The sequence below is a fragment of the Rattus rattus genome, chromosome 15 (genome assembly GCF_011064425.1).
Source record: "Rattus rattus isolate New Zealand chromosome 15, Rrattus_CSIRO_v1, whole genome shotgun sequence".
In the NCBI taxonomy this organism is placed as follows: domain Eukaryota; kingdom Metazoa; phylum Chordata; class Mammalia; order Rodentia; family Muridae; genus Rattus; species Rattus rattus.
Genome location: NC_046168.1, coordinates 11,389,908 through 11,461,996, shown reverse-complemented (window position 1 = coordinate 11,461,996; position 72,089 = coordinate 11,389,908). Strand labels below are relative to the sequence as shown.

At 40.1% G+C, this 72,089-nt stretch overlaps 2 protein-coding genes across 2 annotated transcripts; both read left to right on the top strand.

Moving 5' to 3' along the window:
- Window positions 1-16,201: 16,201 nt before the first annotated feature.
- Tslp (thymic stromal lymphopoietin) lies at window positions 16,202-21,792 on the top strand. The gene is made up of 5 exons (XM_032886143.1): window positions 16,202-16,250; window positions 17,537-17,673; window positions 18,392-18,427; window positions 18,992-19,126; window positions 20,981-21,792. Exons 1-5 carry the CDS (start codon window positions 16,202-16,204, stop codon window positions 21,077-21,079), a joined length of 456 nt encoding a protein of 151 aa, XP_032742034.1. The 3' UTR covers window positions 21,080-21,792.
- An 18,865-nt stretch (window positions 21,793-40,657) lies between these two features.
- Wdr36 (WD repeat domain 36) lies at window positions 40,658-68,727 on the top strand. Its single transcript, XM_032886142.1, has 24 exons — window positions 40,658-40,697; window positions 41,205-41,473; window positions 43,265-43,292; window positions 44,761-44,861; window positions 45,590-45,707; window positions 47,439-47,571; window positions 49,128-49,182; window positions 50,346-50,478; window positions 50,636-50,811; window positions 51,095-51,215; window positions 51,805-51,870; window positions 52,512-52,598; window positions 53,902-54,047; window positions 55,161-55,275; window positions 55,660-55,825; window positions 56,092-56,200; window positions 58,172-58,251; window positions 62,574-62,681; window positions 64,243-64,340; window positions 64,705-64,850; window positions 65,635-65,754; window positions 65,914-65,995; window positions 67,188-67,375; window positions 68,231-68,727. Exons 1-24 carry the CDS (start codon window positions 40,658-40,660, stop codon window positions 68,378-68,380), a joined length of 2,835 nt encoding a protein of 944 aa, XP_032742033.1. The 3' UTR covers window positions 68,381-68,727.
- Window positions 68,728-72,089: the final 3,362 nt, after the last annotated feature.

The window sequence follows — 72,089 nt, the reverse complement described above, 5'->3', positions numbered from 1 at the left end:
ACCTAAAGTAATTATTTTCTTAATAAAAGAATATAAAGATGGTTAGAATGATGTGAGTTATATGTGAATCAGTTTAATCTTTTCTATCTCACAAATTTCCCTTTCCTGGTCCAGCTAGAGGCAGAGGAGATGATCAGTTTATTCATTGTCTTCTCCTTTCTCTGAATTAGCAATTGCCAGGTCTATTTGTGTGTGTGTGTGTGTGTGTGTGTGTGTGTGTGTGTTCTTATATCACATATTGTTATTGTACAGGTCTATCCTATCATTTCAACAGATTTCGACTCTGACCGTTTTTGTTAGCATGGGTACTTGTTGGGTCAACTGAAATAATAATTGGGTCCTTTCAGAACTCTTAACTCTGGCTCCTGGGATTTTCCTGGGACTGATTCATGTTCTACCTAATTCAAAACACGTCTTCCTATGAGTACTTTATCAGCATGGGTAACAGCCTTTTCCTCTGGTTAGTAGGATGTGAATCAGAACCATGTAAATTCCCCTGGATTAGAGTAAGCTTTTTTATTTACACACTTTTGAGTATGTTATTCTTTAAACTACACAATAAAAGTTTTGCTAACATTTTCAGGAGTGAAGTTCATTTTGATTAGGACAGAGCAATGTGATATAGAGAAAGGTTAAGAAGTAGTAGGATTGTCCTCTCAAACAAAACCTTATAATCTCATTTTCTCCCACTCAGCAAGGGTCTTAGCACAGAATTTTCCAAACAGGTTACAAAATTTTTCTTATAAGCCTCACATATCTGAATGTATATAATTAACCCATTTGGAAAAACAGATATCCAACCCTGCCCCCATCTTTCCACATAAGGGATGAGTTAACTGACTTTCCATGCCAGGTAAACTCTTCCAGTGTCCTGTGGTTTAGACTAAATTTTCAACAATCTGTGGCTGTTTATGAGATATCTTTATATAGAGATGTTTATTTCTTTAGCAGACAATCCATTAAAGTGCAGGCTCTGACTTCCTAGTCCTGAGAGTAGAAATAGATGAGATTATGGACTTCTAACAAATACACAGTGGGTTAGGTGCACAAGGCAACTGTTAATTGGAAAGGCATTGGCATGGTCTTAATGTCAGGAAGTCACTCCAAGAAATATCATTTACTAGCATGTGCAAGCATGCTTGGACACAGGAAATAGAGGGTCAGGATATACAGTCACACAAAAGAAGTTCTGTAGAAGAGAAAGAGAATAGCATTTTTGTTCAAAGCATGCAATCTGGAATCAGATAAACTTTATTGCAAGCTACAGCACCATCATCTGTAGTTTCTTTGGTCTTAGAAAGTACTTAATCAGGCTGAATTCCTATCCTTTTAATAATGAAAAATAAAATCATTAGAGCCAACCTTATGATTGTTCTGACATGTCTATAACCAAGAAATGACTAGCTGTAGTTTGACCTTGTAGAGTGGTTATGAGAAATAAAATGTACTGTGTATATTTGATAATAATATCAGTGTATGACCCAGCATAAGAACAATTTACATTCTTGAATGTGTTATTTATTCTAAGTCATGTTTATGTGTACATGTTACATATATGCTTTGAAGAATGAGGCTGGATAGGCTTTGTATATGGCTCATTAATAGAGCACTTGCTTATTATGGTCAAGGCATTAGGTTCAATCCGAAAAGAATGAGGAGGGGAAGCAATGCAATAGTTATTCATGTCTATTACTATCTTAGTAACTTGCTCTTGCCCTGTCTGCTGTCAGTCTACCCAGATGACTTTGAGAGCTACTTCGCCAGCCCCCATGACTCCATTTCGTGCCTCTAATATTGAAACATAGTAGTTTATATTTTGTATAATGATTGTAATATTAACTGAGCTAATATTTCTAAGGTACTTACAGAGCCTAGAACATAGAAAATGTTAAATGAAAAGATAGACAATCATGACGATGAAAGTCTATAGACAGATGATAGAAAATAGGCTCACTTATGCATACTCTATCTCGCCATCTAACTACCTTTGCCAAAATAACCTGCGGATAATTGGTTGACTTCAATAAACCACTTATTATTCACTGATGAAACAACTGGTTAATAATAAAAACAATATAATAAATCTCTCTCTCTCTCTCTCTCTCTCTCTCTCTCTCTCTCTCTCTCTCTCTCTCTCCAAGGTTTCTCTGTATAGCCCTAGCTATCCTGGAACTCACTCTGTAGATCAGATTGGCATAGAACTTACAGAGATCTACCTGTCTCTGCCTCCTGAGTGCTGGGATTAGAGGCACGCACTGCCAGTCCCCAGCTAAGACAATATGTTTTAATATTGCTCCCTTTTTCTGGTCCATTTTCACAGTGGTGAGAAAAAATATAGAAACAGAAACTGGAACGTCAAATGTATCTATAAAATACTGTGCCTGTATATTTTATTTACTTGATTTTATTATATGAGTTTTTGGCCCAGATGCATGTCTGTACACCACATGTGTGCTTCCTGCCTGTACAGGCCAGAAGAAGGCATTGATCCCCTAGAACTGGAATTACAAATGGCTACGAACTGTCATGTAGATGATGGGAATCAAACTTTAGTCTTCTGGAAGAGCAGTATCTTAGTGTCTCTTCTGTTACTGTGCTAAGATACCATGACCAAGGTAACTTAAAGATTAAAGAGTTTATTGGAGTATTACAGTTTCAGAGGGTGAGTCCAAGATCATCATGGCTGAAGGCATGGCCGCAACCAGATGGGCATAGCACTGGAGCAGTATCAAAGAGCTTACATTAGTGAGAGAGAGAGAGAGAGAGAGAGAGAGAGAGAGAGAGAGAGAGAGAGAGTTGGAAATTGGAAATGGTTTTTGAAACCCAAAGCTTTGACGTATTGACACACTTCTTCCAACAAGGCCACACCTCCTAATCCTTCAAAAGTAGCTCTGCCATCTGGGAACCAAGTATTCAAACCTATGAGCCTTTGGGGGCCAGTCTTATCCAAACTCACAAGACGTCGGTGCTTGTAACCAACCAAAGAGCTATCTTTCTAGACCCATATTTCTTTATCTTAGAATTAAGAAATTGATATAAAGGAAAAGGTTTCTTCAATTGTACACATGGTTGTGGAATAAGAAAAACCCAAGGAAGCCCCTGAAGCCTCTCATCTCTCCCTTGCTAATAAGTAACAGAATTTAGCAATATTACCATTCTCCTACTTTCGTCATCCTCAGTGGGACCAACAATTTAAACCAGTTGGAGTCTATGAGGTACTCTGTACTTGTATTTTAGTTCTCCGTTGAATTTATGCTCAAGAATTTAAAAATAGTTCTGAAGTCATGTAGCACCACTCTGGGACCTTGGGATCAATGCACACAGGTTTAGATATGAGTAGTTATCTAGCCTAAGCATCATTTAAAATATTGCTCGGAGTCATTGTCTCTTATTAAACATTTTGTAATCAACAGTACAGTTCAGAGAAAAGTAAAAAAAAAAAAAAAAAAAGTAGCACTATTGACAGAAAGCAGTGTTTAAAGCCAAGAGGGGGAATTATTTAGCTGCTGGCTCCTTTAAATATCTTTAATTAACTGACTTCTAAATGGCAATGCCCATGATTCAAGTTCCTAAGACCTGAGACAGGTAAGGCTAGAGATAGTGGTTTTCTAAATGAAGCACACCCTACAAGATGTCATGGACATATTTTACAGTCTTACTTGGTTTGGGGCTTGAAGGTTTATCCTGCTTGCCCTGTGTGGGTAAGGTATCATGGTTTCTTAAGCTAGGCCCAGCTGAAGAATGACTGTAGTCACTATTCTGCTAGCTCAAGAAGAAATAAATTTTAGATGATAGCCAGCAATCTCCAACACACTTATTTTTTTCTCCATCTTTATTTATTAAATTGGGTATTTCTTATTTACATTTCGATTGTTACTACCTTTCCCGGTTTCCAGGCAAACATCCCCCTAATCCCTCCTCCCCCCTTCTATATGGGCTTCCCCTCCCCATCCTACCCCCATTACCACCCTCCCCCCAACAATCATGTTCACTGGGGGTTCAGTCTTAGCAGGACCAAGGGCTTCCCCTTCCACTGGTGATCTTACTAGGCTATTCATTGCTACCTATGCAGTTGGAGCCCAGGGTCAGTCCATGTATAGTCTTTGGGTAGTGGCTTAGTCCCTGGAAGCTCTGGTTGCTTGGCATTGTTGTTCATATCCAACACACTTACAAAAATATCATAAAATAATAAGTGAGTGATACTGAAAATTTAAAAATCACAAAATAAGTGTCTCTTAAAGTCGGTGTCTTCTAACCTTTTTGTGCCAGATCTCAGAATAACGACAATTCGACCTATAAACTAATTTCTCTAGTCCTATCCTGCCACCACCATCAAGTTCATTTTAATGAATAATTTAAAACCACATCGTTGTTCCTGTCTTCTGTGCCCTTCAATATATATTGACATCAGTTTCTCCAGCACTTCATTATATGTTGATGGTCTGTGTGTACTTCTAAAAAACTGTAAACCCAAACTATCAACCTGTCAGAAGCCAGGATCACCTATGAGACAATCCTCCAGTTATTTCCCCTCTGGGCATATCTGTGTGAGGTTAGCTTGATCAGGCAAACTGAGATTAGAATGCTTATGCTAAAAGTGAGCAGCACCTTTCCCTAGGCGTTAGTCTGGGACAGTATAAAAAGGGAAGAGTCGGGGGCTGGGGATTTAGCTCAGCGGTAGAGCGCTTACCTAGGGAAGCGCAAGGCCCTGGGTTCGGTCCCCAGCTCCGAAAAAAGAACCAAAAAAAAAAAAAAAAAAAAAAAAGGGAAGAGTCATTCATCAGTCTCTGGTCCTTAATTATGAATGTTATGTGACATGTTGCTTCAAGCTCCTTGACTTCCCTTGACATGATAAACTGTATTTTAAACTCAGAAATGAAATAAACCTTCTATTATTTGAGTTGCTTTTGTTGAGGTATTTTATCAGAACAATGGACAAAGAAATTAACAATGTAATTGAACAATGTAAACTTAAAGATACTCAGAACAAAGCAGTCTTAGCTACTTTAGGAAAGCTTGCGGATTTGGATGAAGCCAAATCATAAGCCCTAGAGCCTATCTACCATGGCCAAAACATTCCAATAGCTGCAACATTAATAATCTGCTACTAATGTTGTATGTTTGCCTGTTACAAAATAGGAAGGAGAAGTCAAATGAGGGCCAATATCAGGATGGCAAAACAAGAGCTGGTCTAGGAGAGTAGCAGTTAAAACTAAGTGGAGGCGCAAAATGGTTTGATGTGGCATGAACTTTGTATGGTGCAAAGGCAGTGTTGGGAAATTTAATTCTAAAATGAATAAATTGTACATAACCATGGCATGGATTCCAGTAGATCACCAATTTTGGTAATAACTTAACATAATGCCTCTCACCATTCACCCTTGTCCTTCTGGCAAGAGACAAGTGCTTAGAATCCCAGGAAAGGAAATGAGAGGTAGAGTAAATAAAGGGTGACTAATCAGATAACCATAGAGCGAGAGTAATAAGGTAGTTGAGACAAGAGGTGAAATAAAAGGATAAAACCACATCCATGAGAACAATCTATCCAATGAGCTGGCATTGTGGTGCACACCTGTAATCCCAGCACTTCTGAGGCTGGAGGGCGAAGGTGACGGAGGGTAATTCCAACCAATTCTCATCCAACACAAGCTACTCTGACTGTCAGCTACAGAGCAGGGAAGTCAGGTCTGCCCATGGCTGAGAGGAGCCTGCCATCCGCAAGTATTTGAAAATAAATTAAACCAATGCCTGAGAGAAGAGAAAAGACACCAGAAACAAGCAGTGCCTCACTACTCAATGCTCAGGCGAAATGGGTCTGAGAAAAGAGATTTTAAAAATCAAATTAAATAAGGCAGTACAAAAACATGAGGCCAGATTTGTTGTTCTTACCAACTTTGTTGTTGTTGTTGTTGTTGTTGTTGTTGTTGTTGTTCGCTTTGTTTTGGAAACAGAGTCTCCCTGTATAGAACATACTGTGTAGACCAGGCTGGCCTTGAACTCACAGAGATTACTGAGTGCTTCCACCCCCAGCTTTATCAAATATTATTAATTTTGTGTGTGTGGGGGGGGTGTTACATGTGTGTGAGTGCAGGTAAAAGATAACTTTCAAGTTGTGTTCTCCTTCCGTTGTAGTCTGTCAGGATCAAATTCAGACCATCAAGACTGCACAGTCAGTACTTCGACTCACTGAGCCATCTTGTTGACCTAAATTTTGCAATGTTTTCAACCACAGATTTGGTCAGAAAAAATATCATAAATAAAAAGAAAATGCTTTCCAAAGAGTGTTATGGCTAAACAGAAACATAAAGAAACTGTGTCCTGATTCCTCCAAAGATAATATTGCTACGTCTGGTCAGGCTGTCTAGAGACATATGTAGATACCCTTAAAAGAGGAGGAGAAACACTGATGAACTTTATTAGAATTTTTTAAAATGTGTGTTGGTAAAATCTGCAATAAGCATTATAAAAAATAATACCACAAATTTATGATAATATTTGTAAGTCACCTGACTGAAAGGGCTAATTTCCCTAATTTGTAATGACCTTCAAGTTAATGAGAAAATTGTCAACAGTCTGTTAGACTACACACTAACAAAGTACTTAAGTAGATGCTCCCAGAACAGGAAAAACAGCACTTAGACCTATGTAAACTCAAGACATGTACTATAAACTCTAAAGCAGCCACCTAAAAACAGACAATTTGTAATAAAATAAAAATGAAATTTAACCAAACCGGAAACACTTTACTAAATTTGCCTACTAAGTTAGAAAAATAATTTTGACAATATTCTTTATTAATATGACTGTTTCACAGTTACCTGTGGGTGAAGGATGGATGGATGGATAGATAGATAGATAGATAGATAGATAGATAGATAGATAGATAGATAGATAGATAGATAGATAGATATAGAGAGATAGAAGGATAGATGGATGAATGGATAGATAGATGGATGGATGGATAGATAGGGAGATAGAGAGAGAGAGAGAGAGAGAGAGTCTATCTAAGTTACAAATGAATATATCATTAACCTAGACATTATCTTATAGATAATTTATATCTGAAAAACATGCTACATGATAATCCAGAAGAATGTTTACTGAGCATCATTTCAAACAGTAAATATTAAAGTAGTTGTCAAGGCAGGAGACTTTAATGCAGTTGACTGTACTTATCTGTTGTTCTTCTGTTGTATCTTTATTGGACGGGGCCTTGCTAAGTTGCTGAGGCTGTATTCTCCATCATACCTCAGAGTCCAATCTCAGATGCTAGACTTACAGTGTATGCCTTCTATTCTCCATTCTTCTCAAAATATGGTGTGCATGTGTGTAGATGCACATATGACCCATTTACATACTATTTTCATGCATGTGTTATTGTTATGCATGTTAGATTATTGTTTGCTTTGGTACATCAAAATACCTGATACGCAGTCTTGGGGAGAAATGTTTGTTTAGTTCACAGTTTCCTGGCAAAGGAGACAGAGCTGGGGGTTCTGTTCAATGGGCGGGAACCTGTGGCATGGCTGAAAGCAGGAAATGGACTTGATACAGGGGCTGAGTATAAACCTCAAGTCCTATTCCCAGAACCACTTTCTCCAGGCAGGCCTGCCTCCCCAAGGTCTCTAAAGCACGACCACAGAAGAGCTCGAGAAACAGCTCAGATTAACTCAGTCCAATGCTTGCCTGTAAGTATCTGCATCTGTCTCTGTCACTGCTGGTAATGTCTCTCACAGGTCAGCCATTCTGGGGTTCTGTCTGCAAGCACAACATAGCATCAGTAATAGTGTCAGGGTTTGGTGCCCACCCTTGGGATGGATCCCAAGTTGAGCCAGTCACTGGTGGGCCATTCCTTCAGTCTCTGCTCCATTTTTGTCCCTGTGTTTCTTTTAGACAGGAACAATTCTGTGTAACACGTTTTGAAGGTGGGTTGGTGTCTCCATTCCTCCAATGGTGTGGGGGGGGGCTGTGTAACTACTGGAGGCGGTCTCTTCAGGTTCCGTCCCCTCACTGTTGGGCATGTGAGCTAAGGTCACCTACATTGAATCCTGAGAACCTCTCACATCCCAGGTCTCTGGGACTTTCTAGAGGTTCTCCCCCACCTCCACCCCCACCCCAAGATACTTACAGTCAAGCATTAGACTGAGGTTGGGGAGCCCTATGAAAAGAATTAGGGGAGGGACTGAAGAAGCTGAAGGAGATGGCAACCTCATAGGAAGACCAACTGTTTTAACTAATCTGGAACCCTGGGAGCTCCCAGAGACTGAGCTTCCAACCAAAGAGAATTCACAGGCCGGTCCGACCTCCATCCCCTACATGTAGCAGAGGACTGCTTAGTCTGGCCTCAGTGGGAGAGGACACATCTAAATCCATAGAGACTTGATGCCCCAGGGAAGGAGAATGCCAGGAGATGGGCACCCTCTCAGAGGCAGAGAGGGGAGTGGAGTGAAAAACTCTGGGAGGGGGCACTGGGACAGGGCAACATTTGAGATGTAAATAAATAAAATAATTAATTTTTTAAATGAGTATATATTCTCCCTTCACTTGCGAAGCAGAGACAGAGGCAGGCAGATTCCTATGAGTTCAAATCCAATCCTGTTTACATAATGAACTGTAGGCCAACCAACCGTACATAGTGAGACTTTTGTCAAACAAACAAACAAAAAGTACATATTGCTTTTGCATAGGACTGAGTTCAGGCTCCAGCAGCACCCAGGTGGGTAACTCTAGCTCCAGGTGACTCTAGCTCTCTTTCTGACGTCATTGGGTACCAGCACTCATTGCACATGTGCACAGACAGAGACACAAATACACATAATTAAAAATAAAATGAATCTTACAAAACAAAACAGCATGCCAAGCAGTGGTAGTGCACACCTTTAATCCCAGCACTTGGGAGGCAAGGGCAAGTGGACCTCTGTGAGTTCAAGGCCAGCCTGGTCCACAGAGTGAGTTCCAGGACAGCCAGAGCCACACAGACAAAACCTTTCTCGAAAAACAAATCTAAGCCTAAGCCTGCAAAGAAACAAACAAACAAACAAGCAAAAATCAAACAAAACAAAAAACCAAACAAACAAAACCACCAAGCAATATAGAGAGGAGACTGAGTGTTTAAATAAAAGAAACTATGGTAGAAATTTCACACTTCAGCTACATTTGAGGGTAACATTGTTATATATTATCTAGGTTCCACTTTAAATAATCTTTGGCATTGTTCCATGTTGTGGTTTGCCCAGAAGTTATCAGTATTTTGATGCTAATTCCACTGCCCCAAGGACAGCTGCCTAGTCACGTACTCAGAACTCAGGTGACTTCTCCAGAACCTTCTCCCCATTGAATTTGTTAAGTACAGGTGAGGGCCAGGTACAGGATAGAAGGAGGCCTGTCATTGGAGGAGAAGGAAGGATGGGCGGGAGAGAAGTTTGAAGGAAGAGGAGGAACTAGGGGAGAAAGGAAGAGACAGGCGGAGGAGAAGGTGAGAAGCCATGGCAGGTGACCTTAAGATTCTGCTCTGTGTATTTGCAGGTTGTTATCAATGTTCCTAAGGGATGGATGGTACCGGGCTTTGTATGTTTAAGTGGGCAATTATATCTTATCAATTGGATCTAAGATTATTGTGTTGTGTGTTCTTTTATGTGAGGGTTTGAGTGTAGGAAAGTGTGAGGCGGCAGGAGACTCTGGGCCGCCGAGGAGTTGGGATGTGTTTCCGCCAAGATATCTAGCAGACCTAGTGGGGTAAAAGTCAACCTTACTTTTTTTATTTTTATATTTTTACAACAACAGTTCCATTTTATTTCTTAAAGCATTACATCTGAATGAAAAAGTCAAATTTTAGTCCAGCATTGAGCTTGACGCTTATCATCTTCATTTGTACATGTAAATTTTTAGATATCTAAAATACTATAAATTATATATGCAAAGATGACAAAATGAGACTCTATTTTGTACACTTTCAAAAATTAATAAAAATAAGTAATTGGCCCTGGAAAGATGGCTCAGCAGTTAAGAGCATTGACTGCTCTTCCAGGGGTCCTGAGTTCAATTCCCAGCAACTACATGGTGGCTCACAATCATCTGTAATGAGATCTGACTGCAACAGTGTACTCACATATATAAAATAAATAAATCTTTAAAAAACTAAGTAACTTCATAAAATATGGCTTAAAATGTTTTTATGATTCTTTTAAAAGATATTATGTATACTTATGTACTTAGACATATTAATTTTGTATGTGCCAGCAAATTTTATATATCAAAGTCAGAGAAACAACTAACTTTCTCAGAAGCTCTGCCTGGGAGCAAAGAAAATAGTCAACTTTAAGGACAGATGGACACACACACACACACACACACACACACACACACACACATACACATACACGATCATTAAGGATTATTATTCAAGTAGAATTGAGAGAAGAAAATTTTCTGGTTCATTTGTGGTATTTTCTTTGTTTCTATTAATTAATTTCTTTATTCACTTTACATTCCAATCATAGCTCTCCTCATCTCTCTACTAATTTAGCAAAAAACAAACAAAAACCCCAATAATTTTGATAATACCCCTTCTCTACTATCCCATCCTCCTCTCCTCTCTCAGTCCCACCTTCACAAACCCTCTCTCCACTACACTCTCACTTCCACACGTCCGAAAGACTCCTCAAGCTCTGCCTAATGTTTGACTGTGGGTCTCTTCGTCTGTTTCCATCAGCTGCTGGGTGAAGCCTCTCGGAAGACAGTTAGGCTAGGCTCCTGTCTGCAAGCATAACAGGTTAGCATTAATAGTGTCAGAGGTTGGCTCTCTCGCCCATGAGATGGTTCCCAAGGTGGGCCAGACATTGATTGGCCATCCCTTCAATCTCTGCTTCTTCTTTATCTCTGTACATCTCATGGGAAGGACAACTTCTGGGTCAAAGGTTTTGTGAGTTCTTCCTCCACTGGAAGTCCTGCCTGGTTACAGGAGGTGGCTACTTTAGTCTCCACATCCCCAGCTGCTAGGGGTCTCAGCTAGGGTCACCCCCATAGACTCCTGGGAGCCTCCCCTGTCCCAGATCTCCAGGCTGATCAAAAGATGCCTCTGATTTCCACTGAGAGAAGAAATTCTTTTTTTTTTTAAACGGAACAAAATATAGTTTATTTTACTGATAGTATCAGAGTAAGGCCCAGAGAGAAGGAATTCCTAAAGTGATTGCTTAACCAAGAACATAGACCACTACTGGACTATTAGACCAGTGCAGGGAAGAAGCTTGGAGAGACTCAGACACACTGCATGGGGAAGAAGCCAGCAGCAGCCATGTGAGTATCATAACAGTCACTGGTCTTAAGATCTTTGAGCATAAAAATAAGACAAACTATGAGGAGATTGCACAACAGAGTCTAGTAGCCTCACAATTTTCTTGCAAACCTGACATGTGTTGCCAAACATGAGGAAAGAGCACTTAAAAATAGAAAGTTGAAGAATTTCTCATAACTCATCTTTCATGGAAGTCAAATCCTACACATTACACTTCTAGATTAGTAGCTATCGTCTGCTTTGCAAGGTTATAGAGCTGTAGTAGTACAAATGGTGGAAAATAAATGATTAGAAATTGACTTCATAAGAGGGCACGCTTATCACTGTGGTAGTTGGCTGAGTTACCTGTGCCTTGGTGGAAGAAATTGTCCCATTTATGGCTGCCCAACAGAAGGAGGGAGAGGATACAACTTCCCAGTTTATTCTCCTTCTTCTCTTTGATCTCCTATTGAATGATAGGCCACATTCAATCAGAAGTGGGAGGTCAAGAGGGCTGGTCATGTGCCCAGGGTACAAAGCAGGGTGGTAAAGGTCAGAGAGAATTTACACAGAAGAAAAATGCATGCTATACACCATAACAATGTTTGCAAAGTATCTACGTTCATTTATGACTCCTCTGGATCATTTTAAGTAGGCCTCACTCCTACAGTCTTCTTAAACTCTCTTTTCTCTTTTAATGTCCCTTTCTGTGGTGTAAAAAAAAAAAAAAAAACCAAAAAAAAAACAAAAAAAAAACAGTGAGATAGGGCAAGGCCTTATTTTCCCTGTAGCTGAAAGGGAAACTATACAGAGTTTGACAAGTATCACAAATTTATGAGTATTAGGTTTTCGTGAATATGTTGTGTCTCCATGCTCTAGGTCAAAATGTCTTCCAACATTCCTCAGCTATGGGCTGGTTAGGAACTTTATCGGCGGTCTCAGTGTAAAATAAAATGGAAGGGTTTTTGTCACACTGGCCATAGAAAGTTTCTCATTTCACATTCTAGTCTTCTGTATTCCCAGAGGGTCTAGAGGGACTTTGTGAATTCAATGGCTCAAGCTATCTGATCATAATATATAACACAAACACGTGAGCGAAGTGGACAGTCGTCACAGTCGTCACAAACCACACAGCCTATAGCGCATTGCCTGGCTACTATGCCAAACTGGAACCAATCCGAAGAATACCAACAATGAAACAAGGGATTGGAGCAATGCTTCAGCAACTGAGAGCACCCAGGTACTGCTCTTGCAGAGGACCTGGCTTCCCGACCTATGCATGTCAGCTCACATCAGTTCCAGAGGGTCTACCATCCTTGTCTGACTTCTGAGTCACACATATGGCACACATGCACACATGCAGGCACAACATTTACACACATGAAATAAAAATAAATATATTTTTAAAAAATGAATGCTCACTTTAGAAAGCGTATCCTTTCATTTGGGCATGAATGAATGAACACCAGGAGCAGGAGGCAAAATGATTATGATTGTGTAACCAGCACCTGAGGATCTCTCTCTCTCTCTCTCTCTCTCTCTCTCTCTCACACACACACACACACACACACACACACACACACACACACAGAGAGAGAGAGAGAGAGAGGACCATTCTTCGAGGAAACGCCCACTGTTAAATATAAAATGCTACCAAATTAAATTTGGTGTCGTCGAGATTTCTTACTACAAAGGGACCCTCCACCAGCTTCTTCAATAAAATCTGTCTGCTCTCACTCCTATTTTGAGGTTTGTGATTTCTATAATTTAATATGGTTTAAAAATAAAGCAGAGCTTCCGTGGAAATTCGACTATCCCAAACGTAAACTGAGTTTTGTGTGGAGAATGGACTACTTTAAATCTACTGGACCAACTAAGGATGGCGATGTTTGACTCAGGAAGCCCTGCAGTTTGAGGTCTGGGAAAGAACCACTTGAAAAATAAAATAAAAGAGATGCTTGAAAAAGAGAGACGAGAAAGATGAGAGAAAAGAACAATGAAATTCAGGACAAATTGAAGAAGCACCGTAAAGAAGTAAATTTAGAAAGAGGGAGAGAACCAGACACGGTAGTTCACTCTGGTCATCTCGGTACTTAGGAGGCTATGGCAGGAGAATCACCAGAAACTCCAGGCCAGCCTGGGATGAAGAGTGAGACTCTGTGTCAAGTATATGGTTTTGAAAAGGGGGAAGAGAAAGAACGAGTAAACCAAGCCCAGGAGAACTATTATTAACATAAGACAAAAACTAGGAAAACAAGTAAATATTTTTCTAGTAAAAGTGGAGAAAGGATGGTTGCAGCATGGGTCATCTTCTGCCCTCCCCCATGGGTAAGAATATTGCTAAACTCCTGAGGAGTCACACAGCTCTACCAATGACATCACGTCTATTTCCCACCAAAAGGAAGGTGTCACGGTCGTAATCCAACCTAGGGTTTCCCAAACAGCACATGGAGAGACCGTTCGTACGTTCAGCTTGTAAATAGACAGAGTAAGATCAGAACAGAGAGCTCTTCGTCCCACAGGGATTTCCACAAAGATGCCCTGGCCTGATGGTAGCCCCAGATAAGCCTAAGCCGACTCTGAGGAGATGACAGCAGTGAGCTACCAGAAGTCTCTGTAGCAAGCTTGTTTCAGTGGGAAACATTCCTGCAGTGGCTATGAGGATATCGGCAGGTCTAAGGAAACTCGGCTTCCCCTGAATGTGTGAGTAAGCTGTGGAACCCGCTGTAGTCTGCAGTCCCTCAGGGGTCTGACACTTGAATCACGTCACCGTCTCAGTTGTCTCTTTCCCCAGCACTGATAATGATTTTCTATGTCCGTCCGCCCCCCCCCACACTTCCCCATCCCTCAATTCCGTTCTTATCTTCAGCGGGTTTTGCTTGCCTGCTCGCTTTCTTGTGTTGTTTTGGGGATTTCACTTTGGTGCTGTTATGTCCACATACTGCTTCAGAGTAGGAATACTGAACAAATCGATTATTACAGAACATGCCGAGAGAGAGAGAGAGAGAGAGAGAGAGAGAGAGAGAGAGAGAGGAATAAAATGAAATTGAACACCATTAAAGACCAACATACTGCACAAATAGGGCAAGCATGTACAGAGTGAGCACTGCACAAACAGGGAGAGTGCTGCAGAACTCAGACCAACACGTCCTGCAAATCTAAGGAAAACGCAGGCTACACAAGCTGATCCCTTGAGCGTATGTGACATCTCTCCTGAAGCTACCCCTCCCCTGGAGTATGCATGACACTCCACTGCAGCTCTCCTAAAGGCTCTCCCTTCTCCTCCCTTCACATTAGAATGCTGCCCTGGGTTTAATATAACCAGTGACATAAGAAAGTGCCACATGTGGGAGACGAAGATGCAAAAATCCTGAAAGGGTCCTGTTTTACTGAGCTCGGGACTCAGTTCATTTGGACCCCAGTCTGTGCTTCCTAAAGAAGTCTTGGTTTCTGCATCTCTGTGATCAGAATCCCATAGCAAGGTCCGGAAGAGGCAAGTTCAGGAAAATTTCAGAGTATATTTACCTTAAAACACTGTTTGAGAGAAGCCTGGGTAAATAAAGGAGCTCAGGTTAGAAAGAAGGCTCAACGTCAACATGGAAGTGATGAGAATCTTAAAGTAACTGAGTCTACCGAAATGTTTCAAGAGGGGAAAGTCAGTATAATCGAAATGACCTAAGATGTCACCAGTAAGGAAGCCACAGGGATATATAGGTGATGTGCTTAAGCAAAGCGATGCCTTCTAAAAATCCCTGAAGGAGGCTCCATGCCTGTCTCAGATCTACCTACACGTAGGCAGACTGTAGACACACTTTAAAGGAGAAACCAAAAATGGTAGGTAGGCTGGGTGCACCCCCATGGGTGCCAAGCCAAACCTTATCGGGAAAAACAGGTTGCTGTCTGACATTCTGGTCCCTATCAACAATTACTCCTGCGCCCTGCAGCAAACCAGTCTACCCAAAAGAAGCAATGTAATTGAAGTAACCTTAAAGACCACGTGTTTACCAGTAAAGAGGTGGGTTCCCTCAGGGGACCGCAACTGAGTGAAGACGGCAAAATCAAGCACCATTTCCTTTCCTTTGTCCCCTGGAACGATCCCAAGTCGGTGATCACATCTGAATCTCTAGACTGCTTCTGCCTGCGTAATATCTAGCTGCTTATCAGAATCATGTCTTCTGTCACACCAGATGAATCAGACTTTTGGCATCTTCCCATATCATTGTAAGAAGCAGCAATGGGAAGAGGGGTAGGATGCTACGATCCAGACATAGTTATCATAACATAAATTTAAAGCTCGAGTCTTTAAAGTGATCGGCGAAGCAGATGCTTCTGAGCCTCCTGTCGCTACTACAATCTTTTGTTCCTCATCCGGATGCCAGAGAACCGGGTCCAGCTGTTGAGGGCCTTCTGGGAAAAGTTCACCTCTGACTCCAGTCTGTGCTTTTCCCGAATGGAATCATTTTCCAGCTCCTTCCCTGGCTCAGCGTGCTCTGTGACATTTCAGGGACTCACGTGGAGCACCCCACATCATTGCCCTGAGCAATGACCCCTAGGAACTTTCCAAGGACTAGACTGATGCAGGCTCGGACACTCGGGGGGGGGGTGAACTGGGTGTCAGGGGGGCCTGGGGCATCCGGCCGAGCTCCAGTAGAGTAGGGGTTCATCTCAACAGCTGTGTCGACATTGTTGGTCTTTCTTCCCTGCTCCCAGTACTGGCGCTGCTCCAATCAGAAAGCTGTGAGACATCCTCTCAGGCGCTCTCCCTGACTCACTTGGCTGCTCTTGTTTTTGTACTCCCTTTCCTGGATCCACAAGGGTTTGAAGTACAAATCTGAACCCGCCATCTAGCTCCTTTCTCCATCCCTGACATGGGTGCCACTGGGACGCACGCCTGAGGCCACCCAAAGTTTTCCTGGCGGAGAGCCTGGGATGACGCAGCTCAGCAGGTCAGAAGCCGTTCCTCTGCCAGGAGGAGAGCGTGATGGACAGGTCTCCAGAAGCTTATACCTGCGACAGCACCATGGCACCATGCACCTGACAAGCCCCCACTACTCCTGGTAGGACGTCTTCAGTCCATTAAGGCCAAGATAATAAGTTTTGAGGCCAGCTGGATGCTTGACTTCATCATTTTAAAAATCTTAATACGTTTAGAATTGGATAGAGAGGAAAGAAGTCTTGGGTCCATGAAGTGCCCCTCTATACAAAACACACACACACACACACACACACACACACACACACACACAGAGAGAGAGAGGGGGGGGGGAGGGAGGGAAAGAGAGAAACAGAGAGAGGCAGACAGAGACAGAGACACACACAGAGACACAGACACAGATACACACACACACACACACACCACCACCACCACCACCACCACCACCATCACCACCACCAACACCACCACCACCACTTTTCTTTACTAAGCTTAGGCACTTATCCTGATTCTGAGTTTTTGAAGATGAGCCTAATTGGACCCTTTCTTATACATTTCAATTTTTCATTGTTCCTGTTCTCACTATTCTGGCTACAATTGCCCAATTGCCCCATTCCAGTGTAATGCCTTCAATAAAAAGTTATCTTATTCCAAGGCTACACTCATTCTCCAAAATCTGTCATATAGGAACACTGAGTTTCTCCATAGCCATGGAAAGGGAGATGGTCAGGGTGTGCACGATGGAGCAGCATCAGTAGCGAACTCCTAGAGCACCTGCAGGTGTTAGGTGTTTTTGCCAAGCAGAAAGGATCAGTCATAGAAACTGCCCAGTAGGAGAAAGATGTCAAAACGATGACGAGGTACCCATCTCTAAAAGCATATCTAAGCATGTAGCAAGCGTTTAGGGCAGAGCTTTAAAAAAAAAAAAAAAAAAAGGAGCAAGGTGAGGGAAATTCCTGATGATTTTGCTAATGTTAAAATTCCATAGATTTGGCTAGCTTTATTTCTTTTGTTTTACATCATCAATTTAGAATTCTATAAAGAAAGAATGACATCAAAGAAAATCATTGGCCTAGAAGAAAAGAGCCCGTAGGCGTTGAGGTGTTATATATGGAGGCAGAGATCAGCACTGGAGCATCAGGGAGACTCCAAGTTCAGGCAACAGCATGGGTGAATGTGGGCTGTCCAGGGACTGGGAAGGGGAGGGGACGGCTGATACCCAAGCACAGTCCTAGGGTCCAGAGGCTCTCTGTGCTTGGAGGGATGGTTCCAGGAGAAACAAAGTAGGAACTGTGTTCCAGGGGACATTTTCTCACTGTGTGTCTCTCCAGTTCTTCTCAGGTACCTCTTTATCCTGCAAGTGGTACGGCTGGCACTACCTTACAACTTTTCTAACTGTGACTTCGAGATGATTTTGAAAATATATCGTGCAACAATTTCTCGTGACCTGCTTGAAGATTTGAATGGGGTAAGAAACTTTTTTTTTTTTTTGGATGTATATATGTTCTCATGAAAAAAGTAAGGACAGATATCAAACAAACCCCAATTCAACTCTGTAAGAAATGGAATAATTGGGGGGGGGGGCTATCCTAAAACTTTCTAAGAAGTAGCATTTTAAATACCTTAGCATATAAAATGTGTATCCACGTGGCTTTTACAAAGCAAGAAGAGGCTGGTGACAGAAATGGATATTTATCTACCCCTTGCTACAGAATGGGAATCTTGGTGAGATAAGAACTCAGGAGCAGGGCGGCTAAAACGTGGAGCTGTGTTTCCCAGCTTTCTAGTGTTCTAGATACTTCAAGATACTGTTATGAGACATGGCAGACTTTAATTTTTAAAAATATATAGTAGTAACTATTTCTTTGAAAATGCACATTCGTAGGTACAGTGTGAGAGAGAGAGGCAGGTATGGTGGTTGTCAAGCATATACAGACAGTTAAGGAATAGTTCTTTGCTGCAAGTGGGTTTTAAGCGCCAGGTGCAGGCACTCCTGCTTGCGCAGGCTGGGTTTCCCTCTGAGAACCTAGGAAAAACTGAAAACCGAATCTTTGACCCTCTTGTCCATCATGTAGGGTCAAGTCACTCGGTGGAAACTAAACTACTCCGGAGAACCCTGGAAGCAAAGAGCTGGGGAACGATTTTCCCTCCAACTCAGATCTTTCTCCTAATTTGCTTTCTTCCAGATCTTGTTCGACCAAATCGAGGACTGTGACAGCAGGGTGAGTAAAGTCGTCAGCAGCAGCGCTGGCTTTCCCCCGGGTGGCCGCATCGGGAAGGGAGCTGGCGGGGAAGAGCCCCAGCAGGCGGCAGTTGAGCTCCAAGAGATGCTGGCTGCTGAGTCAATAGGAGACCTCAGGGCTGTTCAGTCTAGGACGCCACTTCTCCAGCTTAGGGGAAAAGTCTTGGCGGAGCATCTTGCAGTAGGCATCCCCTTCTGCCTGGGGGACAAAAGACCATCAGAAGACCCAAAGGAACGAAGGCGAAACACCACTTCCCTGGGTTCCGGGGCATCTGCAGTCAGCACTGCCTCTTCAAGCCTCCTCAAAGGATGGGCGGAGCTAGCGAGGGTGGAAGCCCTTACAGTAGACACTCTCGGCTACTCTAGCCAGGCACCTCCCTCCTGTGGGTTGATTCCGTTTCTCTCTTCTCAACTCTGGATTCAGATTCCAGACACCTTCTTGGCGTCTTTCCTTTCTATCCCCATCCCTTCCCTACCCCTTTCATACAATTTTTAATTTCTGGCGTATTTTTTGCTCCCCGATTTCTCTGCCCCTTGTGAGCAGACAGCTTGTCTCCAGAAAATCGACCGCCATACCTTCAATCCTGTCCCTGGCTGCCCGTCACTCCCTGAGAAAGCGTTCGCTTTGGAAACGAAAGCGGCCCTCGTTAACTACTGCCCAGGCTACTCTGAAACTGAGGTAAGCCCAGAGCATCAAATGCCTGCCTTTGCAGTGAATGAGTGGGGGAAAAGGAGCCCTCAATAAAACTGGGGCTTTAAGTGCAATGCTGTTTTTTTTGTTTTGTTTTGTTTTGTTTTGTTGTTTTGTTTTTCTGATTTGAGGAGTAAAAGAGCCAGGTTGCGGTTGTCAGTCGAGCTAACCTTGACAAAGATGCCCAAACACTATCTACCTCCAGAGTCCTATTTTCTGTTGTTCTTTGGTCTGCGTTTTGATTCTAAAACTAAGTCCCTGTTTCAAGGTGTGACCAGTGAGCCTCCCTCCTATGTTAGCAAATTGTCCTCCCGGCTCCTGAAACATGACAGTTCAAAAGACCCAATTCCAAGACACACGAACCAGATCTCCAAAAGTTCTGGGTTTGGTGCCCCTTAAAGGCTGGCTGGCTGGCTGCTCATTGGCTGCTTAAACGTCACTTTGTAGTAGTGTGCTTTTCCTTAACTTCCACACTCCTCAGGCCCCCGTTCCACCTCATTGCATCGGATGGAGTTGCAATCTCTTTTCGTATGGTACTTGTGTACACAGTTAGACGTGGGCACGTGGAGAATTAAGAGTACTAACTCCAGACGCAGCCCACCTGACTTTGAGCCCTAGTCCTGTACCTCGTAGCTGCGGAGTTTTGGATAAAGTACTTAGCCTACGGTGCTTTGGTAAAAATCCGAACAACACTGTTACGTACTATGCAGGGCTATTGTGGGAATCAAATGAGTCACCACACGTGAAAGGGCTTGGAGCGGTGCCTGGCACACAATACTCCCTCAAAATTTATTTCACTTGGCAAGTGAAATTGAATGTTTGTCTTCACTGTGACGTCCTTAAGAAAACAGACGGATGTTTGTGTGCGCGTGCGTATAAGTCTATGTAGATACACGTGTAAACGTGTTAACTTGGTGAACTTTGTCTATTATTTCTATGTAAATGTAGATAAGACTGTCCTGTTTGGGGGCTTCATGACTGAACCCCTAGAGTTCAGTCAGGCTAGAAGTGGAAGTCACCTTGGCTGAACTTGCAGTTGAAGGCAGCCGTATGAGAAACTGGCTGAGCTCTCTGCCTTCTTTCCACGGAGACCCTAACAATTCTGCAGATAGACAGAATAGAATGTGTCAATATAACCAGGGCTCCAGAGACAGACTTCATTAAACTTGTAGACTTTATGGGAAAAGGGGAGAATCTGGAGGAATTTATTTTAGCACCTTCCCAGACTAAAGATGAAGTTGAAGAGACTGGAAGATTACTGTTTAACTTGGGAAATTCTATCCCTGGGATGTTTAGTCTGTCATGATTCTAGGGCAGTTCATTTGAAGACCTGCACCAGAACCCTCATCAGAGTAGTAGGCTGGACGGGTGAGCCAGAAAACTTTAGTTTCTAAGAACAGACTGAGTTTGTTGAATGATACGTACTGAGGCATAAAACACAGCTTGTGCCTCTGGGAACTTACCTTGTCAATGAGATCATGAAACTGTAAATTTATTCTTTCATTTAATTATGCAATAGACATTCAATGTTTCTGATGTAGAAAACGCTGTACTCAGGGTTATGGGGGAATACCCATGATGCAATAGCAGTGAGAGCCAAGTGAAATGACACCTACTTTGAAGCCTTTGCAGAGTTTCAGAAGGAAGTTTCTGACTGAGTCCTAGCAGAGGCTTTCTGGAGGAGGTGCTGAGAGAGATAGGGCTTTCCTCGGGAGAAGCACATGCAATCATACAGTGACCAAGTATTTGGGGAATTTCTTGGGAAAGGGATATGAATAGAAGCAGCCAGTTGCTAAAGATAGAAAAAAATTCTAATGTTGACTATTTCCTCCCATTCCACAGAGAAATGGTACTCTGGAAATGACACGAGAAATCAGAAACATCTGCCTGAATCAAACCTCACAAATTCTAGGATTGTGGCTTTCCTGCATTCAATCTTGAAGAAAAAATTAGCTTTCGGATTATATTATGAAAATATATATCTTGTTTTTAGTAGATATAATACTAAGGGTGTGACACTTAAAAGAACACTAATGTTTATTCTTTAATTATAGAAGGGATTCTTAACTTATTTTTGGCATATCGTTGTTTAGTGTAGGCGCTTTAAATTGGAAATGAGCATTACCCCTTTAATGGAAATAACCGTGCTGTTAATGACTGGCTTCGGCTTCTGAGCAGTCTTTCTCACCTCCCCTGAGACACTTTACTCTAGGGCAAACCTAAGTGTAGTAGGAAGAAAATCAAAAGTAGAAAAACAGTTGAAACCAATGACAGGATCTATACTCCATTTAAAAGGCAAGAATTTTTGTACCTGCAATGATTCTTCTAACATTCCTATGCTAAGATTTTACTAAAGAAGAAAATAACAGCAGAGGAAAGTGTTCAGGCAGTCACTGCCATGATGAAGCTGTCAGAATCTGAGAGCTACTGCTGCGACTGATCGTGTAGTAAATCCAGCTGTAAAGGGGATCTTAACCCACCACAGTGGGATGCACAGGCAGATCCCCAAGGGCATTGTGCAGCTGTGAGATATATATTTAAAGTTGTATATAATGATTTTCTAATTTATTCCGTGAGCACCTTTGAAAATATACATGTCCTGTGTAACAAATACACTTCTGAATAAAGTAATTCTCAAGTTCCTTTCTTGTGAATGGCATTTTAAATTTGGTTAAGCAACTTTCATGCCTACTTTTCTAAGGGGCATCCATCACAGTTGTCTACATCTTTATTGTCACTCAAGCCAACATCCCGTGGCCCACACTTCCTTTTATCTGGTATCAACCCTCCCTGCAGGAGGAAAGGTCTTCATAGGTAGTTGCCTCTTGGACAAATGACTGGAGTGCTTTTTTTTTTTTTTTCAAATATTTGCACCAGTCACTCCTTCCCACTGTGAATCTTTCTTTGTCTTGGAACAGATAAAACAGGTGACAGTAAATAGTGAGTGTTAGATTCTTTCCTGCACACCTCTTGTAAAATGCCCTCCCTCTTACCCTCAGAATCTTCTGAGCATTGCTGGAAAAGGCAACCTTGGCTTCAGAGCTCAGGCCAAGTAAGGGTAAATGGAAAACAGCTTATCCCCACCCCGCCACACACCCTGAGAAGAAATGTTCACCTCAATACGATTTTGAAGGTTAGCATTGACCCATTAACAAAAAGAAAAGCCTGATGTCCCCAAATCTGTATTACTTGACAACAAGGAGCTAACAATAAGCACTGAGTAAATATTTAAAAAGTGCCTACTGTGGGCCAAGTTTTCTGAGGTGAAGTTTGTGCTGAACACTTAGTTACAAAAGTAAGATAGAGCTCAGATCCAGAGAAGCTCAGAGTGGAACTGAATAAGTGGTTGTCAATAGTCCTTAACAAATCACCAGTGTGGGCCAATGAGCCTTCTTTTGCTTGGAATAAAATCAGGACAGGCATACTTTCAAAAAGTCTTCCTCTAAATTTCTTATCCAGAGCTTTTAAGCACGATCCTAAGAAAACTTCACTGGGTCTAGAAAAGGCAGCATCCACTGATTCTCTGAATAGAAGTTACAGAGGCCTGATATTCGAAATATATTAACTGAACTCTGTCTTACTACAAGTTCATTCTACCTTTTACTAAATCATGATAAAAGGTATTACAGCATTTTTTCTTAATTTTCTTAATTAAAATTTTAATTTTAGGGACCTAATTGCCCTAAAAGTGACTTCTACCAAGTTGGCAGAGTTCATAGGACAGAGTACCAGATCAAAGGGGTGCTCTGAGGTGGAGGCTATTAGAAGATAACTCCTGTTGTTGAGGAAAGCACGTGCCTTGAGAAAACTATACTGGAGAGAGGAAGAAACATCCAGACAATGAGAAGGACTAGTGTCCATTGTTCACTGCAAGCCAGGGAAATGAGCTGTCCTCAACAGGCATAATGGAAAATGTCGTAACCCATCAGACTATAAGTAGGGTGTGCACTGGCAAGTTTGATGTCAACTTGACACAAACTAGAGTCATCAGAGAGGAGGAAACCTCAGCTGAGAAAGTGCCTCTACAATATTCAACTATATGGCATTTTCTTAATTAGTGATCAACATGGGAAGGGCCAAAACACTGTGGGTTGGGGCCATCCCTGGGCTGGTTGAGAAAGCTGGCTGAGCAAGCCATGGGAAGCAAGCTGCACCCCATCACAGTCTTATATTAGCTCCTGCCTTCAGGTTCCTGTCCTGATAGAGTTTTTGGCCTTACTTTCTTTGATGATGAACAGTGATGTGAAAATGTAAGCAAGTAAACCCTTTTGTCCCCACCTTGCTTTTTGATCATGGTGTTTCGTCCCAGCCATAGAAACCCCAAAACGGGTGCTTAAAAAAATCTTACCTTTGTATGGAAGTATATTTAGCCCAAGACCAATGACTGCAACAATCTAACCTAGAGAATTAAAAAATAATAAAAGAATCTCTTTCTAAGTAACTTAGCTGTATTTCACAACGAACTACAAGAGTGCTTATGAAGTAAAGAATGACTCATACATGTGAATGTATTCACCCAAAGATACATAAATATATACAAAGATACACATTCATAATTAAAATAAATCTTTAGAGAATGAAAGAAAATATAAAACAAAAGAGGGAGAGAGGGGAGATCTTGAGGACAGAAGATCTGTAAGAAAGACCATTGTGTCTTGTTAGGAAAGGTGGCACACCTCCCAGTCTCTTTGGAGACAGAAGGCATACAAATCTTTATGAAGACCAGCTTCATCTATACAGTGAGTTCCAGGCCAGCCAAACTATACAGTGAGAGCATGTCTCAAAAATAAGGGGAAAAATATGGTCCTGTGGTATAAAAAGTACCACTAACTCAAAACTAACCTAAAGGGTAGAATTAATAAGTGGAACATTAAATTAATTATTATAATGTTGAGAACAAGCAAAAGAAACTTATTCTAAGTACTACCATTTCCTTTCCAGACTATATTTAATCTTAGTGAAAAACTAAATTCAAAATCCCAGGCCATAGGGGAGCTGGGAAATTTCTAACAGCTGAACAGTATCTATTATAAGAAAACAGTTGTCCAAGTCCAGATATCTCAGGGACAACTTCCTCATCTTGCTGGTAGTGTCAAACTAAGTTCAGGTTTCCAAGCCCAGGAACCTACACCTATCCTGATCGATGGAAACTCCCTTGCTCAACTCCTTACGTCAAAATATGATTGGACAATGCTTAAAGATATACAGGAAAACACAGGCAGACAGGTAGAAACCCTTAAAGAAGACACAAATAAATCTGTTAAAGAAATACAGAAAAATAGAATCAAGCAGGTGAAGGAATTAAACAAAACAGTCTAAGAACTAAAAATGGGAATAGAAACAATAAAAATCACACAAAGGGAGGGAACCCTGGAGATGGACAACTTAGGAAAGAGGTCAGGAGCTACAGAATATAAGAGATAGAAGAGAGAATCTCAAAAGTAGAAGAAACCATAGAAAATACTGACACATAGGTCTAAGAAAATACAACATCTAAAAAGCCCCTAACCCAAAATATCCAGGAAATTCAGGACACAATGAAAAGATCAAACTTAAGAATAGTAGGAATAGAAGAGGACAAAGAATCCCAGCTCAAAGGGCCAGAAAACATCTTCAACAAAATCATAGAAGAAAATTTCTCTAACCCAAAGAAAGAGAGGGCCATAAATGTAGAAGAAGCCTACAGAACACCAAATAGACTGGACTGGGAAAAAAAATCCTCCAATCATATAATAAGCAAAACAATAAATACACAGAACAAAGAAAGAATATTAAAAGCTGCAAGGGAAAATGGAAGTTATATGCAAGTAACATATAAAGGCAGCCCTATCAGAATTACACCACTCTAAAAACCAGATGATCCAGGGCAGATGTCATCCAGATCCTAAGAGAACACAAAGGCTAGCCCAGGATACTATACCCAGTGAAACTCTCAATCATCATAGATGAAGGAACAAAGATATTCTATGACAAAACCATATTTAAACAATATCTTTCTACTAATCTATCCCTATAGAAGATACTAGAAGGAAATATCCAATACAAGGAAGGTAACTACACCCAAGAAACTAAACATTCACAACAAACCCAAAAGAAGAGAATCATACACATATAATACCACCTCCAGCAACAAAAATTACAGAAACTAACAAACATGTCTTTAATATCTCTTAATATCAATGGACTCAATTTCCCCAATAAAAAGACACAGGCTAACAGACTGGATATGTAAACAGGATCCAGCATTTTGATGTATAGAGGAAACACACCTCAGTGACAAAGACAGACACTATCTCAGAGTAAAGGGCTGAAAAAAGTTTTCCAAGCAAATGGTCTCAAGAAACAAACAAATGGAATTATATTTCTATTCTAATATCCAATAAAATAGACTTTCAACCAAAAGTTATGAAATGAGATGAGGAAGGACACTTCCTATTTATCACAGGAAAAATTCACCAAGAGAAAATCTCAATCCTGAACATCTAAGCCTCAAGTGCAACAGCACACACATTCATAAAAGAAACTTTAATAAAGCTCAAAACACACATTGAACCTCACACAATAATAGTGGGAGACTTCAACACTCCACTCTCGCCAATGGACAGATCATTGAAATAGGAACTAAACAGAGACACAATGAAACTAACAGAAGTTATGAACCAAATGAATTTAACATATATATATTCTCAGCACTCATGGAAACTTCTTCAAAATTGACCATATAATTGGTCATAAAAAAAAAAACTCACCAGATACAAGAAGATTGGAATAATCCCATACTTTCTATCAGATCACCACAGACTAAGGTTAGACTTCAATAACAACAAAAACAACAGAAAGCCCACATACTCATGGAAAATGAACAACTTTCTGCTCAATGATAACTTGGTCAGGGAAAAAATAAGAAAGAAATCAAAGACTTTATATAATTAAATGAAAAGAAGACACATCATACCCAAACTAATGAGACACAATAAAAGCAGTGCTAAGAGGAAAATTCATAACACTAAGTGCCTCCATAAAGAAATTGTAGAGATTCATTACAGGCAAATTAAGAGCACACCCAAAAGCTCTAGAATAGGAAGAAACAAACACACCCAAGAGGAGTAGATGACAGGAAATAGTCAAACTTGGGGCTGAAATCAACCAGTTAGAAACAAAGAGAACAATACAAAGGATCAACAAAACGAAGAGCTGTTTCTTTGAGAAAATCAACAGAATAGATAAACCCTTAGCCAAACTAACTAAAGAGCATGGAGGCAGTATCCAAATTTAAAAAAAAAAAATCATAAATGAAAAGGGAGACATAACAATAGAACCTGAGGAAATTCAAAATATCATAAAAACCTACTACAAAGCCTATACTCTACAAAACTGGAAAATTTAGATGAAATGGATGATTTTCTAGAAAGATGCCATGTACCAAAGTTAAATCAATATCAGGTATACTATTTAAACAGTCCCATAACCCCTAAAGAAATGGAAATAGTTAGCAAAAACCTCCCAAACAAACAAAAAGCCCAGGGCCAGATGGTTTAAGTGCAGAATTCTACTAAACCTTCAAAGACGAGCGAATACCAATACTCCTCAAACTTTTCCATAAAATAGAAACAGAAGGAACATTACCTAATTCATTCTATGAAGTCACAGTCACTCTCATACCCAAAACACTGAAAGACCCACAAAGAAAGAGAACTTCAGAACAATCTTGCTTATGGATATCCGTGCAAAAATACTCAATAAAATTCTTGAAAATTTAATCCAAGAACACATCAAAATCATTATTCACCTCAATCAAGTAGGCTTCATCCCAGGGATGCAGAGATGGTTCAATATACAAAAATACATCAACATAATACACTATATAAACAAACAAGAAAACCCCACATGACCATCTCATTAGATGCTGAAAAAGCCTTTGACAAAATACAACACTCCTTCATGTTAAAAGTCCTGGAGAGATTGGGAATTCATAAACATAATAAGAGAAATATACAGCAAACAACCAGCCAACATCAAATTAAATGGAAACTTGAAGCAATCCCACTAAAATCTGGACTACACAAGGCTGCCCACTCTCTCCACACTTACTCAATACAGTACTTGAAATCCTAGCCAGAGCAATCAGACAACAAAAGGAGGTCAAAGGGATACAAATTGGAAAGGAAGAAGTCAAAATATCACTATTTGCAGATGATATGATAGTATACTTAAGTGACCCCAAAAATTCCACCAAAGAATGATAAACAACTACAGCAAAGTGGCTGGGTATAAAATTAACTCAAATTAAGAGCTCATAAATTAGTAGCCTTCCTTTACGTAAATAATAAACGGGCTGAGAAAGAAATTAGGGAAGCAATACCCTTCACAGTAGCTCCAGATAGTATAAAATATCTTCTTGTAACTCTTACCAAGCAAGTGAAAGATCTGTATGACAAGAACTTCAAATCCCTGAAAAAAGAATTTGGGGAAGACCTCAGAAGAGCAAAATATCGCACATGCTCATGAATTCGTAGGATTAACATAGTGAAAATGGCCATCTTACCAAAAGCAATCTACAGATTCAATGCAATCACCATCAAAATCCCAACACAATTCTTCATCAGCATGGAAAGAGCAACTCTCAACTTGATATGGAAAACAAAAAACCCAGGATAGCCAAAACAATTCTCAACAATGTAGGCTGGTCCTAGGCCCTTGACACATATGTAGCATAGGTCTACCTGGTCTGGCCTCAGTGGGAGAAGATGCATTTAATCCTTGAAAGCCTTGAGGCTCCCAGGGAAGGGGAAGGCCAATTGGAGGGGGAGCACCAGCTTGGAGGTAGGGGAAGGGGGGATGGAAGAAGGAACTGTGGGAGCGGGGACTAACTGGATCAATGACTAGAAGGTAAATAAATAAAATAATTTAAATAAAAAGCATTTGAATTAAAGATGTGTTAAGAAAACTATCTTAGGGCTAGAGAGACAGCTCAGTGGTTAAGAGCACTGACTGCTCTTCCAGAGGTCCTGAGTTCAATTCCCAGCAACTCACAACCATCTGTAATGGGATCTGATGCCTTCTTCTGGTGGGTGTGAAGACAGCTACAGTGTATTCATATACATTAAATAAATAATATTAAAGCAAACTCTCTTAAAACACATACAAAAAATAATTTAAAATAAAAACAAAAGGACTATGGGGGAGCCATGAAATTATCAGAAATGCCTAATCTATGTGTAATAAGAATGTCTCAATGAGTTCTGGAAGAGGTACAGGAAAAATTGGAGCAAAAGGCATTGTTTCTAGTTTCCCGCTCAGTATGTCTCTAACTGTGCAATTCCAAGAAGTTCTCTAGAGTCCGGGAAGCCTAACCACTATGATGATCAATGTCATCAAATTGCTTAAACTCAGCAAATACTAATAGCAGTGATTACAGTTATAAATCTCTTCAGACTATTCTTTTTGAAACTCTTTTTCAAAGTCTTCAATTCTTTCCTTTTTTTGTTTGTTTTTTGTACCTATATTTTTTTTCATCTTTATTAACTTGGGTATTATTTACATTTCAATTGTTATTCCCCTTCCCGGATTGCGGGCCAACATCCCCCTAGCCCCTCCCCTTCTATATAGGCTTCCCCTCGCCATCCTCCCCCCATTGCCACCCTCCCCCCAACAATCACGTTCACTGGGTGTTCAGTCTTGGCAGGACCAAGGGCTTCCCCTTCCACTGGTGCTCTTACTAGGATATTCATTGCTACCTATGAGGTCAGAGTCCAGGGTCAGTCCATGTATAGTCTTTAGGTAGTGGCTTAGTCCCTGGAAGGTGTGGTTGCTTGGCATTGTTGTTCATATGGGGTCTCGAGCCCCTTCAAGCTCTTCCAGACCTTTCTCTGATTCCTTCAACGGGATTCCCGATCTCAGTTCAGCGGATTGCTGCTGGCATTTGCTTATGTATTTGCTGAATTCTGGCTGTGTCTCTCAGGAGAGATCTACATCTGGTTCCTGTCGGCCTGCACTTCTTTGCTTCATCCATCTTGTCTAATTGGGTGGCTGTATATGTATGGGCCACATGTGGGGCAGGCTCTGAATGGGTGTTCCTTCAGTCTCTATTCTAAACTTTGCCTCTCTATTTCCTCCCAAGGGTTATCTTGTTCCCCTTTTAAGAAGGAGTGAAGCATTCACATTTTGATCATCCGTCTTGAGTTTCATGTGTTCTGTGCATCTAGGGTAATTCAAGCATTTGGGCTAATGTCCACTTATCAATGAGTGCATAACCATGTTTGTTTTTCTGTGATTGGGTTACCTCACTCAGGATGATATTTTCCAGTTCCATCCATTTGCCTATGAATTTCATAAAGTCATTGTTTTTGATAGCTGAATAACATCCCATTGTGTAGATGTACCACATTTTCTGTATCCATTCCTCTGTTGAAGGGCATCTGGGTTCTTTCCAGCTTCTGGCTATTATAAATAAGGCTGCTATGAACATAGTGGAGCATGTGTCTTTGTTATATTTTGGGACATCTTTTGGGTATATCCAAGAGAGGTATAGCTGGGTCCTCAGGCAGTTCAATGTCCAATTTTCTGAGAAACCTCCAGACTGATTTCCAGAATGGTTGTATCAGTTTGCAGTCCCACCAGCAATAGAGGAGTGTTCCTCTTTCTCGACATCCTTGCCAGCATCTGCTGTCACCTGAGTTTTTGATCTTAGCCATTCTCACTGGTGTGAGGTGAAATCTCAGGGTTGTTTTGATTTGCATTTCCCTTATGACTAAAGAGGTTGAACATTTCTTTAGATGTTTCCCAGCCATTCGGCATTCCTCAGCTGTGAATTCTTTGTTTAGCTCTGAATCCCATTTTTTAAAGGGTTATTTGTCTCCCTGCAGTCTAACTTCTTGAGTTCTTTGTATATTTTGGAAATAAGTCCTCTATCAGTTGTAGGATTGGTAAATATCTTTTCCCAATCTGTTGGTTGCTGTTTTGTCCTAACAACAGTGTCCTTTGCCTTACAGAAGCTTTGCAGTTTTATGAGATCCCATTTGTCGATTCTTGACCTTAGAGCATAAGCCATTGGTGTTTTGTTCAGGAAATTTTCTCCAGTGCCCATGTGTTCGAGTTGCTTCCCCACTTTTTCTTCTATTAGTTTGAGTGTATCTGGTTTAATGTGGAGGTCCATGATCCATTTGGACTTAAGCTTTGTACAGGGTGATAAGCATGGATCGATCTGCATTCTTCTACATGCTGACATCCAGTTGAACCAGCACCATGTGCTGAAAATGCTATCTTTTTTCCATTGGATGGTTTTGTCACCTTTGTCAAAAATCAAGTGACCATAGGTGTGTGGGTTCATTTCTGGGTCTTCAATTCTATTCCACTGGTCTATCTGTCTGTCTCTGTACCAATACCATGCAGTTTTTAATCACTATTGCTCTGTAATACTGCTTGAGTTCAGGGATAGTGATTCCCCCGGAAGTCCTTTTATTGTTGAGGATAGTTTTAGCTATCCTGGGTTTTTTGTTATTCCAGATGAATTTGCAAATTGTTCTGTCTAACTCTCTGAAGAATTGGCTTGGTATTTTGATGGGGATTGCATTGAATCTGTAGATCGCTTTTGGTAAAATGGCCGTTTTTACTATATTAATCCTGCTAATCCATGAGCATGGGAGATCTTTCCATCTTCTGAGATCTTCTTCAATTCTACTTCTTTGATCTTGCCCGCTGCAGTCTGCTGTCTTCACCAGGATCCCATGGTAGCATGCCAGAAATAGGAGCTGAGCACCGAGTAACCGTAATTACTGGCTTCCACTTGTGTTATGTAGCACAGTTGGACTAATCCTTGTGCTGATTCTGTAATTTTTAAAATGTTTTGATCTTCAATTCTATTGCCTTTATTTTTACCTTAATTTTTTAAATTAATCATTCCATTTGTTTACATCTCAAATTATATCCTACTTCCAGGTTACCCCTCCACAAGACCCCTGGCCCACAACCTCTCTCTCTTCCCTCCCCTTTGTCTCTATGAGGGTGCTTCCCCACCCCCCACCCTCTCCCACTCCACCCCTCCAGCATCCCCCTGTGCTGGGGCATCAAGCCTCCGCAATTCCATTATTTTCTTCTTCACTTTTCTCCCTCAAGTGCCTCTTAAAACAGTCCCTTGCCTCTCTTAAATTAGTGGACTCTTTTCTTTTATTGTTAATATCGAGTCTGATATATATGTATAGATGCATAAATATGTAAATGCAACTTGCTTAGTTCATTTAGTGGTGCTTGTAGGTGTGTTATTTCAAGACTGGCCTCTTGGTATTGGATAGCCAATTGGCACTCATCTCTGGAGAATACTATTTCTCTTGTTCTCAGCCCGTAGCATTTTTCCCAGAGGTAAGGCTTCCCTCTTCCTTGTTATCTGTCTATTGGTGCTGCCCTTGTTCAAGTCTTGTTTAGGAAACCCTATTATTGAGGTGTCTGCCGGGTGAAGCTTCGCTGTCATTTCTAAGAGGCATAATGTGAACTAAAGGCTAAGATTATCATTAATAAACCCAGTACTTAAATATTTGTGGCAAACTTGTGACATTTATCCTGACTTTATACATGTGAGAAAACACATTGTGGATAAAACATTGTGATATAACTATTACATTAATATCTGGCTCTTAAATTTTCCATTACTTAGGATGGTAAATTTACAGTGCTCTCTACCATGTGATACATGCACAGATTCCCAATAGTAGATGTGATAGTCATATTTTCAGTAAGTTTCATACTTATTCTTTATTATGGACCCATTCTCCCCTTGATTAGTGAAGGACTTTAATGAGCTACATCAGTCTAGGTGTTCCCTAAGTGTTTTCAGAATTGATTGGGTTATAATCCACAGACAAATGAAGTTTCCTTGACATGAGTCTTTTGCATAGTGAGCACATGACCATGTTTGCTTTTTAATATAAGTTTTGTGGGAACTCTGAAAAGAAAAGGGGATAGAAAATGAAAATCCCACTCTCTGTGTGCAAAGACATGCATTGCTACCCATAACTGATGTGTATCTTAAGATTAGCATTGAGGTCACACATAGCTTTAGGATGAAAAAAAATGAGCTTTTAAAGTATAATTGAACAAGGATGTTAACTAGCCTTGAAGTAAATAGTCTTGTGTTTTGATTTTTCATTCTGTGAGCTAATTGGATGACTCATTTTGAATTATCTTTGTATGAGTGTACTACTTACTGTTGAAAGCTATGAATACCAAGCAGGGTCAAATAAAGCTTGAATAAGAACAGTTTTACACAGAGTTAGGAAACTCTCTTGGTTCTTGTCTTCTCGAAAGCACTAAGAAAAGGAATGTAGACGATTTAAACAAAAGTTTAAGTAGCAAATCTAAGCAAAAACAGCACTCCCATGAGACATTGGAGAGGGCTACCCCAAGATGGACAGCAACCCACTGTGGTATGGCTTTAAAAACAAAACAAAACAAAGAAACCCAAGAGCCAAGACTTGGCTAAATGCCTTAGCTTTGCCTGGCGTGAAGTTCATCTTTCAGACACATATGTCATACAACTCATAAAAGTGAGAGTTGAAATAAAATGTCTGTGATTAAAATCCAGTAACAATGATGCTTCTCATGGAAATTAGCTAAAAAGAAATATGTCCTATAGTTTCCTGACTTCAGAACAAAGTTGCTATTACACTTTATTAAAATGTGTATGCTTCTGATACAGGGTTTTTGAGAGCAACAGGGCCTTTCAGGGTTTAGTTGTTTGCAACCCAACAACCCAGGGTTCCTGACACTCCTAGTTACCAAAGACTGGCTTGGGCCAGTGGATTTGAATTCACAAGTGCCCCACCAGTAAGGACTGCAAACACGGACAATGGTAGGGCCATGCAAAATGGAAGCAGGCTTTATTGAAGATGGTTATAGAAAAATGAGAGCTTGAAGAAAAGTGACAGGAACTCCCAAGAGTAGGAGTGGCTCTCATGAGAGGGAAATCCCTGAACTCCCTTGCCTAGAGTTTTGTAAAATATTTTTATTAAAGTGTAATTGAATTATTACTTTTCCAGTTCTCTCTCTTCCTCCAGATCCTGCCAGATCCCTTTCCCAAATCCTTCTACGTCTCCCCCATGCTCAGATTGATAGCCTCTCTTACTTAGATTATTATAAATGTGCACAAATGTGTGAAAAAGCCTTGCTGATTATGTTTTGTTGGTTGTGCCTATTTGGTTTCTGGGCTCATCACTAGAGTCTTTGCCGTGCTACAGCAGAGATTGAACGAAGGCTGAGATCATTTCTTTGAGAGTGATTAGTTCCCTGTGCTATTATGGCATGTTAGGAAGAACCCATACACTACATACATGTTCCCAAGCAGGAGAGGATCAGGTACTATTCTTGGTCTTCCTAACTGGGATGGTATAAACCTTTTTTATCCACCTCTAACTTTTCTCTTAACTTGACTATCTGACCTTGACTATCTGTCCCCAAGCCACTAAATTGCAAATAAGGATGGGTTCTAGCAAGAGGTTTCCATCTAGGAGACTATTCTAGACCATCTAGACAAGAAGGAAACCTTGAGCTATGTGTAGAAGAGGGAACCAATAGTTTGCAATAAGCAGCATGAGAAGCAAAGATATAGAAAAGAACAATAGTACCTGACCTCTGTTCTTCAAAAGCCTTTCAGGGAAATGGCTATGCTTTCACCAGTGGCCCTGAGCCCTGCCCTGCTCATATTTACTAACTTGGTTATCTTACAGCTAGCTAGAAGCCTTAATTTTTACCTATTTATTGGTGTCTCTGACTGTGCCATTTTAATCCTTAACCTTCCTTTCAACCACTACCTCTGTTCTCATTGCAACGCATGTGAGGAACGGGCATCTTTCACCATCAGCTCCTTACAGAAATCTAAGCTCTTGTACCATGTGTGGGTTGGTAATACAGACTTGACTTAGGCAGATCTCTTACTTTCACCCCAGTTGACAATTTTCCCATATAATGTTTGTTTATAGTGGTACCACTCAACTAATGACAGATAGATGATCTCACACATCCTCCATCACCAGAGAAACAGTGGGACAACCAGAAAGAACAAATCCCCATGGTGGGGAGAGTCTTCGACTGGGTATAAAAGGAACTGATATGTAATACCTGCTTTCTAGTTATCTAATTACATATCTACAGCCCATAGTAGTTCACTCATGAAGGAAATGAGGAAGCAACTGAAAAAGACCCAGAAACTTTACATTTCTACTGTGTTCAGCTAGTGCACTAAAAAAGAGGCAAGCATTTACAAATTGGGTAAGCCCAGTGAACAGCAAGCTGAAACTTTGTGGTCCACGATAGCAACAAGTACTTACTAGATATACAGTTTTCAGATTCGATTTTAGGAATGGTATATGACCCCCCCCCATGTGCTGATTCAGATATTTTCAGTTAAGATATCAGTCAGACACTGGTGATGCATGCCTTTAATGCCAGCATTCAGCAGGCAGATCTCTGTAAGCTCAAAGCCTGCCTACGCTACAGAGTGAGTTCCAGGATAGCCAGGGCTACACAGAAAAACCCTGTCTTAAGAAACAAGCAAGCATACATACAAAAGATGTCACTCAGAGTTGCAGTTGTTAGAAATCTTAACTGGAGTTGATGGATCAGCTCCTAAAGTGGTTAACTCACTGATCTAACAGTTAGTTGACAAGAAGCCTTCAGTTCTTGGCTATGTAGAATGTTCTGTAGGTTTGCCTAAGACTCTAATGATATGGCAGTTGACTCTTCTAGGAACTTACGATTCGGGACTGTTTTACATGATCCAGCTACATAACATAGGGTCAACCTTTTTAGGGTAGGATAGGGACTTGAGCAGCAATTTCCTCTGAATTGATACATTTCACCCTGGAGGGAAAGCTCAGTAAGAGTCAAGAAGAAAACAACCGGAAATTCTCCGGAAACTCCTGAAACTTATCAGATTGACCAGCTCCTCCCCACAGTTAGGAAAGCAGGAAATACTCTCCAAACAGAAGGGTTCTCCAAGGATACAGCTTTATACAGCTTTTAAGGTGGGTGAGGATAGAATTTTGGTGATGCAGATATCTTTGAATCTTCCTGGCTCCGTTCAGTAACTTCTTGGCCATATTTTTTTAAACTCCATTAAGAGCATTGGCTGTGCAAGTTGGAATATATTAGAATCATTAGTTTGGCCCATCCTGGCTTCCTTATATAGGATCAGCAGACATTTCTTTACATTTCCCCAGAAAACGCATGTGAGCGTATATGAGGGATAAATACCAGGGAGCAGGAATGCTAAAGAATACCTTGAGCTCTCGATGCCATGATGACAGAGTAAAAGACAACAAAAAATATTAATCTTCTTACAGAAAGTACTAAGAAAAGTAATATTTAACCTTTAAAATGTTCATACTGGAATGGTGTCTATATTTATAATCTCAACACTGAGGTAGGAGATTGAGGGGGCATATCTAAGACCCAAAAGGATTCTGTCTCAAGAAGAAAAATACTAGCTCAAAGTGACACCATGACATAGCCATTCATTTCCCTGGATATTATGAAGCCTTAATCCATTGACTCATATTGAAATGTTATCATTTCTCAGCAGGGTATGACTTCTAGTACCCCCAGACTCTACTTCCCCTGTGTAGTTCGAGCTGGGTGCCGGTGTCTTTATGGCATCTCTAAGAGACAAAGGTTTCCTTCCTCCAATCACATAGTCACGAAACCTACTGGCTTCTGAATAGCAAGCAAGTGTTCGAGGACAGAGTGAACCCTGACTAATTGTTAAAACTATACAACTCCCAATGAGTTCATAACGCCTCTTTCAAGTGACAGAGCACAGCAGTAAACACATGTATCCACCGCAACCATACTGCTAGATTTTTTTTCACAGTCATTTTGATGGTTCAACTGTGTTCCTTTAGTCAGTAATCAGGAAACTTACCAGGCTCAGGAAGATTAGAAAGTTACAAGTTTCCCAGTAACTCTCTCTCCCTGGCAGAGTTTTATAAACAGTAGTAACTGCTGGATACAGTGGTGGTGGCTGCTGCACAGATGACTTTTTGTGAGTTGTCACAGATGCTAGGGCAGGCCTTTTGGTGATACAGTTGCCTTTGAGTTATCCATGTTTCCATGGATATCTATGTGGTAATCTCCAAACACTTACAAATTAACCAAGGGGCATTTGTGTGAAAGTATTTCTTTGGTCTTTCTGTCTAGGAAGAATAGGCATCTGTTCCTATTCCTGCCCCCCCCCCGGGGAAAGTATAATATCAAAAAAAAAAAAAAAGCAAAACCCCCAAACAAGAACAAAAACAAAACAAAACAAACAAACAAACAAAAAAAAACGGCATTACTTAAATAATCCTGGTGAAGTTAGGTAGCATCTGGGATTCTTGGAGTCTTTATCTAATGAATCTAAACCATCATAGGACCCAGTGTATGCTCTCAAAATATAATTGCTGATTGCTGACCTCCCATCCTCCAGCTGTCCTCTATGACCTCCTCCCCTTCTTCCTCTTTCTGAAATTTTGTGCTGGTTTGGTGGATTTGGGCACAAAACAATTTTGCAAATTTGAGCAAGTCACTTAAGCTTGATAAACAAGTTTTCTCCTTCATGAAACGGCCATACATTTTTCGTCTAAACACTGACATAGGTTGATGATGCTTTAAAAAAATGGGTGTGCCAAATGGTTCTGGGCAGACTACAGTCCTGGATAAGAAAACTTTCACACCCTTCCACAAGATTAATCATGCATTCAAACGTTTTTACTTCTGATAGTAAAAATAATACCTTTTTATACACTTCATTACAAAACTTTTTTCATTTATTTTGCTTTTGGATGTTTATGCTTTCTCTCTCTTTCAAAAAACATGAAAATCAAAAGATACAACCAAACTAAAACAACAAAAAAAGAAAACCAAAAGGATAAAGGATAAAGGATAAAGGATATATATATATATATATACATACATATATATATATCTCAAACCAAAACAAAAGTGCGTTTAAAAAACATAATCCACTTTGATTGATTCCTGGATCGTGGTTGAAATACATAGTAAAATTCCACTGTACAAACCTGATTGGTTTTCCTTTTTCCAGCAGGTATCAACTGTAAAGTCTTCTTGGTTATAAGTGGAACGTTTCCTTCTTAGTGTTGGGATTTTTATCTGGAACCACACAGGATCTGCACACAAAATGTTTTAAAATATACATATATTTATCCAGGCAGTGGTGATGCGCACCCTTAATCCCAGCACTCTGGAGGCAGAGGCATGCAGATCTTTGGATTATAGGTCAGCCTGGTCTACAAATACAGAGTGAGTTCCAGAAAAAGAAAAGAAAAACAGAAAACATATACATATATTTATGGTTACGTGTGGGCACTTTTAAACCTTGGTCAGAGAAGTGTTTGTTTGTTTGCTTGCTTTGTCAGCCAGCAGTAGACAAGGCAAGCTCATAACTGGTGAAAGTGCTAAGAACAACAGGTTGGATACTCAGCCCTAATTATGACATCTTTCTCAACCCCTTCCTGCTCACCATGGCTCGGGGACCATTATAGAAGACATGGGAAGGATTTAAGAGGCAGAGGATGGGAACGGATGAGGTGAAATGCTACCTTTTGTACACAACAAGATATTACACGTATGGACTCACAGCAGCCATGGTAACCCACACAGGATCAAGCCGGTCAGAATCCCAACACAGATGGGGTAGATAAACTCCAGGTCCAGTTCTTCCTAGGGAGCTCTTGGCAATGGATCATTGTCAGAGGTGGGAGGGAGAGTCGCTGTGCTCTGAGGATGTGAACACTAGTCGGTCTCCCATACTCCAGTACACAACTCCCTATCCACAGGCAGTGCTCACTAACTGTTTTTAGTGTGTTATTAAAGGACAAAAAGAATGAAGTTAGGAGGGGGACATGTTGGAGAGACACTGGGGGAGGGGGAGGGGGGAAATGAGGGAGTGGATATATGTCATTTTATATCTGTGACATTCTCTAATAATAAAAGATTGCATGTTATAAGCGAAATGATTTGCACATATTTCCACAACTCTGATGAGAACAGGGTCATAAACTAGAAAGACAATTTAGGTAGGGACTCCCAAGACAGCAGTTCTAAGAATGCCTTTGACTCTTTAGCTAGAACGCCACAAGAGAGCTCTGGCTCTCTATCATCTCCTAAGTGAGCACCTTGCCTGGAGGCTACATATGAGTTAAATACTAGTCCAAATACTAATCTCTTCTGGTGAACATCTTTGGAACTAAATCTCTGTGTTTTCGTGGTGGAAAAGGGTTATATCTTTAACCCAATTACCTCATCAGAGGAGATGATGATGGTGATGATGATGGTGATGATGATGGTGATGATGATGGTGATGATAATCTATTAATTTATTAATTTACATCCCCTCTACCATCTCCCCTCTCTACTCTCCTCCTAGTCCTTCCCCTCAACACCCATCCCTTCCTCCTCCATTTCTCTTCAGAAAAGGGGAAGCCATCCATGAATATCAATGAGCCCTAGCCTATCAAATTGCAGTTAGACTAGGCACATTCTCTCCTATTGAGGCTACTCAAGACATCCCAGTAGGAGGAAAGGGTCCCAAAAGCAGGGAACAGAGTCAGAGACAGCCCTTGCTCCCACTGTTAGGAGTCCCACAAGACGACCAAGCTACACAACTATTACATGTGTGGAGGGCCTAGGTCAGTCCTGTGCAGGTGGTTCAGTCTCTGTGAGCCCCTATGGGCCACAGTTAGCTGGTTCTGTAGGTTTCCTTGTGGAGGCAAGAGGGGTAATCTTACACCAGCCCTGATCAGAATTATGTGGGGGACCCATTAGGGGAAGCTATTTCTTCCACATCTACCTCTGGCCTTGGGTGGAGATCTAACATTCTAAGCTTTGAAAAACATCGGTGTTAATTCATCTTGGTCTGTCTATCATCTGACCAAGAGACCACCCTGTAGGAAGGCTGACTCACAAAAAGTTCAGCCAAAGAGATGGGAGGGCTAATTATTACCTTAATGAGGTGTTATGCTTTTCCTTGATAGAATGCCTGCCCTCTCTGCAGTCATTTATGGGGCCTGAGCTGCAACTCTAATGAGTTACTCAGAAAAATATAACTCTCCTTTGTTTTTATCTGTCCTTTCCAGATACTCCCCAATGCTTAGTTAGGCATGCCTTCCCAGACACTGCTTCCCCATGCTCTCTCAGAAGCCCTTACTCTTGCTCTGTGTCTGCTTATAAATGCACGACTCTCTCTTATCCATCATCTCCCTCAGAGCAGCTCCAGCAATTACAGCTTTGCCTGCCTTCTTTTCTTTATAAATTCTGTTACAATTGTCCTCAAGCTTTCTTCTGAATCCATTCTTAATTTCTTTGGTTGAATAAACTAAGAACCTTGAGGGGGGCACCTCAATTTGCTAATAACACAAACATTTAAAAAGTCATCTATATGCCATCTGTATTCTAATCTTTACAGTGTAAACAAACTCAGTAAAAAATAGAATAATATTGGCCTTTATAAGTGCGGTAGTGTTGACAGTGTGTGTGTGTGTGTGTGTCTGTCTGTCTGTCTGTCTGTCTGTGTGTGTGTGGTGTATTTTTGTTAGTACAGGATTGAGAGGGAATGGGAATAAGTGTGAAGACTCAAGGTCAAGTCTTTCAAGTCTTTCTTCCATTGCTGTCCACTCTATTTTTGAGACGAGGTCTCTTACTGAATCTCAAGCTCATGAATCCAGCGAGGCTGGCTGGTCAATGAACTTGAGGCATCCCCGTGTTCCCTCCACCAACCTCGGTGCTGGAGCAACATGGAAATGCAGTCATCCTTGGATTTCCATGGGTTTTGAACACCTGAATTCAGGCATTCCTGCTTGCAAGCAGGCATTTTTATCAAGTGAGCCATCTCTCTGGCCCCAGAAAATGTTTTTTAACTAGTTTAAAGTTTAAGTGTTATATATATATTTGGGTGCAGGCACATATGTCAGTGTGTGGGGTGGTGGTTAGAACACAGTTTTCTGGGGTGGGTTCTCTTATTCCACCATGTGCATTCTAGGGATCAAATTCAGGCTTGCCCTCAAAGGTTTCTACATGCTGAGTCATCTGGCCCTACCAGAAAAAATATTTTTTTTTTGGAAAATTTCAGTCTTATACCAAGGCACATATGGATATATAGATAATGGGGGCAAGGAGTGAGGGTAAAGACAAAGAACTGGAGAGAGAGACCACACAGACAAACAGACACTTCACATTATGTGGCCCTGGCTGGCCTAACACATAAGAGATTTATTTGCCTGCCCTTGCCTCCTGAGTGCTATGATTAACCACAAAGGTTAATATGATGGATTCTTACATTATTTTATAACTTTGACAATTATCGATCTTATTTCATCTAAACAGTTCCATTCCCAGTTACCCTGCAATAAATTCTTACACATCATATTGCTTTTCCAGGCCTATTTAGTTCAAGCTGGTGTAGAACCTACTCTACAGCCCAGGCTGGCCTTCAACACACCAGGTTCCTCCTCCTACCTGCTGCTGCTTACAGGAATGAGTTACCACAGCTGCTACATCATTCGTGTGTACATACGTCAGTGTACATGCCCAACCCATAAAGAATTTGAAAAACACGATATTACTAGCAATTAAAGTTAATGTCCATTATTTGTTTACTTGTTTGTTTATAGACGGGGTCTGGGCATGTAGCCTTGGCTGTCTTGGAACTATTGTAGACCAGGCAGCTTGGAGATCTGCCTGCCTATGCCTCCCTGGAGATTAAAGGCGTTCACTACCACGCCCGACATTAACTTTTTAACAATTTCCTAACGAATATCCTGTGATGTCTTGGTTTTACTCCCTTTATAATTCCAGTTTTTGTCTCTTCCACTTAAGTCATTAAAGTCATTTCCACGCTGTTGTGTATTTTACTTCGATCACAACTGCTACTCCAACGACCCGCCTGAAAGAGGTTCCCCCTCAAACAAGAGGAAACCGAGAATCTCACTAAGAAACAAACCACTTGCGGAACCAAAGTTCCACTTGGTCGCGGGCTCCGAGGGGAGCTAATTTTATGTTACACTGCACCGGATCCCGGAAGCACTCCTCAATTTGCTCCGGCATAGGCTTCTCACGAGGCTTGCTGGAGCGCCTGGTGAGCACTTTCCAGCCGGCCGCGAGCTGAGCGGAGCCCGGTCTACGGCGGAGATGGAGAGCGCTGTGGAAGGCCGCACGGCCAGCGTGCTTTTCGCGGGGTTCCGGGCCTTGGGGTTGTTCAGCAACGACATTCCACACGTGGTGCGGTACAACGCGCTCAAGCGCCGCTTCTACGTGACGACTTGCGTAGGCAAGAGCTTCCACACATATGACGTGAGTGATTTCCTCCACCCGCTTCCCAGGAACCAGAACTGCCCCGGTGTAGTCCCACGTTCGCCCCCCACCTACCTAGGGTTTCCCTTTTTGCCGCCCTGTCTTACGTAATACTTCCCTGTTGTGCTATCCTCATAGCATCCTTGTGCGCTTGCAGTTAACCTGGGGGCGGGTTTCGGAGGAATCTTCTGGCCCAGGAAAAAAACTACAGGAGAACATGCCAGTTTGGGGACAGTATATCCGTTTACAAACCCTTAGGCATGAACAATTAAAGCAAGACCCTATCCCTCGGTCATAATTTTTCCACAAGAAGACGACTTCTTAGACATTACTACTATATAATTGGCCACCAAAAAAAAAAAAAAAATGGTTGGAGATTCAGACTAAAACAGTAAAAGAAGTGAGACGATGAGATAAAGATTGAGGGGCCCCTTTCATATTAATAGCTATTCAATTTCCCTTCGTGTTTGAGCATTATAGCACCAGTCTTAAATGAAACCGTAGACACTCAGGGTTGATTTCACTATCTGGTAGCAACCTTGAGTCTTAGAAGAATTAAGTTACTTGCCAAGGTCTTTCCTCTTAAAGATGGTGTGTAACTTTTAATAGCCTGTTAGCCCTTGAAATTGTTAAGGGACGGGTAGAGGCTGGGAGGCAGGTGTGACTGAAGAGCAGTTGGGTTTCGTAGCCGGTTTAGTACCGTGGAGAAGAGTGGGTTATGAGCTTCTTCAGCCTGTAGAAGCAGGTCTTGATGCTTCCTCCTTGCTTGCAACCTTTGGTCTTTTTGTTGAAGTTTTCTAGCTGAAGTGTAAACCTTTCTTTTTCTCAGTTAAAAGTTCCTGAAATTGTCTGGAGTCAAGGGCTCTCTTGCTACTCTGTTACCCGTAAACACATTTACCCCTGCTCTGCTTCCAGACACATCCTGTAGTTAGAAAAGTAACACACCCTTCCGCTTGTCTGTGTATTGAAGTTTACTGATTTAAAAAAAAAAAAAAAAAAAAAAAAACTTTTACCACAACAGTATGACATGTTGGCAGACCCTATGCTGGTCAAACCAATCAGTGCATTGTCTGAAACTGGAGATAGCTTAAGAGGTAAAATATGAACCTGTTGTGTTGACGTCACTGATCTGCTCAGGACATCTGTAGGCTAACTTGGTCCACCATTTCTCTCTTTTCCAGCCTTTACTCTGCCCTCAGACCTCCCACAGATTAGCTTATTATACAAGAAACTTAAGACAGAATTTTGGGTAGGATATATTTTGGATAGCTAATATTTATTGAACATTTACTGTATAGTTGGCCCCATTCTGTTTTACATGTTTATTCAAAATCTCTTTGAATGACCCTATAATACGCATATAAATTCTAGTACCCAACCCCCATTTTTCTCAGAAGGGCGAATTCTAGGCCACACAGTAGTTAATGTCACACAGCTGGATTACCACCCACATACCAAGATGCAAACTAGTCATACCCACTGTTTTTGTATGCTCCAGGAATCACGAATGGTTTTCATGTTTTTATAAAAGTTGGAGGAAAATCAAAATATTTTCATATCATCAAATGCCCACACAATATTGGAGTCCACCCAGGTACATTTATTACTTATGGCTGATTTGACAAGCATTGTAAATAATAAAGAGTTAGAGTCAGTGAGTACCTCCCTTCGGAAAGGATAGTGTAGCAAATTTATGTAGGAGGTAATGACTCAATTTGGGGGTCTTAGATATTGTAATTGTTTTTGCTAATGAAAATGCATTTAATTCTTCTTTTTCTTTTGTAAAAACAGGTTCAGAAACTCAGTCTGGTTGCAGTAAGTAAGTGTTCTTTCTTGTGAATTTGTCCTTGTTGCTCTATTTGGTAGTTTCATTTTGTCCTTAATGATAATGATAAGGGCAGGACAGGGCATGCGTTACTGTCTGCTGTCGTGTCCCTCAGGTGCAGTCATCAGAACTTGTTTTTATGATCTACAGGACTTTTTAAATGGCTCATTCTTTTTTTCTGTTCTGGGAATTAAACCCTTTGGGCCTTGCACACACTAAGCAGATATTATTCAACTCAAATTCATTTTCATTGCTTATGACAAGTTCAGTTATTTTTAATAATTTTCACTTTGAGTATTCTGGACTCAGACACTTTGTCAGGAATAACAGTGAATGAAGTGTGCTGACTTCTCAGTGCTGTGTTAGAGCACTTAAAATTAATGTGCACCGAGAGACTGATTGTCCCTTTATCCTTCAGAATGTTTCTTTTAGCACCGGTATGAGCTGTGGGGAAACTGACCACCCCTTGGGCCAAAGGACCAAGGCAAAGAGTAGTGTTGTTGGATACTGGTGGGGATGGGAGACCTGGAGGAGAAAGGAGTTTAGTTGTAGAAGGACCAGCTCCTGTGTTTGTTCCTTCTGCTATTAAAAAAAGTCTCAATTTAGATTGTTGTTCTCCGTGAGAAGTGCATTTACTTTTCTGAGAGCGGTTTAATAGACTTGTGGGCTTGGCAGCTCAGAGACTGGCTTTATGTGCACAGCAATCCTTGTGAGGTACGAGACGTAAAGAACTCATTGTATATGTCTGAAAAACCCTGTGTGCTTTGTTTTTTGTTTAAGTAAATAAACAGAAGAGTAAAACTAAGTTGAGTAAGAAAGTGAATTGGTAGTTAGTTCTACAGAAATACTGTTGTGAAATGTAAATTCCAAATTGGAGCATACACTGGAGATAAAAAGTACCTACGGCAATCAGTCCTCTATTTACTAAGCTCTTTAGTCCTGAGAGGAATGAGAAAGAAAGGGCAGTGTGATCACGGATGTGAAAGAGGACTTAGGAAGTGGTATCATGTGGAAGGGCTAGAGAGAGGTAAGAGGCATATTTACTTTGGGAAAGACTTGAGTAGAAACAGTAATGTAAGTAATTATCGTAGGGGCCAGCATATAGAATACTGTATGGAGTCTCTCAGGGTTAGTCCAAGTTACAATTTACTTTTAAATTTTTTTGTAGTAATAAACTTTATATTGTTCACAGTGATACCTACTTAGATGTACAAATGCCAATTTATATATTAGGTGCTAATTTTTTCCCTAACTTCTCACAAAGCCTTTTCTTTCTTTTGAATTCTGTTATATCTGCACAAGATACATATTTATGATATTGAAGTCAAATTTTATACTGATTCTCATTTTTGTTTAAATATATAGCTTTGAATTATAGTCATAAAAGTATTTTATGTATATTTAAGATTTCTAGTCATTTCACAGTCTTAACAGCCCACATTTACCTTTTGTTTTTCCCTAGGTAACTCTGTTCCACAGGACATCTGTTGCATGGCAGCCGATGGGAGGCTAGTCTTTGCTGCATATGGGAACGTTTTCTCTGCATTTGCCCGTAATAAAGAGGTTTGTATCACCAACTACTTCACTTTCTTTAGTTCCCCTCTTATGGCAGTTCTAGTGGAAGAGAAGATGGGTTTCATGTGAGAGAGCGAGTGTGTCTACAGGTGATGAAGACAATGTAATAAAGTGACTGCAGCCACTGTACGCGCAGGGGTCAGGGGACAGTGCTGTGGGGAAGCTGACTACGTCTTGAGGCAAAGGACCAAGACAAAAACTAGATTTATTAGACCCAAGTGGGGACTAAAGCCCCCACTAGGAAGAGTAAAGAATTTAGCTGTGGAAGGACAGCTACTGTAAAGAGCTTCTTTGTCAAAGCAGAAAAGTATAAGGCAAAAAATAGTTTACCCTATTCTCCCCATATCAGCTGGAAGTCACTAATGGAGGAATCTGTGGAGGCCAGCCTTCTGTATTACACCGTTTCTCTAGGGTATGCTGTGCTGCTCCAGTAGCACTGGGGAAGAGTATACAGTGTATGCAGTACACAGGCCACTTTTCTAACTGCAATGGAGAGCTCTAGCTCGCATTTCTGATGTCTTCCTACTCCATTCTTTCCTTCCTTATCATGGAGCGGCCTAATATCCTTAGTATTTCAGGATTTTAATTTCAGTCAGGAGTTGGAGTACACTTCCTAACATGAGTATTTTAATTGTTAACATGCTTTCTGGATAATGTGATAGAATTACGTGACAGACTAAGTAACATGGACCTCTTTTACACTTTGGCATTTATAGATAGTACATACTTTTAAGGGCCATAAAGCAGAAATCCATCTATTGCAACCTTTTGGGGATCATGTAATCTCAGTGGATACTGACAGCATTCTTATTATTTGGCACATTTATTCAGAAGGTAAGACTTTATTTCTTTACTTGGGATATTATATGTACTTATGTATGTAGCTAAAAATCTTATAAAAACCATAAGTTCTATATAAGTTTTCACATGTACACATTAAAGCACTGAGAATATTTAGTATGTATGGAAAAGGGTCTGAGTAAGCAATTTTACCTAGACTGTGAGCACTTTCAATGCATTACATATGCTCGTCTTGGCCAACACATTCCCCATTGTAGTTCTCCAAGCTTGGTGATGTGTTATGATGTGGTTTTCTCTGAAGTGTTTTGGATACACATTCACACTTGAGTCATTCCTGGGTAATATCTTCATCTTTAGAGAAAATTATGGTTGTAAGATTGAAGATCCTGTAATCTGAGGGAAAATATTCATTCTTTTTCAAGGATGTGACTCAGTGCCGTTTACCTGATGCTCCTTTGCAGTGTGTGAGTGTGTGGGATTTCCAACTGTTACTTTACCTACCACCTTCCTTAGGGTATCATGGCTCCATCCTAAACTGGGTCTATTGAGTTACCTGTTTGTGTTTTAAGTTACTATTCCCTCTCTGTGATCCATTGAACAGTTAGTGTGTTTGTTATTAGTCCTCATTGAATTAGTATCCTTTGTTTTCTCTTGGTTCACGTAAGAGAAGTAGTTCCTATGAAGACTGGTGCTGTTAAGGTCTCAGAATCTGGTTTTTCCTGGATGCCAATGCCCAGATATTATGTTGCTGTTACAACAGCACAATGAAATAGATTTTTCATGAAGCTATTTTTAGTGATTTTTAAGTAAACCTGCTGGTACAAAAAGGCAAGGATCCCTTAAAGTAGTAGTCCAAAGTTTGGACACACTTCCCTATATTTCTCCTTCCACTGTGCCTTCTTTGATACTAAATTTTTGTGAAGTTTATTAAAACATTGTTTTAATCACAAATTAAAATAAAAACCAAAATAAAGAGGAATTTTAAGTGTAGTAAGCATCCAGTTTCTAAGAGGTTTTTGGTTGTCAGCAAGTGACTGGCTGTGCCACGCCCCCCCGTGTGCAGGGTTAGCTTGTGCCTTCTTCATAGGGAGTGACTGTGGCTGTGCCACGCCCCCGAGTGCAGGGTTAGCTTGTGCCTTCTTCATAGGGAGCCTCTGAGGAAGTGTGTGCTCGTTACTGTCGCTCTTGATGAGGTGTCCCTCTTTGCATTTTCTTTCAGTGGCTGTTAGAGCTGCTCAGAAATCAGATACTTTGTTTTATTTGGAACATTCTCTCCTGATTCTTTATGGAATTACAGAGATCCCAATGTCCAAGGTCATTTTTAATCCTTTCTATAAATCACTTTGGCAATTTGGCAGTATAATTTCGAGTAATAATATTTACACTAGATCTTGATACTCTAAATGACGTTTACAAGTTGCCCTATCACATTTTTTTAGAAATATTTATTGGATAAAGGGCAGGTGAGATGGCTCAGCAGATAAGGACATTTGCCTCCAAACCCATGTCTGCATCAGTCTTGCATGGTGGGACGAGAGAACTGGCTCCTCTGGGCTGGCTTCTCGCTCCCACATGTACAATGGGGACATGTGTACTTATCACACACACAAGATTAGTAATCTTTAAAAATAAGTGTTTATAAAATGTAAGGCTTTGATTTATTTATATTGTCTTTGGTATGTTATATTTACTTGCATGTAGTATATGTGAAAATGTATAACACTGTTTCATAAATAATGTTGTTAATAACTTTTACTTTTGTAGAAGAATACCTTCAGTTGACTTTTGATAAGTCAGTTTTTAAAATTTCTACAATTTTGCATCCAAGCACCTACTTGAATAAAGTTCTCCTGGGCAGTGAGCAGGGAAGCCTACAGTTATGGAATATAAAGTCCAAGTAAGCACTTATTCTAAATGCTTTTAGTTCTGCTACCTTTGAAATATGGCCCCTGACAGCATATGAGAGCTGTATTGTCCTGGTACACGGTGGGTGGCATCATAAGTGGCCATTGAACAGTATGTACTAATGGCCCAATAAAGTAGTTGGACAGTGACTAGTAGAAATGCTTTTTAAACAGAAGTTATTTTACTTCCTTCCACTCTGGTGACGACCTACTATTAGTAGAGATAGAAGACTGCCTAAATGATTTTAAATATATATTTATCTGTTATTCGAAAACTTATCCAAAGAGGAGGGAAGGCAGCTCAACCTTTAAATAGTATTTTAAAAAGCAAACAAGGGACTGGAGAGATGGCACAGTAGTTAAGAGCATTTTCTGCTCTTACAGAGGACCTGGGCTTGGTTACCAGCACCCACATCAGGTGGTTCACAACTGCCTGTAACTACAGTTCCAGGGGATGCGACGCCCTCCTCCTCAGGTACCAAGCGTGAATGTGGTGAACATACATATATGGGGCACTCACATGTACTCATAAAATATTTGAGTCTTCCCAGTTGTCCTTTGTGAAGCCTTTATAGATCTGCAAAGGGTAGGTTTGATGTTAATCCTAGTTCCTAGTTTTCAATCAGTATTTAGTTCAGCTTAATACCATTGACTGCCTACCCTGTGCCAGGTTCGGGGTAATCGACCAAGATGTTTCTATCCGTAAGGTTATTTTCTTAGACCTTTCTTAATCATTTGCTGTTCTTATCTTTTGCATAGTTATTGAACAATCTAAACTCCGTCCATTTGTACATGGGGACGCATGATTTAATATTTTGGTGATCATTATGGTTTCAGATATCTTTGGTTCGTGACCTTCTTTTATTGTTGGTTAGATTTTGAAACCTAGGGCAGCATCAGAATTTGTCCTGTATAATTCCTGTAATATATAAATACTACTCCTATCACTGGTAATGTTTCTAGAAAGAATGAGATTATAATGAGAATGAAATTCCTGTCTCATCTTGTTCCTGCACTGTAAAGTGGCTCTTGTTTATCATGCTATTTTTCTAAGAGTAAGAAGTTACAGCCTGCAGGGCTGATATCCATCTGGACTCCATTACTTACTTAGCTTCATTATCTCTCTTTTGTTTCTGGAGAATGGTAAATGCTGATAGCCTTTACTTTCTGTGATTACATTTTAAGCACTGAGTAAGTAACCTATGTTTTGAAAACAGGGAGTGCTGGAGCAAGAATTGACTAAATAGCACCTGGGTCCCAAGGACCTGCGTTGGTTTGGTCCCCAGCACCCACATGGTAGTTTATGACAGCCAAACTCAAGCTACACTGTGCTGTTCTGGACTCTAGGGCACTGCAAACATGGGGTACACATATATACATATATTACATGCAGGCAAACCCCTATATACATAAAAGAAAAGTATCCTTTAAAAATGTATAGTACCTCTTGATTAAAATAATAAAAATAATAAACTGCATCTGTTATTTTTGTTAAACACAGGTTGATTTGTTTTCCTTTAAAAAAATAATCATCTCTTTCTTCTTGTAGTAAACTTCTATATACATTTCCAGGATGGAAGGTGGGAGTAACAGCTCTTCAGCAGGTGAGTATTTTTTTAATTAAAAAAGTAACAAGACTAGAAGGAGATACTCTTACTCTCCTAGAATAACCGTGTTTGTAGACGTAAATAAACATTAATACTTAGCTTTGTTTCTTTTTAAACTGTTAACCAGAGGAAATAGTGTTCTAGAAACGTAATTGAAAATAAGAAATATCTTTGCTATAAAGGTTTGTATAATCTTCTGTGCTTGGAACTTCCTATGAGCATGTCATTTAGTGCCTTATGTAGAACAGAAATGAGATAACTATGGTAGAAGTGAGACTGTGGCCATACAGAGGAATTCATCAGGATATTGTACTTTTCTGTTCGAGATAATTGGGACCCAAATTCTGATGTTTATAAGATAGTAGACGTCCATAAACAACTGCTTTTGTTTTCATGTTTGGTCAGCCCAGTGTGTGCACGGTGAACCTGCAGAATATCTGCTGGTACGGCCTCTGTTTAAACACGCACTGCTTACCCCAGCTTAGGCATTGCATTCTGCCATTGACTTTGCTCGGTTTTGATGATGTCCCCTGGAGACTCCAGCAAGTATCAGGAGGGCAGGGATCCTGTTCTGTTAGCCTTAGCTTCCAGGGTCTATCATGTAGTAGGCATTAATAGCCTGTTAGGAAATGGATAGCCCGACTCATATTCGTCTGTGGTAAGACCAAAGCTTGTAAGTGAAGCCTTCTCTGTTAGACCGGTACAAGGGCCATTCTAATCATTGACTGTTAATGTTGGAGCAGACTGATTATGAAAGGTTAGCGTGTTTTCTAGATTTTTCCTATTTTCTTTTGTAAAGCTGGCTACCTAGGTTTCCATGTTTTGAAGATTTGACCTTTCTCCCCCATTTTTTCCTAGTCAGAAATTGTAGTGAATTCACATACAATCTTCTTTTCTGTGTAACTGTTTTCTAAACAAGTCAGCATGTTTAAGGGTAGGGAAGAGACTGATTAGCAAAATCTAATTCTAGGAACTAATTTGGAAAACACATTGTTAAATACTTGAATGTTAATAACTGGTAATGCCAGCATGATAGTATCAGTGGGTTTTTCTTCTCCCTTTTAGAAGGTATTCATTTCTTTTGATAGCTTATAATAGTATGCATCATTAAGAAGCTACATTGTTTAGGAAAATAAGTGGCTGAGTCATTTAATTTTCAGGCACCAGCTGTGGATGTGGTGGCCATTGGTCTTGTGTCTGGTCAAGTTGTCATTCACAACATTAAGTTTGATGAAACATTAATGAAGTTCCATCAGGATTGGGGACCCATTACTTCCATTTCATTTCGTACAGGTAATGTTTAACTTACTAAATCATTAGAGTTAAGAGTACCTAGTCATTTTTTAAAACATATTTTCTTGTAGTTTAATAAAAATCATAATACTAAAGAAAAAGACAAATGTGGGCAGTATCTTCAGATGTTTTTGTTAATATTTTGTTTCATTAACAGATGGTCATCCAATAATGGCAGCTGGAAGCCCGTGTGGCCATATTGGACTCTGGGATCTGGAAGATAAAAAATTAATTAATCAAATGAGAAATGCACACTCTACAGCAATATCTGGGCTGACATTTCTTCATAGAGAGCCGTTGCTTGTTACAAATGGCGCTGATAATGCTCTTAGGGTATTACGATTATTGTTGTCGTCTTCTGAGTGCATGAGGGCTGGGATAATTCTAGTTTGTTTTGGTAGCTCAGCCTTGGACTTGTGAGTGAGAGAGTGTGGGATGAGATTGGAGAGAGGAAGTAAAAGCATAGCATGGGGCATGATTGCAGCGAAGTGGGTAAGAGTACAGCTGAGTCTTCAGTGCAGGCACTGCCCAGCCTTGGCTAATAAGCTTACAAGGGTGACTTAAGTACCTGCAGATGGCACATGGTTGAAGGAACTTACACTGTATTTCTTTGTAGATATGGATATTTGATGGCCCGACAGGTGAAGGACGGCTGTTGAGATTAAGAATGGGACATAGTGCGTCTCTTACCAAGATTAGATATTATGGACAAAATGGACAGCAAATTTTAAGTGCAAGTAAGTTTGTGATTTCTAACATTTATTTTGCATAAACATTAAGAGCCGGGAACTCAGTATTCAGTTGGTTTACAAATGCTTTCTTCCTTTTAAATGACTCTTTGAAGTGTTGCAAATTGTTGTGGCTTTTCATAGGGCCTAGCTTTCCAACCTCCAGGATTGGCATTGTTTACCCCTCTAGTTGGTGGCTTGAACCTGAAAGAGCCGGGCCTAAAACTGACACAACAAAAGTCATGCAGTAGCCAACTTCACTCGGAGCATCAGGGGACTTAAAGTCTGAGGGTTAAAAAGAGTCACGAGTAAGGTGTCAGTCACAAGGACAAGACACACATGGTGAAAACATCTTTCCATAGAGGCACATAAATAACATTAGCTGAGGTAAACTGACTCCTGTCTGCTACACCGGAGAGGAGCATGAAAACCTATTCAAGAACAGTTCTGTGTTTTGAAAAAGCTGAGGTCACAAGACTTTGTTTTCTTAGTTTTCTCACAAGTACTCAATTCTCCAGGACTTCATCTTGGCCTACTTTCTGACAGGCATGTTCTGCTGTTTTGGTGATCTGACTGGGTTTTCTGTTCATATGAATAGGTCAAGACGGGACTCTACAGTCATTTTCTACAGTTCATGAAAAATTCAACAAGAGCTTGGGGCATGGTAAGTCATTGCAAGACAGAAAACAAGCTGCTGGTCAGAAAACAGAAAGGAACTAAGTTGAAGGTTCTGAAGGAAGGCCCATTAGTTCATCTCTCTTCTTGGGCAGTACTGGGAAAGTGGGTGGAGGAGGCGTTATTAGACAAGTGCCCTTGCATGCCTGTTTCTGTATTCGCAGCTTTTCTCACCTAGGAGGGTGTGGTCTTCACAGAAGGCTTTGCGTTCTCATGGCGCTGCCACACTTAGTGTCACTTAGTGGCACTTCACTGGCTTTGGCTGTTGTGCATGAACATTTTTAAAACTGTATTTTTATCTGATGCTGCTATAGTGTTAGCCACTTAACTCGGTTCCCTTTGTATTGGTTCTATAATATCCCAGTGAGACTATACCGGCACTTTTTGGTTCATTTGACTCTGACCATAGTATCTTTGAAATGAAACTGTTTCTTTTTCTGCTATTTCATATAGTTATTTTCATGACTGACTTCAGAAATTATTTACTGGTAGTGGTAATAACAGCTGTGCTTTGCCTCTGACTTAATTGGGAATATCTTGTTGTATAGACTTGTTGTAACAATAAAAACTTCTCTTAATATACTTTTTTCATTAAGGAACTTTCCTATTGTTCCTTTTACCCAACCCTAGGATTAGTAAACAAAAAAATAGTTAAACGTAAAGGACTTCAGAACACTATGTCAGTAAGACTTCCACCTATCACACAATTTGCTGCTGGTGAGTACCTAGAAATTCATTGTATTCTTGTCTTTGTATCCTTTATTTTAATAAACTTCTCTGTATTAAAATGTTCAGAAGGTGACTTCAAATGAATGCTGGTCTTGTGTGAACACAAAAAAGTTACCTTTAGCAAGAATTGGGTTAATCTCATTTTTTAGTAACACCCATTAGTAACATTTGGTGTTATAGTTCCTGTCTTAGGGGCTCTATTGCTGTGACGAGACACCATGACCATGGCAAGTCTTTAAAGGAGAACATTTAATTGGGGCTGGCTACAGTTTCAGAGGTGCAGTCCATCGCTATCGTGGCGGGAAGCCTGGCAGCATCCAGGCACACGTGGTGCTGGAGAAGGGGCTGAGAGTTCTGCACCTTGGTCTGCAGGCAGCAGGAGACTGTGTCACAATGAGTGTGGCCTGAGTATACGTGAGACCTCAGAACCCACCCCGACCGTAACACACTTCCTCCAACAAGACACACCTCCTAATAGTGCCTCTCCCTGTGTGCCAGGCATTCAAACACATGGGTCTATGGGGGCCATTCCTCCTCAGCCCACCACGTCTTCTAAACCTGCCTTTCAAGATTCTTGTATTTTGGCTAGTTTTTTTCTTCTCCTACCTCTTTCAAGAAAATACATCATCTACTTGCTCTTCAGTTATTTTTAGTTTTTAATGCTTAAAATTCTTCATTCATTTTTTAATGTGTATGGTTGTTTTATCTGCATGTATATATGTATACACAAATGTGCCGGGTGCCCAGGGAGGCCAGAAAAAGGACTTCGATCCCTTGGAACTGGAGTTACAGGTGGTTGTGAGTCACCATGTGGCCCCTGGGAATCAAACCTGGGTCCTGTGAAGGGCAGCCAGTGCTCGTCACTGTCCTCTCACTCCAACCCTACGTAGTCACTCCTGGGCCCTACCTATAGGGCCTTTCTTGCCTGCTAATTTCTGTTTTCCTACCCATCCTGAGTGAGCTATTATTTTTATTCTAAAATTTCAGTAAGCTCTTCCTAAGTCCCCTTAGAAAACACTGCCATGCTATCATACTTTATTATTATAATTTTTTTTCACCAAAATTTATGGTGAGATGTATTAGCTTCATTTAGCTATTTTATGTTGCTTATATCAAACTGTAAAATAATATGATTTTTACTTGTTTATAATCCATTAGGTTGGGAAGTTGACTATTGTTAAAGTAACCTGTTTGTTTTACTATTGTGTCTTGGTACCATATATGCCTAGCTCATAAGTGAATGCATTTCTCCTGAACAAGCATTTTGATTTTTGATTTTATTGTGTTTAAGAGGAAGCTCGCCAAAGTGACTGGGATGGTGTCATTGCTTGCCATCAAGGTAAGCTGTCTTGCTCAACCTGGAATTACCAGAGATCTACAATAGGTGCTTATTTCCTCAAGCCAAAAAACGTAAAGGCAAACAGCGCCACTGCCACAGTAAGTGACTGTTGATTACAGTGTTTAATTCTCCTTAGAAACACCCTAAGCTAGTTTTGTTTCAAGTTTACTAAGACTCCTGATGGAGTAAAAACACAAAACAGGGTTTAACTTTGGAGATACAGTGCCTTAACAGTATCAACCTTTCTGACTTGTAGAGATTTTATTTAATTTGGGATTGGAAATAAAGTACTGTCTCCCTATGGCTTTGATCTGCATTTCCTGAACGACTTGTGCTGTCAAGCGTGTTTTCGTGTGGCCTTGGGCTATTTGTGTCTCTTCATAACAGCTGCTGTCTTGCAACCTTTAGAAAGAGATTCTCTCTGAAGACTAGTTTGACTCTTTTGTTCCTATGAATATTACAGAAACAACAATTGGGATTTTGGTTTTTTTAAATGCTTGCTTTTATAGTGGAATTGCTTTTAATTGTACTGATTACTAATAAATAAGATAGAATTTACATTTGCATATCCATCTTGCATCTTGCAGCCGTGATGAACTCGCTCACTCTGATGATCCTTAGTGGAAATGCTTTTGGAATGCTTATCAGAGTATAATTTAGCATTTCACCCTACTGTGTGCAGATTGCTTTATAAGTGTGTGCGGGATTTTCTTATATGAAGAGCAAGGCTTAAGCTTTTTATGGGTTTCTAAACCTTAGAAATCTTAAGCTTCTTTAGGAAGTTTACCTGTATAACTTTAAATAACAGTTCTCATACAAGCAGTAAAAATGTTCCAGTTTCTTTCAGATATTTTCTATATTATTCCCCTTTCCTTTTTTTCTTTTCCTTGTTTTTTGAAATGGTGTTTGTCTCTGGAGCCCTGGCTGTCCTGGGACTCACTCTGTAGACCAGGCTGGCCTCAAACTCAGAGATCTGTCTGCGTCTGCCTCCTGAGTGCTAGGATTAAAGGCATGTGACACCACCACCTAACCCTCCTTAGATAATTTCTTCATATTTATTTAAAATGGAACTAGAATTTTATACTGTAATATAATACATTTAAGAAAACTAATAAATCAAGATGAGACATAATAAATTGAAAAAACTTTGGAAACGATGATATATAATAAAAGCAATAATACCCCCCCCCCTTTCTTTTCCTTGACTGAAGGCAGTAGATATAACTTCCTGTGGCAACTTTGCAATAATTGGCCTCTCCTCGGGAGCCGTGGATGTGTACAACATGCAGTCTGGTATACATCGAGGAAGTTTTGGAGATGAGAAAGGTATTGAATTTTTTGCGCTTTTAAATATAAAGTTTAGATGGGTTTCTACTCCATCTGACACATACTGTTATATATGATATAAACCACTTTAAAATATTCAAGGGGGGGAGTCACGAATAGATCGGAGGAAAGTAGATCCAAATTATTTTTCTTCTTTGCTTTAGACAAATATTAACTATTCAATTCTCTGTCATGGCATCAATTGGTTTTGCCTTAACAGCCTAATAACTAGAGTTGTCTCCCTGCTTTGTAATTCAGTTTAACTTCAAGATTTTAGGCTTTATCAATAATGGGACATCAGGTATTCAGATAAAGAAATCTCTCTTGCTGTATTGTTTGGCCGTATACTGCCAATCCTGACTTCTCTTTTCTTTGTTTAAAAAGCTCATGCCGGCTCTGTCAGAGGTGTCGCTGTGGATGGATTGAACCAGCTGGCAATTACAGCTGGAAGTGAACGGTTGCTCAAATTCTGGAACTTCAAAAGCAAGGTTTTGGTCCACTCTCTGAGCCTTGATTCACCTCCAAATGTGATGCTGCTGCACAGGGACAGGTAAAGCCTCTGGTACTAACAAGGGCTTCTACATAGGGACAGGTAAAGCCTCTGGTACTAACAAGGGCTTCCTGGGATGTTTCAGTGAGACTCCTAACTAAAGCACATTACCAGGTGCGAAGAAATCAAGAGCATTTTAGTAAATAACTGTATAGTTTTATTTCTTCAAAGATATATTTGATTAGCAAAATTAAAAATTTTGTAATTTAAAAATTTTAAAGTTTTTTTGTCTTTGTTTATTAAAACTTGTGCATTTGTCTTCCCAGTGGCATCCTGGGACTTGCCTTGGATGACTTCTCCATTACTGTTCTCGACATAGAAACTAGGAAGATTGTCAGAGAGTTTTCTGGACACCAAGGCCAAATAAATGACATGGTAAAACGAAACAGCTTTTCAGATAACCTTACTCATCTCCTATTTGATAAAGATATTTAAATAATGGAATCAGTTATTTTTAATATCTTTATTCCCATTGCAAGAAGGTTTTCAGAATGAATGATAGTTTGCAGGCTAATTTTCATAGAGATTTTAGGAAAAATTTAGGGAATAGTTTATTATCTTTAAAGAAATTGATACTATCGGATTGAAGTATAAATGCCAGAATATATTTTTGTCTTTAAATAAAGTTAAATATACTTTGTAGAGTGAATGTTTCATTTGGTTTTAAACTAAGCTGAGAGAATTTATGTGTGTTTTCTGTTTGTAATGAATTTATGATAGTCTGGGACAACATGTTTGTTCAGGTACTATTACTCTAGAATCTATGTACCTAAACCCCGAAGGGGTCAATAAAGATAAGATGTCATTTTTGCATCAAGTCTCTCTGGAATGTGATGTGTGATATCTAACATATAAGCTGATTCTAAAGTATATTTTATTTAAATAAATCTAAACACCTTAAAATTGTTAGCTGGGGACTGTGTTAAGTATATGGTTTCATTTAGTATTAATTACAAGTCCATTATTTGGAAAGAGAAAAAAAAAAACAATAAAACTACTGAAGGAGAAAGCCAGTAGTTGACAACCATGTCCCTAATCAGAAGTAAGTGTAGGTGTCAGAACTGACAGTCCTTTCCCTCTTCCTTTACAAGTAGAAGAAATTGGTTAGGGAATTACATGGTGTAATTTGAAGACTGGCAACATTAGCCTTGGACAGATTTTGTTTTGACGGTATCTGGAGGAACCAGGGTGGGGGTGGGATGTTATGTTGAAGTAGCATTTTAAAAAAAAAAAAAAACCTGTCCTTGTCAGCTTGCTCTTCCTACTTCTTCCTTTTGTAACTTTTACTTCTCCACTGTTGTCTTTAGTTTGCCCCACTCAGAGGTACTCACTTCTGTTTAACATTGTGAAACGAATGTTAGTATTTGCAATACAAACCTATCTCTAAGAGCTAGTGTTTGCCATCCTGTGCTGTCTGCAAACCCCCTTCCCCCATTTGAGATGTAGATGCTCTGAAGTTTGAATTTTTAGTAATCTTGCTGCAGCCTGTGAATAAATTCACATTGGATTTACTGCAGTGACATTTGCTAATAAGAAATAAAATAATCCCTGCGCTATATGTGAACTCTTGGATTATCTGCTGCCATAACCTGACAGCCTTGGGTCTTTTCTTACGTAAGCCAAGGTTCTCAGCACTGCATGGAAAAGGATTCTTTGTCCAACCTTTTATAGCTAGAAACAGATACTTAAAGTAGCATCAGAAGTCCCTTATCTCAGTGTTTGAAAATATTTTTGATCATTGTTGCTTCAAACTATTTTGGAAATAAAATTTTCACTAAGGGAGAAAAGGTTATTTTGAAATAGCAACAAGTGAAATTAGGATTTCCTTATTAACATTTTTAGCAGAATTTTCATTCCCTATCTTCAGAGTTGTAGTGACTTAGATAATGTCCCAGAGTGTGAGTGTAGTAGAAGAGACAGTTTTCAGAGACACAGTATTAGCTTATGTGTAAATTATAGCTCAAATTAGACTGCCGTGTATCTTTAACCTATTCTCAGAATAGATGAATATTTTTTAAATTTTACTTTAATTTTAATAATTTAATAATGATGTGTGGTCACAGCCTATTCTTTAGGCAAATACACAGTGCTGCAAAAATTGGCATAATGTTCTTAATTTCATGAACTTGTAATTCACTTAAAACCCTAGTAGTCCCAGAGAAGTGATATAGGAAATACATTTTTATTTATATAATTTTTATTTATATTTTGCATAGTCACTTTATCATTTCATGAAGCCTAAAATCTTTTCAAGTTTTGTATGTTTTAGGTATGTTTTAGTATGTTGTGTATATACATGTATCCATGTACATACTAATATCTCTTACATGTTATATTTTGTTACAGACGTTCAGTCCTGATGGCCGTTGGTTGATAAGTGCGGCGATGGATTGCTCTGTTAGGACTTGGGACCTTCCCTCAGGGTGGTGAGTTCACTTTTCAGGCTTCAGACGGTTTCTCAGTCATTGTCTGAACATGTGACTTTCACCTGTTATTTATAGCCGTGAAGTTGGCACGGTTTTGTTGGTAGAATGTTGTTGATCTTAAGTATCAGGCACTAACATGACAAAAAATAGCAAGGAAAATGCAAATCTCTCTTACTCATTCCTGCAAAATAGAGAGACAGAGGTGGTTCGTGTAAATCTTAAGAAACCCCATTATGTAGTCTAAGTAGAGCCCAGACACATTTTATTTTGAGGATTTTTTTTCTATAGTTCAAAGCTCATATAGTTGAATTTAATTACAAGTTTCAAAAGCCATGGTTTTCTTTAATATTGTTTTTCTCACTTCTCTCAATAATAGGACAGTGTCAGAAATGTGTTTCAAGAATGAAAGTCACTGTTAATCCAGCACATTCTCAGGAATTAGTTCACTACACATGTACAAGCAGTCTGACCTTTAAAAAGGAAAAACCCGTATTTCTCATTTCCCAGTAACTTTGCTATAGGCAGAAAACACACCCACCTTCCAGCATGTGCAGCTCATTTAGAATAAACACAGCTGAAGAAGCCAGGTGACGGTCAGCCCAACCTTGGTCACGGGGGACTTTTGTCACAGGGGACTTTTGTCACAGGTGTGTCGCCTTCCACTTCATGAGTGAAGGAAATGCAGTCAGGTTAGCCTCCTGCTTCAAGTCAGAAAATCAGAAGTTTGAAGAGACTTAGAAACATTGGCAGTTTTGTTGCAGTTTTCTAAAAACTAGTATTATGGAATTAAAACAAGAATAGTGACTTTTTTGTTAGCAAGTTTATCTTTGGAATGGAAAACCAGGATCTGAAAGTTGCATTTAAAGCTTGAGGTTTTGATTCAGCAGTAACATTTTTGCTGAACTTTTTTTTTTTTTCAGTAACTAGTTGAGTAGATTTAATGCTGTAGGTTTTCAACTTTTTTTAAAGTATGTGTGTTTTAGATGAACACTAAGGTTAATGCGAAAGCAAGACATACTAAGACATCAAGTTGTTACAAGAATGTGAAATCACCATTGAACAAAGTATATTTTTTATTAAAGAAAAAACCCAAGTAATTCTTTGATTTAAATTTGGAGTGGTGCAAATAACTTAAAAAGCAGTATCATACAGCTGATGCTGTCTACTGTCAACCCCCACACACTGTTACACTTGTCATGCGTGTACTTCCTCACACACTGTTACACTTGTCACTCGTGTGCTTCCTCACACACTGTTACACTTGTCACTCGTGTGCTTCCTCACACACTGTTACACTTGTCACTCGTGTGCTTCCTCACACACTGTTACACTTCCCACGAGTGTACTTCCTTGGTAGGCTAGTAAGCAGGGTACTGTTAGTGGTTCTATTGGACGAGCTAGGAAAACAAGCCTTAGAGAGATTTCAGTCATTTGATCAAGAGGGATTTTACTATAAACGGCTGAGCTTAATTTAAGTACAGAAGGAAGAACCTTCCATGTTAGCCCTGTTCGGTTTGTGTCGTGCTGTCTCAGGAGGGAGCCAGTGTCTTACTCTTGAAGACGGGTAATAAGGAAGTATTAGTATTTTATTATAAAACCTTAGGAAACTGTTAAATTGTTTAGATTCTCCTTCAAAATCATACCAGGATAGCAATCTTTGGAGGTCTCTTGTTGTTCCTTCATTAGGCATTTTCATCATTTATTTAGCATGCTCAGTATCTGAAGAATGACTGTCCTCAGGCCGGAGAGCTGGGTCAGCAGTTAAAGTACCCTCTCTTGCAGAGGACCTCACCTCAGTTCCCAGCACCACACGGTGATTTACACTTGTCCATGGCTCCAGTTTCAGGGGCCTCGGCAGACAAGCATCCATACACAAAGTATCCTCAATTAAATATTAAAATGAGTAAGTTTCCTATGCAAACTAAGCAGTGAGGTGATGTATGGGTGAGCATGCGACTGTAGTCCCACAGGGCTGTACCCATGGGAGTGTTCTCTTTAAAGCACACGGCAGGCTTACCGATTGATTGCAAGTGTAAGTAGAAGTCATAATCCCTCAAGTTGTGTCAGCCAGATGATGCGGACTACTTTGATTTATTCTGATTTCCGATCAACTGGAAATCAGGCTGATTTCATAGGGAGTGAGAAATACACAAAATTAAATGATTTTAGGGCAGAAGTTTGCATTTTGTTTTATCTCATTCCTTCCTCAGCTTTACAGTCTATGGAATATGAGAAAAATTGGAAAAGATGACACGTGACATTTCTCCTCATAAGTTAGAGCCTTTCCTGGTTCTCCTCAGTGACGATGCCTGTGGAAAGTGGCCCCATCACTGGCAGCAGTGAACAGCATGCCTGGCATTACCCTGGCTTCACTCTGGATTAGGCTTGCACATTGAAGCCATGTGAGGTTAGGTGACAGCAGAAAATATGCTGTATATGTGGAAAGTGCCTTCCTCAATTTGGTGCTTTCTTTCACACAGTGGAAGGCCAGCCTACCCACACAGCACAGCTGTAGAAATGAAGTTGCACAATGAAATGGACAAAATTGAATTCTTGAGTAGAACAAGTTTGCTCAAGCAGTTAATTCTCTGAACAGATGAATTAGAGCATGGTAGGAAGTTGACCCCTACATGCTTAAACCTCTGCTCTGCCTCAGACAGAGGAGAAGTAAAATGAGGAAATTTGTGTTTTATGTATTGGATAAATACTGTCTGCTCTGGGTTATTTAGACCAAGGGAATTAAACAATGACACTTTAATCATCGCTGGCTTTTGAGTGGTTGAGCACTTGGCTTCCCCTTCCTCTGTCCCTCACACAAGTGTTTCTTGGGAGCTTCCTTCCCATTCAGACTTAAGCAGAAACCAGACTGCCATCGCTCCCCTTCTCCTACACCTGAGAACCAGCCAGCAGCGCTCACCCTGAACGCACTTTGGCATTTGTTAGTTCCCAGAACCCTGAATTGTAATCATTTCTCTCTCATTTTGGGTTTTTCACTTAAGGGTTAAGATGGTAAGGAGCCTTTCAGCAAACATGTCATCTGTTGTCTTAGCTGAAGAGCTGCCATGGACAGTTACCTTTAATTCCAGTTATGGCTAAAAGTGCAGTCGTCCTGGGCATGATTCCTGGTTCAGTTGATTTCTATCTTAAACAAGTTTTTAAACTGAAACTTGGCTTTCTGATCTATATGGTAAAGATGATTGTGTCTCACAGGTTATAAAAATTACATTAGTCACTTCGAGTCTTGGATCAGGACACTTGTAAACATAAAATGCAGGAGCAGAGATGAGTTAAAAACTGCTATTATCTCTTTATTAAGCCACTTGTATGAGAACGGAGCCTGAACTTAGATATCTGTTACATGTTTCCATGAAACATGCATTCTCTTTGACACAGTGACTTTTTTAACAGCTGAGTTTAAAACTAACTAACTAGTCTACTCTGGCGCGGAGAGATGGCGCCTGCTGCTCTTGCAGAAGCCCAGGATTGGATTCCCAGCACACATAGTAGTAGCTCACAGCTACCCATAACTTCAGTTCCAAGGACCCAGCAGGCACACATGTGCACATACGTGCATGCTTAAAGTGAAACAACAACAGCAAACAGGTCTACCTTTTCTGAAGGTCCTCCTCCTCCTCCTCTCCCTCCTCTTCTCCCTCTTCCTCCTCCTCTTCCTCCTTTTCCTCCTCCTCCTCTCCCTCCTCCTCCTCCCATCAGCTTGAGGAGTCTGTGCTCCCCTCATTCTCTTGCTCTTTGGCCTGCTTTGACTTCCTGCAGCCGTTAACCACCCTATTGAGATTCTTCACCCACTAAGTGATTCATAATCCCATTTCTCTCCCTGTTCAAATATAGCATGCATTCTGCTGGTAGATTTCTTTATTAAAGAGAAGATTCTACCATTACCTGCTCAGAAACGTTCAGTGGCTCACTATCAAGATGTGCATAGGTTTTGTTGGTGTACCTTGTGCAGTGGTCCCTCCCTCCCTCCCTCCTCTTAAGTGTGTGCTGTCTTTAAAATTATTCCCCATAAGTATACCAAGCTGGGGTGAGAAAAACATTGTTTCCTCTAGTACTCTTCTTACTGTTGAAGCTAAGTAGTCTGTGTAATGCTTCAGGCATTCCCATGAAGGTAATTGTTTTCACTCAGGAGCAGGGTTGACAAAGCAGTGGTTAGTAGTAACTGGTTATAATTTGTAAAAAAAAAAAAAAAAAAAAAAAAAAAAACGTATTGCTTATTCCTTTTGGTAAAAGATTGTGCACCCCACCCCTTGCAAAGTATACCTTTATGATGAATAAAGCTTACATACTTATACCTCTTTTTGTAGCCTAATCGACTGTTTTTTGCTGGACTCTGCTCCTCTAAATGTTACTATGTCCCCAACTGGAGACTTTCTAGCAACGTCCCATGTGGATCACCTTGGAATTTACCTGTGGTGAGTTCTTCCATACATGTCATCTTTCCTGACAGTGGAGAGATGGAAATGGTCAAGATGGGTGTGGTTAAAATCACCACTTAGTGGGTTTTTATACACTGGAACTGTCACACAGCCTAGTTCATCCACCATGAATCAAGGACTGATACTTGGTAATTTAGATAGCTTTGTTCAAATGCATGTTCTAAATTACATTTTTTGTCTGCTATTATATTTAACATACTTATATATCTAGGTATATATTATATATCTAGAACATATGATTTTTGCTAATCACCTCTGCACTTCAGTGTGCTTTATAAAGTATGGCACACATGAGCAAAATGCTTGGCGAGATGCATCCTAGTTGTATGGCTTTCATAACCATTTAAAAACACATGTGGTTCTTCAAACTCTCTGGCTTAAATGTGTAAAACACTGTAGTTAATGGTGAATAACCTGAGAAAATATATCTCTTTCCCGAGTTTACACATCCAGTTCTTTTAGCTGCCTTGAAATCTTTGTATTTCTTGAATGCTGGTCTTAAGTCTGTGATCATCCTGTCTCAGTTTGATGAGTGTTAGAACTATATGGGAATTCTCCCTTACCAGTCTTTTCTAATTCTAATTATAAAGTATGTTCTAGTTTATTTTAATGGAAAAAAGTAAATTTGATTTATGATTTTGGCCATCTTAAAAAGCAAAATTATGTTGTCATCTAGAATCAGTGAAGCTTTGGTACTTATGGATGACTAGCAGTTGTGAAGCCTGTGTAGAGGAATGTGGTGCTTCTCTGTAGGGTACTGCTGTTAATATGACTTGGGACCTGAGTCTCCACTTTTTTTTCCCACTGACATTCATATTAGGAATAATATACTCCCTTACGACTGCTTTGCAGATGTGTATGTGGCATGGTTACTTAGCCATTGCAGAAAAGGCCAGTTGGTGGCTGCTTGTTACCCCTGAGAGCATTATTAGGATTTCACTTTAACTTGCTTTCCCAACCTGTCTTTTTGCTATGCTTTTTTTTTTTTTTTTTTTTTAAATCTTATAAAAATATTATCTACTACTAGTTTCTCTTCAAGTCTTTGTACTATGTTAGAAACAAACTTCGGCCTGGTATGGTTGTACAAGCCATAGAGGCAGGTGCTCTATACGTAGTGGGTTCCAAGTCAGCCAAGGATGCATGGTGACACCCTGTCTCAAAAAATTGGAAACTTCATTAATTTTATGCCTACGTGTTAGGTCTACATGTATTCAGTGCCTGCAGAGGCCAGAGGAGGGTGTTGGATCTGCTGGAACTAGAGTTACAGACAGTTGTGGAACAACCATATTGGTGCTAGTAACTGACCCCTGTCCTCTTGAACAGTCAGTACTCTTAACTGCTGTGCTATTTCTCCAACCCCATTCATGTTTTTGTATAGCCTTTTTTATTTTAGCATTTTTCAAAATCTCTCTTGTTAATGATTGTAGTCTCTGGCCAAATTCAAGATAGGAATCATTACCAGGTATTAAAGTTTCTCTAAAGATAATGTTTCTGCAGTAATGTATTATTATGAAATACTTGTTTTTTGCTTGCTCAGGTCGAATATTTCCCTCTATTCAGTTGTCTCCCTGCGACCACTTCCTCCAGATTATGTCCCTTCCGTAGTGATGCTTCCTGGTACTTGTCAAACCCAAGGTAATCACAAAATAACAAAAGTTTTGAGATGTATTATAAATCTATTATTAGGTCATTGTTGCAAAACAATCAGAGTAAATGAATTCAATCAAAGTTTTTATTTAACTGATTTAAAATGTGTTTAGTGGCTTTATAGAGAACCATAACTAGTGGTGTATCGTTAACGTGTAATAGCCTATGTGAAAATATTTGAAGTCTGTGACAGGAATTAGAAGGAAATAAGAGGGGAAAGCAAAGGAAAGAGGTAAAGGGAGTTGCAAGGCTGTGCATGTTGCATGTTGTGCGTGAGCACTATGGGATGAGATCACTTTTTATGTGATAGAGCTTGTGCCATCATCTGTCTTCCCTGAACCTCTGCTTTAAGGTATGGAAGCATTGGAAGAACAGATTGAGCCAAGTGATGAAATGATAGAGTATGAGTCACCAGAGCAGTTGAATGAGCAACTGGTGACTCTCTCACTTCTCCCTGAGTCACGCTGGAAAAACCTTCTGAATCTTGATGTTATCAAGGTAACATTTTACTCTTCTTGACACTGTGTCCCAGCCTATGCTTCACGAGCATTTCCTGCTTTGAGGGTATTCGGAAAATGATACACAAGACGCTGCTGTTTAATTGGGTGGTGTTTCGTGTGGTGCTCCATGCTGGAGAGATGGCTCCATGGTTAAGAGCTGGTCCTACTTCGCAGAGGACCTGAGTTAGGTCCTCAACACCTACATTAGGTGACTCAAAACCAACAGGAGCTCAGAGGATCTCACAGCTTCCTGTGGCTCTGGTCACTATACTCAAGTGCACAAAGCCACAGATTCAGAATTTTAAAAATAAAAATAAAATCTTGTATAAAAAAATTAGCAGAAATTTCAGTGGCATTTTACAACATGAAATATTTTATAACTTGGCAATGATATAAAATATTTTCTTTTCAAATTACTAAAGAAAAGTTAAAATTCTTAAAAACAAAAAGAAGTAGGGTCATACTTTTCCAAAATATTAAATTCTTTCTAATGCGTGCACTTCTGGATCTGAATTTTCTCGGGCGACCAGCCACTCTAAGTTGTTTATATCTTGTTTTGTTTACGAGATCCTGAGCCTGTCTGAGGCTGCTCCTCTGCCTGTCATGTTGGGAAGGACAGACAGCCACAGCATTGCTCGGGTGGATTTTATTTCAGCATTCTAGCATGGAAAGGAGTTATTCCTACAGCTCTCTCTGGTGTTTTCAGTTCCTTTGTGATCAGATATGGAAAGTGTTGCTAGAGTACGTGCTCACCACTGTTCCCTCTGTTCTCTCTCAACCAGAAAAAGAACAAACCAAAAGAGCCACCCAAGGTTCCCCAGTCAGCTCCGTTCTTCATCCCAACGGTTCCTGGGCTTGTCCCCAGGTTTGCTGTGCCTGAACCCAGCAGTGACCCCCAGCAGGTAAGAACCAGATCAGTCTTTTACGTTTATGGGGGTCTGTTTGTGGCATTTTGTGTCTCTCCCAGTGTTATCAAGTAAATTAATGCTCATTTTAAGTTATGTGCTATATTTTGGGTGGTACTTGTATTCATTAAGTAATACGCATTTGTTTTTTTTAAGTCTAAGGTGGTAAACCTTGGGATTTTGGCTCAAAAATCAAATTTCTACCTGAAACTTGAAGAAGGATTACAAAATAATCAGTGTAAGTTGAATTATAAAATATTTGAACAAGTATCTTCATTTTTGGTTTAGTTTATTGAAAGAAAAATTGCAGAGTTCATAGAGAAAAATTATAGGTACACTAGCTTCGCTTTTGAATTACTGACTGAGTAGTGGCAGTGCATTCAGGTAATGGTGACGGTAAACCTCTTGAGACTCTCTCCAGTCGTCTGGATGGAAACTTGGTTGCGTTTAGAGATGAAGGACTTACTGACATGTCCCGTGTGGTTGGTCAGTTGCTTCATTGCCCGAGTTTTGTCCAGTGGGAGCCTTAAGCTTCTTGTTTTCGTTTGAAAATCAAGTTAGTCATATGATTCTCAATATGCAATAACAGATGTTTTAGGTAATTTTTATATTTTCAAATCATCTTGTAGAAATGCACTTTTAAAAGAAAAAAATAATTTTTAATTTTGTTGTATTTAGACTTTTCAGGTTACTGTGTAGCAAATACTAAATATATGCAATTTTTTAAAACTTGAACTCTGTTGAGAAATTCGACTGCTCTTGTTGTGTGATTGAAATGTGCTTGTCAGTGTCACTTGGTCCGTGTGGGCGGTCAGAGGACAGTGCTGCTTACTTCCTGTCCATCGAGGAGTGTGGAGTAGACGCAGTGTTTACAATGTACTGGAGTGGTGAGAGCTGCCGAGCCTGTGCTGAACAGCAAGGCACTCAGTAGCCGTGCTGGTGTTCAGTGTATCTCTGTGGGCTGCAGGGTAAGCCCCAGTGCAGAGCTCTCAGGGAGAGCTGGGATTGGTAGCAGCAGGGCCGGAGGCTTCTCCATACATACACTTCTGTAGTGTTGATGTGTCTTATCAACCACAACGGTTTTATTTTTTTATAACAATAAAAATTCCCCACCTCACTCTATTTCTGGTGGTAATGTCATTTAATATGTTGTGCAGTATGTTCCTTGATGACCTAGTGGTACAATCTCTTTGTTCTAATTAAAGTTTAAATTCCTGACAGTACAAAACTAAGAACGTTCAGTACTTTCACTGGTATTGAAGTTTTTACTGCTTAATTTATCTTGGCAACTCATTGTGCTATGATATGAGAAAATGATGCATGTAAAGAAAGTCTAATGCCATTTACATAAGTCCTGCTTGGTTATTAAGGAAGATCACAGCTTCTTAAGTAATGTGTAAGAAATAACTAAATTCATGTAACTAATGCAGATGAAGGGGCTCTTAACCTTCTGAAAGAGTTAGGCCCGTCTGGGATTGAAACGGAGCTGCGGAACTTGTCTCCTGAGGACGGCGGGTCAGTAGAGGCCATGCGGAGCTTTTTGAGTATGATCGGGGTGATGCTGGGGAGAAAGCGTGATTTCGAGCTGGCCCAGGCGTACCTTGCACTGTTTCTGAAGGTGAGTGATGTGCGATACTCTCCTTTCTGGGTGGCACTGACAGGAAACAATATTCTGCAAAGATGGACGTGTTCTGATCCGCAGTCTTGGATGAGCTCATGGACACGTGACATGTGACTAACTGAGCAGAAACTGCCTGGCCTGCTGTCTGCCACACTGACGTGGCGGGGCCTTTCGAGCTTTGCAGTCTTTATTTTTGTTCTTACTCAGTGACATCATTGTGACTTTGTCCCTACTTGTCATCTCTTTGTTACCTGTGCTGAACCGTAACCTTTGACGTTTACATTTTCCCTCTTAAGTTTTCTGTGATCACGAGGGAGAGTTGGGCTCATTTGTTTGTTCATTTTTGTCTGCTGCTGAAATCAACATGTCCACCTCCAGCAGCCCGAGTGGCGGGGCACAGCGTGATGCTCGTTGTGAGCCCTCTGTGCCGTGAAGGAGCGGAAGGTGCCGGCTCCAGCAGTGCCTGCGCTCATGGAGCCCAGGCTGTCAAAGGAGTCTTTAAACTTACTGAAGCCGGACATTAGTCCCTGAAACAAATGTACAGAAATCTTTAGAAAATAAATGACTGCCATTCCTCACCAGTGGGTTAGAGAAAAAGGGAACCTAGAGGCCCAGGAACGGTGATACCTGGTCTGTGGTATGGGAGAATGAAGGTTCTGTCGATTCTGTTTAAGCTCATAGAAAACTTGATATAAAATGTTTGGGGGCAGTGGGAAGTCAGAGAACAATAAACCATTACTGAAGAAAGAAATATTTAGATACTCTCTTCATAACTTCCTTGGTAGGAAAAGAAATCAAAGTTTAGTATACTTAACTGAAATGTCCAACTTAACTGTCACCTCTCCTCCTCAGTTACACCTCAGAATGCTTCCTTCGGAGCCAGTGCTTTTAGAGGAGCTGGTGAAGTTGTCATCACAGGTAGAAGAAGATTGGACTCACTTACAGTCACTCTTCAATCAAAGCATGTGTGTCTTAAATTATATCAAAAGTGCTTTGTTGTAAAAAAAATAAAATAAAAAACGTAAGTGGTTACAGAAATCAAACTATATGTGAAGTGTGCTGTTTAACTTCATCCCAGCTCAGCATGGAGTGAGCAGCTAGTGTAGTGTAAGTGCTTTAAAGCCTTTGTACATAGGAAATTGTTCCTTTTTATTCTGCTCTGCACACCAAGAGAACTTAAATCTAACTGAGTTCGTCACAAGAGTCACATATGTGAATTATTGCCACTTTGTATTTTTTCATGTTATGTATAAAAGACTGCCTATTTAGTGTGTTTTACTGAATTAAATTGACAATGTCAGATAAAGCAGATCTATAATATACTTACTAAAAATGCTTTTATGATACTAGAGAAGTGAGTGTTTCTTTTCTGTGTGACTTGATGAAATAGGGTGCTGATTCTCGAAGCTGTGTTTTGAGTCTAGTGCCTTTGGTGCAGGCCCCCTGCGTTACAGAGGACTCAAAGATTGGCGGGGATCTGTGCCATGCCTGGCTTTGTGACACAGAGCCTAGAGCTTTCTCGGTCGCCTCCTTCCTGACACGTTTTCATTAGAAGGAATGTGAGAGGCAGGAGCTCCAAGAAGAAGTACAGTGGGTGTCTGCACAGGGAGGTGCTGGGCTGCAGGGAGGCCTGTCCTTTTCTGATGATGGTGGATCTGGGAAGAGACTGCTGACTACGCTTGTCATCATCTTTCTTAATGGCCCAGGGCTTTAGCAACACAGCAATTAAAATGAAACAGTTTGGGTTAGAGAGAGCACAAAGCCCATATAAACCAGGCTTAGTGGTATAGCACCTGCAATTTCAGTACCCCAGAGGTAAAGGCTAGAAGACCAAAACGATGCCAAAAATAATAGCTGGAGGCTAGCCTGAGACCATGTCTAATAAAAATAATGAAAAATAAGCAATAGTTAGGGCCCTGTGCTCTAAAAACTACTCCTCAGTGTTGTCTAGGTGTTCTTGCTCAACATTAGCTTAGAGGATTTTACAGACTTTGCAGAAAAGTCCATACAGAAAGGGTTGTTAAGATGGCTCAGTGGTTAAAGGAGCTTGCCACCAAGTCCAGAGGCCAGAGTTCAATTCCCAGGACCCATGTTGTAGAAGGTGAGAACTAATTCTTTCAAGTTGTCTCTAACCTATACATACATATACACATATATACACTCAAATACTAAGAAGAACCTATGAGAAATTTGCTATGCAAGTGATTTCTAATTTACTAGTGTGAGATAGGATTTGTCAGTTATGACTGGAACAATGAAACCCACCTTTGTATTGACTTTGTATGTGACTGTATATTAATATATCAACAACAGTGACTCAAGTGTGAGTAATAACTTCTGATTTTCATAGACAGTTGCTTAAACCTGAGTGCATATAATCACCTACTTAAACATACTGTAAAATTAAGACAAAATGATAGGAGCTGTCAACTCTTTTTTCTTATTTTTCTCTAATCGTAAAGTGAGTTTTCAAATGAAGATGCAGAGTTGATCCTGTTGTCATTTTTTAGAGATGTCTTAAGACATTAAGTATTAATGTCGTAAGATAATAATACTTAATAATGACAGTATTAAGACATTATTTTGTCAATAACCTTCTAAAACCTTAGACACTGCCAAGAAGGAAGAGAAGAAAAAAGTACAAGATATAATTTTGCATATGTGTTTTTCTTAAAATGTTACCAGTCTCTGTATACTTCTTTACTTTTGAATTTTAAAGTACATGTGTCATATATGACTACATTTTATAAAAATGACAGATTTGGTTTTGACAACAGTTTTCAATTCTAGTACATAGCCACAGAAAATAAAATGTAGCATTTCAATTTTTTTCATATAAAGAGAAGATAGTCTGTAACTTAAAATGTCTTTACTTGTACAACATGTCTTAAGATATCCTTTGCCTGTCATACACCTAAAATCGGAGAATTTCCTCTGCCCACCCCCGCCCCCTAACATACATACACTACTAAAGTAGGCGTGGTGTTGCATTGTCTGCATTGAGAATTTCGGTTAGCATATGCTAGGCGTTTGAATTGCTGGGCTAGAGGATAAGCATTTTCAATTAAAGAGATACTTCCACTTGACTTCCAAAGTGGTTGTATCAGTTTTGGGGCTTTTTGTTTGGTTTCATAGTTTGCTCAGCCAACAGTGAGTATCCCATAGCATGAGGGGTATTTGGTATCATGTCTTTACCACTTGTATTAATAGAAGGAAAACTGTTTTCTCTCCTTACACTGGGTAAGGATGGACATCTCCTTATTTAAGTTGAACTCATTTGTGTGTTCTATCCATCGACTCATCTGGCTTTCACAGATTTATTGAAGGGTTTTGTTGTTTTGGTTTTTAAGTCAGGATCGCTCTAGTTGGCCTGGAAATCACTTTATAAACCAGGCTGGCCTAGAACTCACAGAAATCTGCCTGCCTCTGCCTCCCAAGTGCTGGGATCGAAGGTGTGTGCCACCACGCCCACCCTTGTTGATATCTAATAGAACCTAAGCATTGATCTTTGTTATCAGTGTTTCCTCTAGATGGTTGTGTATTTCCAGCTGTCACGGAAATGCTTTTAGCTGGTCATTTGTCCACACGTCATGAATTGAAGATCCACTTATTTTGTCATTTGTCATTGAGCAGAAATGCCCGATTTCATTGTCATTTTTTTTTTTTGAGCTATTCAGTGTTTTAACAATGAATACAATGTGCTCTGATTGTAGTTTGGTGGGATATGGTCATCTTAGATATCTTTCAAATACTTCTTGCCTCCTGTCAAGCATATCTTCTTGCAGTCTGGATTTGGGTGGAATTTAAATCATAAAATTGAAAAAATACTAAAATGAGTATTTCTCTTCAAGAACAACGATTGGTATTACATAATATTTGTGAGCAAGCTATCTTAGTGTCTTATTTTCACAGTGTTTGTGGGTATGTGTTTGTAAAATACATTTTTGACATTTTTGGGGATTTTTGTGTTGCTATAGTAAAATCTCTTTGAAAATGCTTTATAAATTATTGCTGTGATAAAAACAAATTTATTTTTAATATGCTTGTTTTTCTTGACAATACGGACTTCATTTAAAAGTGTTAATCAAGACATTCTTTTGGAAATTCCAAGAGAAGTTCATCCTTTGACATTGCTAACATTTTATTTCTTAGTGTTCATGTTGTATTTGGTTGGTTGGAGTTAGGATTGCTTGATCTGCAGATGACTAGCTGTGCCTTGTAGAAGTGCCTGCCCTGATCTGCAGACGACTAGCTGTGCCTTGTAGAAGTGCCTGCCTTGTTGCCCGCTTGGGTGCGGACGCCTCAGTGGTCTTCTGTTAGAGGATGCACTAAGTGCCTGCTAGATATCAACCTTCATTAAATTGTAAGATTTTATATGTACTAGTTTCTTTTTTTTAATTGAAGATAGATTCTTTTCTCATACAGTATATCCCAATTACAGTTTTCCTGCCCTCCACTCCCCCAGTTCATCCCAATATCCCTTCTCCTTTAGGGCCCTCCCTTTCTTCTCATTAGAAAAGAACAGGCTTCTAAGATTAACAACCAAGTATGACAAAATGTAAAAAATAAAATTATATTGAGGCTGGACAAGGCATCCCAACAAAAGGGAAAAAGCCTAAGAGCAGGCACAAGAATCAGAGACCCACTGGTTCACACACTTGGGTCCCGTAAAGGGTGCTAAGCTAAAAGCTGTGATTAAGAGGACCAGGTG

Excerpts from the sequence above, each read along its gene's own strand:
- Tslp (XM_032886143.1), top strand. The coding sequence starts at position 16,202 with ATGACGCAGCTCAGCAGGTCAGAAGCCGTTCCTCTGCCAGGAGGAGAG. Across the intron at positions 17,674-18,391 it reads TGCTTGAAGATTTGAATGGG|ATCTTGTTCGACCAAATCGA; the intron begins GTAAGAAACTTT and ends GCTTTCTTCCAG. Across the intron at positions 18,428-18,991 it reads TCGAGGACTGTGACAGCAGG|ACAGCTTGTCTCCAGAAAAT; the intron begins GTGAGTAAAGTC and ends CCTTGTGAGCAG.
- Wdr36 (XM_032886142.1), top strand. The coding sequence starts at position 40,658 with ATGAGTTACCACAGCTGCTACATCATTCGTGTGTACATAC. Across the intron at positions 43,293-44,760 it reads ACTCAGTCTGGTTGCAGTAA|GTAACTCTGTTCCACAGGAC; the intron begins GTAAGTGTTCTT and ends GTTTTTCCCTAG. Across the intron at positions 44,862-45,589 it reads CATTTGCCCGTAATAAAGAG|ATAGTACATACTTTTAAGGG; the intron begins GTTTGTATCACC and ends TGGCATTTATAG.